At 39.7% G+C, this 72,089-nt stretch overlaps 1 long non-coding RNA gene across 1 annotated transcript; it reads left to right on the forward strand.

Annotated features, from left to right (window-relative positions):
- The first annotated feature begins 26,487 nt into the window (after positions 1–26,487).
- LOC145957749 (uncharacterized) lies at positions 26,488–29,396 on the forward strand. Its single transcript, XR_014433751.1, has 5 exons — positions 26,488–26,798; positions 26,923–27,013; positions 27,602–27,679; positions 28,630–28,716; positions 28,790–29,396. It is a non-coding gene; the product is annotated as an uncharacterized LOC145957749 (long non-coding RNA).
- The last annotated feature ends 42,693 nt before the right edge of the window (positions 29,397–72,089 follow it).

Raw genomic sequence — 72,089 nt, forward strand, 5'->3', positions numbered from 1 at the left:
AGGCTACCTTCTTCATTTCTCGGGGAAACGTTTCGACATTGGCGATTTCCAATGCTTGGAAGGCGGTTTCTAAAGCTTCCTCCGTTGCATCCACGTAAGGTATGGTGGATGGTTTGCTGATGAGTATGTCATCTTCAGCTTGTACAGTCACCAGTTTGTCACCCACTATGAACTTGACTTTCTGGTGGAGCGTAGAGGGTACAGCTTTCGCATCATGAATCCAAGGTCGGCCGAGGAGACAGCTGTATGCGGGAGTAATGTCCATCACTTGGAATTCGACATTAAAGATAGTGGGTCCAATTTGGATTGGAAGATTGATCTCTCCCACCACTTCTCTTTTAGAACCATCGAAGGCTCGAACGATCATGTTGCTCGGGCGCATTTGGACTCCCTTGATTGCCAATTGCTTGAGCGTTCTTTTTGGCATCACATTCAAGGAAGATCCATTATCTACCAAGACTTTAGCGATGTGATACTCCTTGCACTTTACAGAGATGTGCAAGGGCTTGTTATGATTCGGTCCCCCAGCGGGGATTTCTTCATCGGTGAAGGTGAGGTGATCACTAGCCGTGATGTGACTAACAATCCCCTCAAACTTGTCTTGGGAGATAGTGTGCGACACATATGCCTCGTTCAAGACTTTCGACAGAGCTTGCCGATGCGGTTCGGAACTTAGGATCAACGACAACAGCGTAATCTTTGCTGGCGTCCTATGAAGTTGATCCACGATGGAGTACTCGCTCTGTCGGATAAACTTTAACAGCTCGTCTGTCTCCTCCTCGGATTCTTTTTCCTCGGTTTTCTTTTCTTCTTTTCCTTTATTTTTGGGAGCTTTGTCGTGCAGATCATCGGGAGTGTAGATCCTGCCACTCCTAGTCATGCCCCCAAGTCCAGCGATGTTAGAGATATCGCTGTAGGCAGAAGAATGGATGTCGTATATCCACGGCACAGCCTTATTTGATTCGTAGGGGAAAGGTCTTGGAGCAGTGATCCTTAATGGTGTTGGACCTTCCCCTTTATTCGTCTTGATTACCAACAACGGAGTTGATGTGCGCTCGCTTGGCGCGGTTGTTGGCTTACACTTAATAACAAATGGCGTGCGATCCATCTTGAACATACGCATCGATTATTTCTTTCTTTTTATTAATGTTTATTAATGATTTATTGGGAGGGATGTATGAAATGCAAACCTAGATCCCTCCATGATCTTTGATAAGAATGCATGATATGAGATGATGGCGATGAATATGCATGCATTGTGTTTATTCAACTAAGCATTATCATGTTTTTAGGATGTCCCTAAGATGATGCATGATATTGCTTGGTTTGGATAAATAACCCTTTTTTCCTTTTTTTGGGTATTTTGTTTTTTGTATTTTTTTGGGTGAAAAGGGAAACTACCTACATGAATGTGATGAAGGTAGATGTTAACACCATGCAATGGAAGATCCTTATTCCTATTTATTTTTATTTTAAAAGAATAGGAATGTTGTATGTTTAAAGAAATGCAATGTATGCTCAAACAATTTCACATAATCAATGCACAAACAATTCACTCATCTACGAACAGTCACGAGCGAATCACGAGGTAGGGGTATCCTGCAGAAAAGTGCATATTCAAGGTGGTTCTAACTGTTCTCACCGGTCTGAGGCCCCCAAGGTGCCCCCATTATAGGGACCCAATTCCTCTCGTCGTAAGCCGATGGAAAGCTCCAACGCACTGTCGGACTCGAGTTCATGGTTATCACCTTGAGTGATGCTTTCCGACAACGGTCTACGGGCACCTATAGACCCATTCGACAACCGGCCGTACTAACATCCACTCCCTATGGCTTACCACTCATGCCCCCGGGTATAGAGGGAACTGTTGTGTGCAAAGGTTCGTGTGCAGTTTGTATTTCAAACAATTGCGGAAAATTAAACAAACAACAGTTATTAAAGCCAATTAGATAAACATGTTATCATACAAGCAAGGGGTAATAAAGTAATTTTAACTATTATTTGTTAAAAATAATCTGTCACTAAATGGGACTGACTCTCGAAGCTTCCCCAGTGGAGTCGCCATCTGTCGCCACCGGCCCGAAACGGGCTTTCGGCATTCGCGAAGGATGGTTGGACTCTTTTATTTGTTTGAAAATATGGATTACTAGAATGACTTATTCTCAAACTGAGACCTTGTCAAACGAGCAATTTTATTAAAAGGCTCACCAATCCATGTTAATCCTAAGCGGGACCCTCCATGGATTAGTGGTTTTCATAAAAAGGAAGGGTTCATGGAGTCGCCACCAATGTTTTACTCAAAACATTGGAAAAAGAGGTTTAAGGCAATCGATTCAAAAATCGACTTCGGCCATTACAACCAGAGTCGGGTAAGGGAGTCGGTTACGCGTGGGGAAGGTGTTAGCACCCCACAGCGCCCCTTTCGGGTTCCCTATGACAGATTATTTAAAAATAATAGTGCGAAATTACTAAATTACCCCTATTTATTCTAAGCAATTATAAATTAACTATCTACATGATGACAGTTTAAATATGTACACACAGAAAGCGGTAAAAGAAGGGACTTTAAGAGATAAACCTTTGACAGAAATTGGGAAGCGTTTTGGCGTTCCCTCCCTCTACAAGACCGCTCGCTCCCTCCTATAAAATTTTAACTATGGAAATCCAGAGGATTTCCCTTCGACTAGGTTCGAGACTCAAGCAAATGGCTCGTGACTCAAGAACTTCGTCGGATCAACTCTCCGAGTGATTTCTAGGCAGAGCACTGCTCAAAAAAACCCAGAATACTCAAGAAGAGGGTTAAAACTGTGTGTGAAAGTGTCAAATGACGTCCCATTGACGTCATATTTATAGGGAAGAGGCTCAATACGGTTTCTGGGGGTCAATACGGTCCGTATTGAAGTTTTGAACTACAATACGGCCGTATTGAATTCAATACGGCCGTATTGAAGTTCAAAAACCTCAATACGGCCGTATTGAAGTTCAGTGCAGCCGTATTGAGTTCAATGCAGCCGTATTGAACTTCAATACGGCCGTATTGAGTTCAGTGCGGCCGTATTGTAGTTTAAAATGTTCAATACGGCCGTACTGAACTCTTGGGAGGCCGTATTGGGCTTCATTCCCTCCACTTTCTTATTTTTTGCTACTCTAAGACCTCTAAACCTACAGATAATCATCCTAGGGTCTTCCAGGGTCTTCCAGGAGTCCTTCCGGCTGACTTTCCTTTAGTCTTCGAGAGTCTTCAAGCTTTATTTCCGACCCGGACAATTTTAGGGGTCTACACCAGTTGGCGACCTCCACCATGATAACCATGGGATCATCTTGGTTAGGGCTGACACCCGCGTAGTCCTTGTCAGAGAAGGAGATCAGCGGTGAGCTTTGGTGCGAGGCCGAGGTGGTAGAGTGGATGCAGTTGACATTCCACAAGTGCCTTTTTCGGGCCGAGCTGCTGGCGCCTCCCCCAGCAAAACCACCTACAATTGTGTTAATCACTCCCCGTAAGGGGGCTGACCCTGTCTCCTGGCTTACCTCAGCCTGCACTGCGCTGCTGGCATTTTGTTGGGAGCCGAAGGGTTGGTCCGTGCGAGTTCCCGAGCCTCGCCCTCTGCCACGCCCCCGACCACCATAGCCTCCTCGGTGACCCTGCTGTCGCTGGATGTATTGGCCGAGGTGGCCTGCCTGGATGAGCTCTTCGATGCGGTCCCAGAGCGTGCGATACTCCTCCGTGGTGTGACCGTGGTTCCTGTGGTACCGACAGTGTTTGGACTTGTCGGCGCTGTTGGGAGTGTGACCTGGTGGTGGAAGGGCGAGTAAGTTGTTGTTGCTGGCTTCTTCCAGGATGTGGACTCTGGGTGCGTTCAGGGGAGTGTAGAAGTCGTATCTCCCCCCTCTGTTTGCCTTAGCCGACCTCTTGAACTGGTTGTCATTGTTGACTTTGACCTTGTCGTTGTGCCCCTGCTCTGGCTTTGCTGGTCCTTTTTCGCGAACCTGGTCACGAAAGGCGGAGTGTTCCTCCATCTGGATGTAACCTGCGGCGCGGGCGCAGAGCTCGTCCATGTCGCGAGGGGACTCACGACACAGGCTGTCGACAAATGTCCCGGGTTTCAGTGCCATGAGCATGGCATGTAGGGCGACCTGGGGATTCAGGTTTCTGATCTTGATCGAGGTGGCAGCGAACCGTTCCATGAATGCCCGGAGTGGTTCGTCGTCGTTTTGCCTGAGACTGGCCAAGGCAGCTGAAGTGACATGATGAGGTCGACTCGTCGCATATTGCGCGATGAATCTCCTGACTAGGGTGCCGAAAGTGTCGATGGACTCGGGGGGCAGTTGGGTGTACCAGTTGAGCGCGGCCCCCTTGAGTGAGGTTGGAAACACCCTACACAAAATAGCATCATTGTTGGTGTAGAGATTTACCTGTGTTGTGTACAGGTCGATGTGCTCATCCGGGTCCGTCGTGCCATCGTAGCGGTCGAGGTGGAGAGGCTTCCACCCGTGAGGGAGTGGTGTCTCCATAATGCCATCCACTAAAGGGTGGCGGCAGAAGGTTGCCTGATCCCCCGCGGCATGAGTGGGGGCCTTGCTGATTTCATGGGCTGACTTGTGCGTCGATGCGTGAGACCGATGCGTTGCAGGTCGTTGAGTTGGTGTCTTGGTTGCCGTCCGAGGTTGAGAGACTAAGTGCTCCTTTTCCTCATTGTGGTTGCTCGTTGTCGCCACCGGCCCGAAACGGGCTTTCGGCATTCGCGAAGGATGGTTGGACTCTTTTATTTGTTTAAAAATATGGATTGCTAGAATGACTTATTCTCAAACTGAGACCTTGTCAAACGAGCAATTTTATTAAAAGGCTCACCAATCCATGTTAATCCCAAGCGGGACCCTCCATGGATTAGCGGTTTTCATAAAAAGGAAGGGTTCATGGAGTCGCCACCAATGTTTTACTCAAAACATTGGAAAAAGAAGTTTAAGGCAATCGATTCAAAAATCAACTTCGGCCATGTCGCCACCGGCCCGAAACGGGCCTCGGCGGTCGCGAAGACGGTCGAGCTCGCTTTTATTTTGGTTTTGAAAATGTATTGGATTATTAGAACGACTTGTTCTCAAACTGAGACCTTGTCGATCTTATCCAATTTATTTATTAAATGTCTCACCAATCCATGTTAATCCCAAGCGGGACCCTCCATGGATTAGTGGTTTTCGTAGTAAAAGGGTTCATGGAGTCGCCACCAATGTTTTACTCAAAACATTGGAAAAAGGGATAAGGCAATTGATTTTATAAATCAACTTCGGCCATTACAACCAGAGTTGGGTAAGGGAGTCGGTTACGTGTGGGGAAGGTGTTAGCACCCCACAACGCCCCTTTCGGGTTCCCTATGACAGATTATTTCTAAAAATAACAGTATAAAATTACTAAATTACCCCTATTTATTCTAAGCAATTATAAATTAACTATCTACATGATGACAGTTTAAATATGCACACAGAAAGCAGTAAAAGGAAGGACTTTAAGAAGAAACCTTTGAAGCGTGCTTTTATATATTTCGTAAAACTGGGAAGCTTTTTGGCGTTCCCTCGCTCTACAAGCTCGCTCGCTCCTTCCTAAAAACTTTTAACTATGGAAATCCGGAGGATTTCCCTTCGACTAGGTTTGATCCTCAAGCAAAATGGCTCGAGGCTCAAGAACTTTGTCGGATCAACTCTCCGAGTGATTTCTAGGGCAGAACACTGCTCAAAAACCCCAGAATACTCAAGGAGAGGGTTAAAACTATGTTCCAAAGTGTCGAATGACGTCCAATTGACGTCATATTTATAGGGAACAGGCCCAATACGGGCTACAGAATCAATACGGCCGTATTGAAATTTTTGAACTTCAATACGGCCGTATTGAAGCTCAGAAATTTCAATACAGCCGTATTGAGTTCACTGCGGCTGTATTGAAGCTTCAATACGGCCGTATTGATTTCAGTACGGCCGTATTGAAGTTTCAGAAACTTCAATACACCGTATTGAGTTCACTGCGGCCATATTGAAGCTTCAATACGGCCGTATTAAGTTCAGTACGGCCGTATTGGGCTTCATTCCCTCCACTCCCTTATTTTAAGCTATTCTAAGACCTCTAGACCTACAGAGAACCCTCCTAGGGCCTTCCAGGAGTCCTTCTGGCTGATCTTCCTTCAGTCTTCGAGAGTCTTCAAGCTTTATTTCCGACCCGGACAATTTTAGGGGTCTACAGCTGCCCCCCCCTTTACTTAGTCAAACGGTCTTTTGGTGTACCGGCTGACAAGTAAAGGAGTTGACCCAATTGTCCGGGTGATGTGCCAACCTTCTGACTTGTAGCGTCTTCCGGTGGAAAATTGTTGAGTAGCCTCTCCAGGTTGTTGCATACCTCGGCGCTTCTGACAACCTCGGTAGCTAAGTTTAACACCAACGTGCCTCTGACGACGCTGATGGCTGAGTATTGTCTCTCCAGACCTTGAGTATTGTCTCTCCAGACCTTGAGTACTGTCTCTCCAGACCTTGAGTACTGTCTCTCCAGACCTTGAGTACCGTCTCTCCAGACTTTGTTTGAGTGCTGTCTCTCCAGACTTTGAGTACCGTCTCTCCAGACTTTGTTTGAGTGCTGTCTCTCCAGACTTTGTTTGAGTACCGTCTCTCCAGACCTCGTTTGAGTACTGTCTCTCCAGACTTCGTCTGAGTACTGTCTCTCCAGACTTCGTTTGAGTACCGTCTCTCCAGACTTCGTTTGAGTACCGTCTCTCCAGACTTCGTTTGAGTACCGTCTCTCCAGACTTCGTTTGAGTACTGTCTCTCCAGACTTCGTTTGAGTACTGTCTCTCCAGACTTCGTCTGAGTACTGTCTCTCCAGACTTCGTTTGAGTACTGTCTCTCCAGACTTCGTTTGAGTACTGTCTCTCCAGACTTCGTTTGAGTACTGTCTCTCCAGACTTCGTTTGAGTACTGTCTCTCCAGACTTTGTTTGAGCACCGTCTCTCCAGACCTTGTTTGAGTACCGTCTCTCCAGACTTTGTTTGAGTACCGTCTCTCCAGACCTTGTTTGAGTACCGTCTCTCCAGACCTTGTTTGAGTACCGTCTCTCCAGACCTTGTTTGAGTACCGTCTCTCCAGACTTTGTTTGAGTACCGTCTCTCCAGACTTCGTTTGAGTACCGTCTCTCCAGACTTTGTTTGAGTACCGTCTCTCCAGACTTTGCCTCTCAAAATGAGGTAGTTGAGTATAGTTTGTCTCCACAGTCCATAATGCTGCTTCGACGATTTGTTTTTCTGATTTTGTGCCGCTGAGGGCTGGATAACGCAGGGATCCGTCTAAGGGATGTGCAGTCATTCATAGGTTCTTGTGTCCCAACTTGCATTGCTTAGTTGGTACCCATGGGAATTTTTGACTCCTTGGGGTGTAGACACAGATGTTCTCTCTCTGAGTTGAGCGATGCCTTATGTTTGGCTGACGTCCTTTTGACGTGAGTGGAGTATCCCGGTTGTCCTTATTCGGGTGTCTCTCTTTGATTTTCTGATTGTGTTGCCTCTATGTAGGCTGTTATCCGCTGGGGGATTTTGTCATTGATTTTGATTAGCCTCTTCTGTTAGGCGTATCGGCTTGACATTCGATGTTTGGCTAAGAGCCGGATTCCACTTGGGGAATACTTATTGATATTTTTGATTTTCTTCTCTTTTTGTAGGAATGCCTCTTGAGTAGGCGACTGGGGATTTGGAGTTCAGTGTTCGGCTGAGTGCCAGATTCCGCTTGGGGAATACTTATTGATATTTTTTGATTTTTTCTCTTTTTGCAGGGATGCCTCTGAGTAGGCGATTGGGGAATGAGGGATCTTATGTATCCCAGAGTATTATTTAGGAAGCCTCTGCAGGCTTAGCCTCACTCAACACTTGAGTTGGAGAGCTATCTTCACTGAGGAAGTTTAAGTCCTTTGACTTGGATATTCTGCTTGGGAGATCGTACTTCCATTGGGAATTTTGTCGATCTTGCTTTGATAGCTCTCGCTGGGGATTTGTTCTGAGCGCGAGCTGAGGTTTCTCTGGGGAGTATTATTTCTGCGAGCCTCTCCAGGCTCATTTACTCTGTACAGTTGGGGGAGTATTATTTCTGCAAGCCTCTCCAGGCTTTAGTTATTCTGAGGAAGTATTATTTCTGCAAGCCTCTTCAGGCTCAATTATTCTGAAAGAGTATTATTTCAGCAAGCCTCTCCAGGCTCAATTATTCTGAGAGTATTATTTCGGCGAGCCTCTCCAGGCTCAGTTATTCTAAAAGATGTGAAATCTTTGTCTTTTTTTGTCGACTTTTGACTTTTTCTGTATGTTTGCCTTTTTTGTCATTTTTTGGCTTTTTCTGTATTTTTGCCTTTTTTGTCATTTTTTGGCTTTTTCTGTATTTTTGCCTTTTCTGTTGTTTTTCAGCTTTTTCTGTACAGAAATGTCTCAGTTATTATGAGAGAGTATTATTTCGGCGAGCCTCTCCAGGCTCAATTATTTTGAGAGAGTATTATTTCGGCGAGCCTCTCCAGGCTCAGTTATTTTGAGAGAGTATTATTTCGGCAAGCCTCTCCAGGCTCAGTTGTTCTGAGAGTATTCTTTCGGCAAGCCTCTCCAGGCTCAGTTATTCTGAGAGTATTCTTTCGGCAAGCCTCTCCAGGCTCAGTTATTCTGAGAGTATTCTTTCGGCAAGCCTCTCCAGGCTCAGTTATTCTGAGAGTATTCTTTCGGCAAGCCTCTCCAGGCTCAGTTATTCTGTATGACGCTGTTGATTTTCTGAATCTTTGCATTTTGTTTGCTGCTGTCATACACAAGCAATTTTTCTATTTTTCTATTTTATGTGGTTGCCTCATGACGAGGTCTTTGAAAATTTCTTTATGGCCAATACAGCCGCATCCATTTCAGTATGCCCGTATTGAATTGAAAATTTGTTCATAACCCTAATTTTGGTACGGGCGTACTGAACATGATACGGGCGTATTGTTTTTTCTGAAGTTTATATATTTTTTGTTTTTTGTTTGTTTTTTCAATAAACAGAGAATAAGTGATCTTCCAGTACACCTATCATCTGTATGCATGTATGCGGTATGATGCACCTAATTCTATTTGACTCTTTTTTCAAAAGAATTAACCGATGCGTTTTTGGATTTTGCCATTCCTCTTAGACGGGCTGTGCGCTGCCGACTTCTGTAACCGAGGAATGATGCGTATTATATTTGAGGTTTGGTGTCATCAACCAAATGATCCTTCCCTTTCTTTAGAAGATGTGTCAACCCTCCTATTGACCACTATATCTCCATGTTTCCACTAGATTATTCAAAAATCGTTGGGACAAGAGAGAAAAGAAGGAAAGGGTATATTTTTTCAAAAGTTTGTGTTTTAGAGGGGATTATTTTATTTTTTGAAAAATGGATTTTGTAAGAATGGCTGGCCAATGGTAGGCTTAAATGTTTAGGTTTGTTCGATTAAACACTTATGAGGTTAAGCACATCTTTGTTATTAATGATTGTGCTTTGACAACTTGGATAGCTTTTCTTGAGCCCCTTGTTGAATTCAATTGATGGTACCATCATGGATTTATTTTGTTTTTTTCTTTTTTTGACGGCCCTAACTTTTGCCTAAAACACCCTTTTGTGATGTCTTAGCGGGCTTTTGTATTCATTTTGTAACCCTAACTTTTGCCTAGGTCACCCTTTTCGTGGGATTCCTAGCGGGTTTTTGTCTTCATTTTGTAACCCTAACTTTTGCCTAGGTCACCCTTTCGTGGGATTCCTAGCGGGTCTTTTGCTCTTATTTTTGCGCAGTCCCCTTTTTGGGTTTCCTGCCGAGCTTATTATCTTTAGGATTTCTTTTATCCATGATGGCACTTATTGATGCCAAGAAAAGGTGCTCCAAGCTGTCATGCACATTTCCACATAAAAATGATGCGGGTTTATTGTTATCAAGATGATTTTAACCTCACTTATGTTTATTCAAACAGGGTTAAATGACGTGGTTTAGAATTTTATTGCGAGCAAGAAAAGAAGCAATAAGAAATAATGAAGAATGATTTTATTATAATCATAGTGGAAACATGTGCCCTATCGAGGCTCGGGGGTCGGGCTGTCCCCGAGGAGTGATCTCTAATAGTCACTGAATTTACACATCCCTATTAGAAGGAAAAGGACACTTGATGACGACAACCGGCCTTGACGATTGTGAACCGGCCTTCCTAAAGATCTGGCTTAAAGAACGTCGAGAAGGATCTTGGTTCCTCTTCGTCCTTTGATCTTTGTTAGGGTTGTATCTTAACCCTTGTTTCCCCGGATTGTCCTTGATAATGGGTAGCTCCGGGATTCCTTGGGAGTCCTTGCCTAATTCTTGTCTTGGCAAGTATCCGTTCTTTGTGAGCATATGAGCTACCTTCTTCATTTCTCGGGGAAACGTTTCAACATTGGCAATCTCCAATGCTTGGAAGGCGGTTTCTAGAGCTTCCTCTGCTGCATCCACATAAGGTATGTTGGATGGCTTGCTGATGAGTATGTCATCTTTAGCTTGTACGGTCACCAGTTTGTCACCCACTATGAACTTGACTTTCTGGTGGAGCGTAGAGGGAACAGCTTTCGCATCATGAATCCAAGGTCGGCCGAGGAGACAGCTGTACGCGGGAGTAATGTCCATCACTTGGAATTCGACATTGAAGATAGTGGGTCCGATTTGGATTGGAAGATTGACTTCTCCCACCACTTCTTTTTTAGAACCGTCGAAAGCTCAAACGATCCTGTTGCTCGGGCGCATTTGGATTCCCTTGATTGCTATTTGCTCGAGCGTTCTTTTTTGGCATTACGTTCAAGGAAGATCCATTATCTACCAAGACTTTAGCGATGTGATATTCTTTGCACTTGACAGAGATGTGCAAGGACTTGTTGTGGTCCCTCGGTGGGGATCTCTTCATCTGTGAAGGTGATCATTAGCCTTGATGTGACTAACGATCCCCTCAAACTTGTCTTGGGAGATAGTGTGCGACACGTATGCCTCGTTTAAGACTTTCAACAGAGCTTGCCGATGCGGTTCGGAGCATAGGATCAACGACAACAGCGTAATCTTTGCTGGCGTCCTATGAAGTTGATCCACGATGGAGTACTCGCTCTGTCGGATAAATTTTAACAGCTTGTCAGTCTCCTCCTCGGATTCTTTTTCCTCGGTTTTCTTTTCTTCTTTTTCTTTATTCTTGGGGGCTTTGTTATGAAGATCATCAGGAGTGTAGATCCTACCACTCCTAGTCATGCCCCCAAGTCCAGCGATGTTGGAGATATCGCTGTCGGCAGAAGAGTGGATGTCGTATATCCACGGCACAGCCTTATTTGATTTGTAAGGGAAAGGCCTTGGAACTGTGATCCTTAATGGTGTTGGACCTTCCCCTTTGTTTGTCTTGATTACCAACAACGGAGTTGACGTGTGCTCGCTTGGCGCGGTTGTTGGCTTACACTTGATAACGAACGGCGTGTGATCCATTCTTTGAATATACGCATCGATTATTTCTTTCTTTTTATTAATGTTTATTAATGGATTACTAGGAGAGATGTATGAATGACTCCTAGATCTCTCCATGATCTATATGCATGATATGAGATGATGAGGTTGAATATGCATGCATAGTGTTTATTCAACTAAGCATTATCATGTTTTTAGGATGTTCCTAAGATGATGCATGATATTGCTTGGTTTGGATAAATAACCCTTTTTTCTTTTTTTTCTTTGGGTATTTTGTATCTTTTTTGTATTTATTTTTTTTGGGTGAAAAGGGAAACTACCTATATGAATGTGATGAAGGTAGATGTTAACACCATGTAATGGAAGATTCTTATTCCCATTTATTCTTATTTTAAAAAAAGGAATGTTGTATGTTTAAATAGTGCAATGTATGCTCATACAATGTCACATAATCAATGTACAAACAATTCACTCATCCACGAACAGTCACGAGCGAATCACGAGGTAGGGGTCTCCTGCAGAAAAGTGCATATTCAAGGTGGTTCTAACTGTTCTCACCGGTCTGAGGCCCCCAAGGTGCCCCCATTATAGGGACCCAATTCCTCTCGTCGTAAGTCGATGGAAAGTTCCAACGCACTGTCGGACTCGAGTTCATGGTTATCACCTTGAGTGATGCTTTCCGACAACGGTCTACGGGCACCTATAGACCCATTCGACAACCGGCCGTACTAACATCCACTCCCTATGGTTAATCACTCATGCCCCCGGGTATAGAGGGAACTGTTGTGTGCAAAGGTTTGTGTACAGTTTGTATTTCAAACAATTGCGGAATTTAAACATACAACAGTTATTTAAAGCCATATAATAAACATGTTATCATACAAGTGAGGGGTAATAAAGTAATTTTTAACTATTATTTGTTAAAAATAATCTGTCACTAAATGGGACTGACTCTCGAAGCTTCCCCAGTGGAGTCGCCATCTGTCGCCACCGGCCCGAAACGGGCCTCGGCGGTCGCGAAGACGGTCGAGCTCGCTTTTATTTTGGTTTTGAAAATGTATTGGATTATTAGAACGACTTGTTCTCAAACTGAGACCTGTAGACCCCTAAAATTGTCCGGGTCGGAAATAAAGCTTGAAGACTCTCGAAGACTGAAGGATAATCAGCCAGAAGGACTCCTCGAAGGCCCTAGGAGGGTTCTCTGTAGGTCTAGAGGTCTTAGAATAGCTAAAAATAAGGAAGTGGAGGGAAAAAGCCCAATACGGCCGTACTGAACTTAATACGGCCGTATTGAAGCTTCAATACGGCCGTACTGAAGTCAGTACGACCGTATTGACACTTCAATACGACCGCTGCGAACTCAATACGGGCGTATTGAAATTTCTGACTTTCAATACGACCGTATTGAACTCCAATACGACCGTATTGAAGTTCAAAAATTTCAATACGGCCGTATTGGCCCTGTAGGCCGTACTGCGCCTATTCCCTATAAATATGACGTCAATTGGACGTCATTCCACACTTTTTCACTCAGTTTTGACTTCCTCCTTGAGTATTCTGGGGTTTTTGAGCAGTGTTCTGCCCTAGAAATCTCTCTGGGAGTCGATCCGACGAAGTTCTGGAATTCCGAGCACTTAGCTTGGAGATTCAAACCTAGTCGAAGGGAAATCCTCCGGATTTCCATAGTCAAAAGTTTTTAGGAAGGAGCGAGCGAGCTTGTAGAGCGAGGGAACGCCAAAAAGCTTCCCAGTTTTACTCAATATATAAAAGCACGCTTCAAGAGGTTTCTTCTTAAATCCCTCCTTTTACTGCTTTCTGTGTGCATATTTAAACTGTCATCATGTAGATAGTCAATTTATAATTGCTTAGAATAAATAGGGGTAATTTAGTAATTTTATACTGTTCTTTTAAAAATAATCTGTCATAGGGAACCCGAAAGGGGCGCTGTGGGGTGCTAACACCTTCCCCACGCGTAACCGACTCCCTTACCCAACTCTGGTTGTAGTGGCCAAAGTTGATTTTTAAATCAATTGCCTTATCCCTTTTTCCAATGTTTTGAGTAAAACATTGGTGGCGACTCCACGAACCCTCCTTTTATGAAAACCACTAATCCATGGAGGGTCCCGCTTGGGATTAATATGGATTAGTGAGCCTTTTAATAAAATTGCTCGTTTGACGAGGTCTCAGTTTGAGAATAAGTCATTCTAGCAATCCACTATTTTTTAACAAAATAACGAGTCCAACCATCCTTCGCGAATGCCGAAAGCCCGTTTCGGGCCGGGTGGCGACAGATGGCGACTCCACTGGGGAAGCTTCGAGAGTCAGTCCCATTTAGTGACAGACTATTTTTAACAAATAATAGTTAAAATTACTTTATTACCCCTTGCTTGTATGATAACATGATTTATTATATGGCTTTAATAACTGTTGTTTGTTTAAATTTCCGCAATTGTTTGAAATACAAACTGTACACAAACCTTTGCACACAACAGTTCCCTCTATACCCGGGGGCATGAGTGGTAATCCATAGGGAGTGGATGTTAGTACGGCCGGTTGATGGGTTTATAGGAGCCTATGAGACCGTTGTCGGAAAGCATCACTCAAGGTGATAACCATGAACTCGAGTCCGACGGTGCGTTGGAGCTTTCCATCGACCTACGATGAGAGGAATTGGGTCCCTATAATGGGGGCACCTTGGGGGCCTTTGACCAAGTGAGAACAGTTAGATCCTCCTTGAATATGCACTTTTCTGCAGGAGACCCCTACCTCGTGATTCGCTCGTGACTGTTCGTGGATGAGTGAATTGTTTGTGCATTGTTTATGTGAAATTGTTTGAGCATACATTGCATTTCTTTAAACATACAACATTCCTATTCTTTTAAAAATAAGAATAAATAGGAATAAGAATCTTCCATTATACGGTGTTAACATCTACCTTCATCACATTCATATAGGTAGTTTCCCTTTTCACCCAAAAAATACAAAAAATATATAAAATAAAAAATACCCAAAAAAAGAAAAAAGGGTTATTTATCCAAACCAAGCAATATCATGCATCATCTTAGGAACATCCTAAAAACATGATAATGCTTAGTTGAATAAACACTATGCATGCATATTCAACCTCATCATCTCATATCATGCATATAGATCATGGAGAGATCTAGGAGTCATTCATACATCTCTCCTAGTAATCCATTAATAAACATTAATAAAAAGAAAGAAATAATCGATGCGTATGTTCAAGATGGATCGCACGCCATTTGTTATTAAGTGTAAGCCAACAACCGCGCCAAGCAAGCGCACATCAACTCCGTTGTTGGTAATCAAGACAGACGAAGGGAAAGGTCCAACGCCATTAAGGATCATCGCTCCAAGGCCTTTTCCCTACGAATCAAATAAGGCTGTGCCATGGATATACGACATCCATTCTTCTGTCGACAGCGATATTTCCAACATCGCTGGACTTGGGGGCATGACTAGGAGTGGCAGGATCTACACTCCCGAAGATCTTCATGATAAAGCCCCCAAGAATAAAGAAAAAGAAGAAAAGAAAACCGAGGAAAAAGAATCCGAGGAGGAGACTGACAAGCTGTTAAAATATATCCGACAGAGCGAGTACTCCATCGTGGATCAACTTCATAGGACGCCAGCAAAGATTACCCTGTTGTCGTTGATCCTAAGTTCCGAACCGCATCGGCAAGCTCTGTTGAAAGTCTTGAACGAGGCATATGTGTCGCACACTATCTCCCAAGACAAGTTTGAGGGAATTGTTAGCCACATCACGGCTAATGATCACCTCACTTTCACCGATGAAGAAATCCCCGCCGAGGGACCTAATCACAACAAACCCTTGCACATCTCTGTAAAGTGTAAGGATTACCACATCGCAAAAGTCTTGGTGGATAACGGATCTTCCTTGAATGTGATGCCCAAAAGAACTCTTGATCAAGTGGCAATCAAGGGAGTCCAAATGCGCCCGAGTAACATGATCGTTCGAGCTTTCGACGGTTCTAAAAGAGAAGTGGTGGGAGAAGTCAATCTTCCAATCCAAATTGGACCTACCATCTTCAACGTCGAATTCCAAGTGATGGATATTACTCCTGCATACAGCTGTCTCCTAGGCCGACCTTGGATTCATGATGCGAAAGCTGTACCCTCTACACTCCACCAAAAAGTCAAATTCATTGTGGGTGACAAACTGGTGACTGTACAAGCTAAAGATGACATACTCATCAGCAAGCCATCCAACATACTTTATGTGGATGCAACAGAGGAAGCTTTAGAAACCGCCTTCCAAGCATTGGAAATCGCCAATGTCGAAACGTTTCCCCGAGAAATGAAGAAGGTAGCCTCCATGCTCACCAAGAACGGATACTTGCCAGGACAAGGATTAGGCAAGGACTCCCAAAGAATCCCGGAGCTACCCATTATCAAGGATAAATCCGGGGAAACAAGGGTTAGGATACAACCCTAACAAAGATCAAAGAACGAAGAGGAATCAAGATCCTTCTCGACGTTCTTTAAGCCAGATCTTAAGGAAGGCCGGTTCACAAGCGTCAAGGCCGGTCGTCGTCGTCAAATGTTTTTCTCCTTCCGATAGGGATGTATAGACTCAGTGACTATTAGAGATCACTCCTCGGGGATAGCCCGACCCCCGAGCCTCGATAGGGCACATGTTTCCACTATGATTATAATAAAATCATTCATTATTATTTCTTATTGCTTCTTTTCTCGCTTGCAATAAAATTCTAAACCACATTATTTAACCCTGTTTGAATGAACATAAGTGAGGTTAAAATCGTCTTAATAATCAATAAACCCGCTTCATTTTTATGTGGAAGTGTGCATAACAGCTTGGAGCACCTTTTCTTGGCATCAATAAGTGCCATCATGGATAAAAGAAATCCTAAAGATAATAAGCTCGGCAGGAAACCCAAAAAGGGGACTGCGCAAAAATAAGAGCAAAAGACCCGCTAGGAATCCCACAAGAGGGGTGACCTAGGCAAAAGTTAGGGTTACAAAATAAAGACAAAGACCCGCTAGGAATCCCACAAAAGGGTGACCTAGGCAAAAATTAGGGTTACAAAATGAACAAAAAAAAGCCCGCTAAGACATCACAAATGGGTGTTTTAGGCAAAAGTTAGGGCCGTCAAAAAAGGGAACAAAATAAATCCGTGATGGTACCATCAATTGAATTCAACAAGGAGCTCAAGAAAAGCTATCCAAGTTGTCAAAGCACAATCATTAATAACAAAGATGTGCTTAACCTCATAAGTGTTTAATCGAACGAGCCTAAACACATAAGCCTACCATGGCCAGCCATTCTTACAAAAACAAATTTTTCAAAATAAAAATAAATCCCCTCTAAAACACAAACTTTTGAAAATATATATCCTTTCCTTCTTTTCTCTCTTGTCCCAACGATTTTTGAATAATCTAGTGGAAACATGGAGATATAGTGGTCAATAGGAGGGTTGACACATCTTCTAAAGAAAGGGAAGAATCATTTGGTTGATGACACCAAAATCAAATATGCATCATTCCTCGGTAACAGAAATCGGCAGAGCACAGTCCGTCTGGAGGAATGGCAAAATCTAAACACAAAAACGCATCGGTTAATTCTTTTGAAAAAAGAATCAAATAGAATTAGGTGCATCATACTGCATACATGCATACAGATGATAGGTGTACTGGAAGATCACTTATTCTCTGTTTATTGAAAAAACAAAAAAAATATAAAATATAAATTTCAGAAAAAACAATGCGCCCGTACCATGTTCAGTACACCCGTACTAAAATCTGGGTTATGAACAAAATTTCAACTCAATACAGGCGTACTGAAATGGAGGCGGCCGTATTGGCCATAAAGAAATTTTCAAAGACCTCGTCATGAGGCAATTGCATAAAAATAGAAAAAAATAGAAAATTGCTTGTGTATGACAGCAGTCAACAAAAGCCGAAAATGAAAAAAGGCAAGGATATAGAAAATCCGACAAACAAGATTGCACAGAATAACTGAGCCTGGAGAGGCTTTCCGAAAGAATACTCTCAGAATAACTGAGCCTGGAGAGGCTTGCCGAAAGAATACTCTCAGAATAACTGAGCCTGGAGAGGCTTGCCGAAAGAATACTCTCAGAATAATTGAGCCTGGAGAGGCTTGCTTAAATAATACTCCCGCAGAATAATTGAGCCTGGAGAGGCTTGCCGAAATAATACTCCTTCAGAATAATTGAGCCTGGAGAGGCTCGCCGAAATAATACTCTTTCATCATAACTAAAGCCTGGAGAGGCTTGCAAAAATAATACTCTCTCAGAATAAATGAGCCTGGAGAGGCTCGCAGAAAAGATACTCCCCAGAGAAACCTCAACTCAAGCTCACGGGCCAAATTTCCAACAAGAGCTTTCAAAGCAAGATCGTCAAAATCTCCCAAAGGAAGTACGATCATCCAAGTAATATATCCAAGTCAAAGGACTTCAGACTTCCTCAGTGGAAAGTAGCTCTCCGACTCAGGCATTGAGTGAGGCTAAGCCTGGAGAGGCTCGCAGAAATAATACTCCTTCAGAATAATCGAGCCTGGAAAGGCTCGCAGAAAGAATACTCCCTTCAGAATAACTGAGCCTGGAGAGGCTCGCAGAAAGAATACTCCCTCAGAATAATTGAGCCTGGAGAAGCTCGCGGAAAGAATACTCCCTTCAGAATAATTGAGCCTGGAGAGGCTCGCAGAAATAATACTCCTTCAGAATAATTGAGCCTGGAGAGGCTCGCAGAAAGAATACTCCCTCAGAATAATTGAGCCTGGAGAGGCTCGCAGAAACAATACTCTTCCTTCAGAATAGTTGGGCCTAGAAAGGCTCGATTCCCCAGAGATATCTCAAGCTTACACTCACGGGCCAAATTCCCCAGTGAAAGCTATCAGAATGCGATCAGCGAAATCCCCAAAGGAGGCCTGATCATCCAAGAAAAATGTCTAAGGACTTTAAACTTCCCCAATGGAGGATAGCTTTCCAACTCAAAAGCGATGGGTGAAGCTAAGCCTGAAGAGGCTTTCTAAATAATACTCTGGGATGAATAAAAACTTCAAATCCCCAATCGCCTACTAAAGAGGCATTTCTACAAAAGGAAGACCAATAAACTATTCCCCAAGTGGAATTTGGCTCTCAGCCTAACAAATGAACGTCAAGATGATCTGCCTAACAAAAGAGGCCAATCAACATCAATCCTCAGTGGATGATCGCCTATCCAAGAGGCATCCCCACAAAAGGGGAAGAAAATCAAAAAGATTAATAAAATTCCCCAAGCGGAATTTGGCATCCCGCCAAAACATCGAACATCAAGACTATCTGCCTAACAGAAGAGGCCAGTCAAAAAAATCAACATGTCAACATCCCTAGCGGATAACAGCCTACACAGAGGCAACAAAATCCAAAAATTAAAAAGAGTTACCCGAATAAGGATAACCGGGATACTCCACCTACGTCAAAAGGACGTCAGCCAAACATAAGGCATCGCTCAACTCAGAGAGAAAGAGCATCTGTGTCTACACCCCAAGGAGTCAGAAATTCCCCATGGGTACCAACAATGCAACGCAAGTTGGGGCACAGGAACCTGTGAATGACTGCACATCCCGTAGACGGATCCCTGCATTATCCAGCCCTCAGCGGCACCAAAATCAAAATCAACATCCAGAATCCCCAGCGGATAACAGCCTACACAGAGGCAGCGAAAAATCAGAAAATCAAAAAGAGTTACCCGAACAAGGATAACCGGGATACTCCACCAACGTCGAAAGGACGTCAGCCAATCATAAGGCACCGCTCACATCAGAAAGAGCATCTTTGTGTCTATACCCCAAGGAGTCAGAAATTCCCCAAGGGTACCAACAATGCAATGCAAGTTGGGGCACAGGAACCTGTGAATGACTGCACATCCCCTAGACGGATCCCTGCGTTATCCAGCCCTCAGCGGCACAAAAATCAAAAAACAACCGTCGAAGCAGCATCGTGGACTGTGGAGACAAAATCATCACCAAATCCCTGGAAAGGAGATATTCACGCTACCCCGTCGTCACAAACACGGAGGTATGTAGCTTCCGGCTCGGGCAATGAGCGAAGCTATCTCTGGAAAAGGGGTACTCACCGCTTACCGTTGTCACAAAGGTACTTAGTTTCCGGCTCAAACAAAGAGTGAAGCTAAGCCTGGAAGGACGGTACTCACAGCTTCCAGCTTGGGCAACAAGCAAAGCAAGGCCTGGAGAGGCAAAACTCACACTGCTCACCGTCGTCGCAAAGGTGCTTGGTTTCCGGCTCGAACAAAGAGCGAGACTAAGCCTGGAGAGGCGGGTACTCAACCATCAGCGTCATCAGAGGCGCGTTGATGTCCAACTTCCGGCTCGAGCGTCGAGTGAAGTTGACCTTGGAGAAGGTAAACTCAGCTACCGAGGATGTCAAAAGCGCCGAGGTATGCACCCACCTGGAGAGGCTACTCAACATTTTTCCACCGGAAGACGCTACAAGTCAGAAGGTCGGCGCAATACCCGGACAATTGGGTCAACTCCTTTACTTGTCAGCCGATACACCAAAAGGCCGTCCGACTAAGTAAAGGGGGGGCAGCTGTAGACCCCTAAAATTGTCCGGGTCGGAAATAAAGCTTGAAGACTCTCGAAGACTGAAGGATAATCAGCCAGAAGGACTCCTCGAAGGCCCTAGGAGGGTTCTCTGTAGGTCTAGAGGTCTTAGAATAGCTAAAAATAAGGAAGTGGAGGGAAAAAGCCCAATACGGCCGTACTGAACTTAATACGGCCGTATTGAAGCTTCAATACGGCCGTACTGAAGTCAGTACGACCGTATTGACACTTCAATACGACCGCTGCGAACTCAATACGGGCGTATTGAAATTTCTGACTTTCAATACGACCGTATTGAACTCCAATACGACCGTATTGAAGTTCAAAAATTTCAATACGGCCGTATTGGCCCTGTAGGCCGTACTGCGCCTATTCCCTATAAATATGACGTCAATTGGACGTCATTCCACACTTTTTCACTCAGTTTTGACTTCCTCCTTGAGTATTCTGGGGTTTTTGAGCAGTGTTCTGCCCTAGAAATCTCTCTGGGAGTCGATCCGACGAAGTTCTGGAATTCCGAGCACTTAGCTTGGAGATTCGAACCTAGTCGAAGGGAAATCCTCCGGATTTCCATAGTCAAAAGTTTTTAGGAAGGAGCGAGCGAGCTTGTAGAGCGAGGGAACGCCAAAAAGCTTCCCAGTTTTACTCAATATATAAAAGCACGCTTCAAGAGGTTTCTTCTTAAATCCCTCCTTTTACTGCTTTCTGTGTGCATATTTAAACTGTCATCATGTAGATAGTCAATTTATAATTGCTTAGAATAAATAGGGGTAATTTAGTAATTTTATACTGTTCTTTTAAAAATAATCTGTCATAGGGAACCCGAAAGGGGCGCCGTGGGGTGCTAACACCTTCCCCACGCGTAACCGACTCCCTTACCCAACTCTGGTTGTAGTGGCCAAAGTTGATTTTTAAATCAATTGCCTTATCCCTTTTTCCAATGTTTTGAGTAAAACATTGGTGGCGACTCCACGAACCCTCCTTTTATGAAAACCACTAATCCATGGAGGGTCCCGCTTGGGATTAATATGGATTAGTGAGCCTTTTAATAAAATTGCTCGTTTGACGAGGTCTCAGTTTGAGAATAAGTCATTCTAGCAATCCACTATTTTTTAACAAAATAACGAGTCCAACCATCCTTCGCGAATGCCGAAAGCCCGTTTCGGGCCGGGTGGCGACAAGACCTTGTCGATCTTATCCAATTTATTTATTAAATGTCTCACCAATCCATGTTAATCCCAAGCGGGACCCTCCATGGATTAGTGGTTTTCGTAGTAAAAGGGTTCATGGAGTCGCCACCAATGTTTTACTCAAAACATTGGAAAAAGGGATAAGGCAATTGATTTTATAAATCAACTTCGGCCATTACAACCAGAGTTGGGTAAGGGAGTCGGTTACGTGTGGGGAAGGTGTTAGCACCCCACAACGCCCCTTTCGGGTTCCCTATGACAGATTATTTCTAAAAATAACAGTATAAAATTACTAAATTACCCCTATTTATTCTAAGCAATTATAAATTAACTATCTACATGATGACAGTTTAAATATGCACACAGAAAGCAGTAAAAGGAAGGACTTTAAGAAGAAACCTTTGAAGCGTGCTTTTATATATTTCGTAAAACTGGGAAGCTTTTTGGCGTTCCCTCGCTCTACAAGCTCGCTCGCTCCTTCCTAAAAACTTTTAACTATGGAAATCCGGAGGATTTCCCTTCGACTAGGTTTGATCCTCAAGCAAAATGGCTCGAGGCTCAAGAACTTCGTCGGATCAACTCTCCGAGTGATTTCTAGGGCAGAACACTGCTCAAAAACCCCAGAATACTCAAGGAGAGGGTTAAAACTATGTTCCAAAGTGTCGAATGACGTCCAATTGACGTCATATTTATAGGGAACAGGCCCAATACGGGCTACAGAATCAATACGGCCGTATTGAAATTTCTGAGCTTCAATACGGCCGTATTGAAGTTCAAAAATTTCAATACAGCCGTATTGAGTTCACTGCGGCTGTATTGAAGCTTCAATACGGCCGTATTGATTTCAGTACGGCCGTATTGAAGTTTCAGAAACTTCAATACGCCGTATTGAGTTCACTGCGGCCATATTGAAGCTTCAATACGGCCCTATTAAGTTCAGTACGGCCGTATTGGGCTTCATTCCCTCCACTCCCTTATTTTAAGCTATTCTAAGACCTCTAGACCTACAGAGAACCCTCCTAGGGCCTTCCAGGAGTCCTTCTGGCTGATCTTCCTTCAGTCTTCGAGAGTCTTCAAGCTTTATTTCCGACCCGGACAATTTTAGGGGTCTACAGGCCATGACAACCAGAGTCGGGTAAGGGAGTCGGTTACGCGTGGGGAAGGTGTTAGCACCCCACAGCGCCCCTTTCGGGTTCCCTATGACAGATTATTTCTAAAAAGAATAGTGCGAAATTACTAAATTACCCCTATTTATTCTAAACAATTATAACTTAACTATCTACATGATGACAGTTAAATATACATACAGAAAGCAGTAAAAGGAAGGTCTTAAGAAGAAACCTTTGAAGCGTGCTTTTATATTCAAGTAAAACTGGGAAGCTTTTTGGCGTTCCCTCGCTCTACAAGCCCGCTCGCTCCCTCCTAGAAAATTTTAACTATGGAAATCCGGAGGATTTCCCTTCGACTCAGTTCGAGACTCAAGCAAAAAGCTCAGAACTCGAGAACTTTGTCGGATCAACTCTCCGAGTGATTTCTAGGCAGAGCACTGCTCAAAAAAACCCAGAATACTCAAGAAGAGGGTTAAAACTCAGTGTAAAAGTGTAGAATGACGTCCAAATGACGTCTTATTTATAGGGAACAGGCGCAATACGGGCCCTAGAGTCAATACGGCCCGTATTGAGTTTTTGAACTACAATACGGCCGTATTGAATTCAGTACGGCCGTATTGAATTCAGTACGGCCGTATTGAAGTTCAAAAAACCTCAATACGGCCGTATTGAGTTCAGTGCGGCCGTAGTGAAGTTCAGAAACTTCAATCCGGCCGTATTGAGTTCAGTGCGGCCATATTGTAGTTCAAAATGTTCAATACGGCCGTACTGAACTTTTGGGAGGCCGTATTGGGCTTCATTCCCTCCACTTCCTTATTTTTAGGTACTCTAAGACCTCTAAACCTACAGATAGTCATCTTATGGTCTTCTGGGAGTCCTTCTGGCTGACTTTCCTTTGATCTTTGAGAGTCTTCGAGTCTTATTTCCGACCCGGACAATTTTAGGGGTCTACAGCTGCCCCCCCTTTACTTAGTCAAACGGCCTTTTGGTGTACCATTTGATAAGTAAAGGAGTTGACCCAATTGTCCGGGGAATAAGCCATCCTTCCGACTTGTAGTGTCTTTAGGTGGGAAAATTGTTGAGTAGCCTCTCCAGGTTGAGTTTGCCCTCTCCAGGGTGCGTATTAGTCGTCGCCTCTCCAGGCTCATTGCATACCTCGGTGCTCTGGACATCTGGGTAGCTGAGTAACGCCTCTCCAGGCTTGTGCATACCTCGGTGCTCTGGACATCTGGGTAGCTGAGTATTGCCTCTCCAGGCTTGTGCATACCTCGGTGCTCTAGACATCTGGGTAGCTAAGTACCGCCTCTCCAGGCTTGTGCATACCTCGGTGCTCTCGACAACTGGGTAGCTGAGTACCGCCTCTCCAGGCTTGTGCATACCTCGGTGCTCTCGACAACTGGGTAGCTGAGTATTGCCTCTTACGCTTGTGCATACCTCGGTGCTCTCGACAACTGGGTAGCTGAGTAGCGCCTCTCCAGGCTTGTGCATACCTCGATGCTCTCGACAACTGGGTAGCTGAGTACCGCCTCTCCAGGCTTGTGCATACCTCGGTGCTCTCGACAACTGGGTAGCTGAGTACCGCCTCTCCAGGCTTGTGCATACCTCGGTGCTCTCGACAACTGGGTAGCTGAGTATTGCCTCTTAGGCTTTGAGATGATTTTGTCTCCACAGTCCACGATGCTGCTTCGACGGTTTGATTTTGATTTTGGTGCCGCTGAGGGCTGGATAACGCAGGGATCCGTCTAGGCGATGTGCAGTCATTCATAGGTTCTTGTGTCCCAACTTTCCTTTGCATAGTTGGTGCCCATTGAGGAATTTCTGTTTCCCTGGGGTGTAGACACGAAGATGCTCTTTCTGAGATGAGCGGTGCCTTATGATTGGCTGACGTCCTTTCGACGTTGGTGGAGTATCCCGGTTATCCTTATTCGGGTGACTCTTTTGATTTTCTGATTTTGTTGCCTCTGTGTAGGCTATTATCCGCTGGGGGATTTTGTCATTGATTGTGATTAGCCTCTTCTGTTAGGCAGATCATCTTGACGCTTGATGTTTGGCTAAGAGCCGGATTCCACTTGGGGAATGATTATTGATCTTTTGATTTTTCTCTTTTTTGTAGGGATGCCTCTTAATAGGCGACTGAGGATTTGAAGTTTATATATCCTAGAGTATTATTTAGAAAGCCTCTTCAGGCTTAGCTTCACTCATCGCTTGAGTTGGAAAGCTATCCTCCACTGAGGAGGTCATAGTCCTTTCGACTTGGATATTCTGTTTAGACGATCAAGCCCTCCTTGGGGAATCTTGCTGATCTTGGTTTGATAGCTTTTACTGGGGAATTTGGCCCATGAGTGGAAGCTGAGATATCTCTGGGGAGTATTATTTCGGCGAGCCTCTCCAGGCTCAATTATTCTGTACAATTTGTCGAGTATTATTTCGGTGAGCCTCTCCAGGCTCAATTATTTTGTATGAGTATTATTTCGGCAAGCCTCTCCAGGCTCAATTATTCTGTGGGAGTATTGTTTCGGCAAGCCTCTCCAGGCTCAGTTATTTTGTATGAGTATTATTTCGGCAAGCCTCTCCAGGCTCAATTATTCTGTGGGAGTATTGTTTCGGCAAGCCTCTCCAGGCTCAGTTATTCCGCACGAGGCAATTGATTTTCTAAATCTTTTGCTTCTTTTTTGTCGTTTTTGGCTTTTTCTGTATTTTTTGCCTTTTTTGTCATTTTTTTTGGCTTTTTCTGTATTTTTGCCTTTTCTGTTGATTTGCGGCCTTTTCTGTTGACCGCTGCCATACACAAGCAATTTTTCCTATTTTCTATTTTATGCAATTGCCTCATGATAAGGTCTTTGAATGTGCAACTAATGTGTGTGATGCACAAATGCAAGTTTTATTATTTAATGTTTTTAGAAAAATGAATGGCTCTCCCTATCCTCCTTTTCTTGGAGGAATTTCTGTCATCGACGTGAGGGAATATTTTTGTGAGCCTTTTATGCAGGAGATTATGGATTTTATAGGAACCCCTCCAATTTTCTTTATTGACCGATTATTAAGGAATTTCATACAATTTTTAGAAATACCAATTTAGAGGCATAATCACATGGTCAAGAGAGAAAAGAAATGAATAGATATTTTATTAATATTCACAAGTGTTTTTACAGAAAGATATACAGAAGGAAATTTCTGAAGAATGGCTAGCCAGGGTAGGCTATATACATTGGGCTTAACAATTATATCTGTAATTGTTGCTCTTTACATTCACTACAAGAAAAATACAAAATAGCGACCGAAATTAGCGACCGAAATTTTTCGGTCGCTATTTTGTGACCGAATTTGCGACCGACCAAAATAGCGACCGATTTAGCGACCGAAATTTAGTAGTCACTATTTTGCGACCGAATTAGCGACCGATTTTAGTGGTAGCGAGAAAATCGGTCGCTAAATCGGTCGCTGTTGAATTTTTTTTCATAAAAACATAGTTTGCGACGGAATTAGCGACCGATATTAAAAAATTATTAAAAAAAATTGCGACCGAATTTAATTCGGTCGCTAATCCTAACTTTTGAATTTTTTTAGTGACCGATTACAGTTCGGTAGCAATATATAATTAAAACTTAGCGACCGAATTAAAATCGGTCGCTAAATTTTTTGTATTAAATTTTGAACTGACGTGGCTTTCTTCTATGAAATAAATATATTTTCACTAAAATTACCCAGCAAGATTCGATCCCTGGTCATTTGAGTGATGGGCCAACCACAATACCACTGCACCAATTTGATTTCTTGGTTTACTAGTGAAAGTAATTTATATATATAAAATACAGAAGCTTATAATTTTTATTATCTTATAATTTAATATTAGATTTTTTTATTATAAAACATAATAAATAAAATTTAAAATCTGTATCAGTTTTTTTGATAAAAATATTTAATTAATTTTAATATATAATAAATTTAATATCAAAATATTTATCTAGATTTAAGTTATAATTATTATAATCTTTTAATTTAATATTAGATATCTTTTGATTATAAAATATAATAAATAAAATCTAAAATCTAAAATTTGTAGCAACTTTTTATACAAATATTTAATATCAAAATATTTATTATAATTTTAGTTATAATTTTTATTATCTTTTGATTTAATATATTTTTTGATTTGTACCAAAAAAAATATTCTTAATTTTTAATAAACATGTCAAAATTTAAAATGTTAACAGTAGAAAAATTTAAGTAGTAAAAAAGGTGCCATGAGCTTTCGGGCCAAATCATGAAAAAAAAGAAAATAAGATTCATTTAAAAAAAGAAAATAAGATTCATTTAAACCCTAGTTGCTTCACGACCCACCACACCTCTCCCTCTCTTCAACGCTCCGTCTTTCTCTCGTTCCAAAGTTCGGCCACCACACGTCCTCTGTTATCGTTCCCCTCTCTGTTAGAAAATTTCTTTTGTTTCTCTTCAGCTTCGTTACACAAGTGAGTTTAATAATTGGTTTGAAAACTGATGTTGGTTGGGATGTTTTGTGTTTTCAGGATTCTTACTAATAGGCAATCTGCTGCTAGATCTAAGCAGACGCTTCAGACCGAAGCAACTAACCTTTCTGCACAGCTTACCATGCTTCAGGTATGCCCCTTTCTTTTGTTTAGGGTTTGGTAACTTGTTCTTGTCAGAGCTTGTGGGTGCCCTCTTCTTCCTCTGAAGAGCCACATTAAGGGACCTGCTCCTGTTTCAAATCAAGGTTTCTATTGCTTTTTGTGGTGTTGTGGTTTTTGCGTTTTGCGTTTTCTAAATGTGGGTGTTGTGGTTTTTGCGTTTTCTGAATGTGGAATATGCTGTTACTGTTTCAGATATGATGTTACTGTGAGAGTCCCACGGATAAGCTTCTCATATACTTGACCTTTTACATCAACGTTTCTAAATGTGTAGTTTTATTTAATTGGTGCCCACCTTCCAAGAACTGTGATATGTTATAGTATGTGAATGGGTTTTGCTATTCATTGTCTTTATTGGTTCTTTAACCATTTCTCTTAGGACAATGGTTAGTAAATTGTATTTGAATAATTCCTTAATTATTATATTTCAATCAATTCCTTACCAAAGATTTGATACCATCTGCACATTTGCCGGCTTAGTACACTTTAAACTTACATGATCAAATGAGCGGTGTCTAAGCCTCAATGTCTAAGCCTCAATGTCTGGTGTTGTTTGCAGTAATCTGACAGGGAACAAGCTTTCTGGTCCAATTCCTAAGGCTCTCAAGGATAAGGCAGATAAAGCTTTGCAATTAAGGTTTGTAGAATAATATTTTATATTCTCTGGTTCAATTGTTGTCCAATGTCCACCTCTTGTTTCATTTGATTTTTTCTAGGTCCTTTGTTCTGATCTTGCAACTTCATTTAAATGTTGATTGTAACAAGATTGTATTTTATTTTATATTTTTTCATTCATGTACATCGTTACTTAACAGTAAAAAATGGTGGATGCTCATAACCCGTCTCTTTGATGAAATAATTTGCAATTCCTCTGCTTCTTTCTATTCACTTTTCTACTTTCTCTTCTTGCATAACCAGATGTTGCCCTTAGCTTAGCTTTTAGTTGAAACTATATTTTCAATGTATTACTTGATGACACAGGATGCTTGATCAATTGCTGATTTCTAAGTGAAAAATCGTTTATTCTAACATAGGATTGATGTTTTTTTTTATTTCTTTTTATCACAATTCTAAGATTTCCCCTCAGAATAAACTAAAGTTTAACCGAATGGTAAGTAAAATTTGATTAAAGATTTTTTGTTGTTGTTAAGATTCGAATTTGAACACTGTACAAACAATTCTATATTGAATTAAACATATTAGCCGCTTCTATCTATTTTTTTTTATTTTTTATTTTATGTGTGTTTCTTTATTCATTAAGTATATGCTCTATATAATCTATATGTTATTGGTTGAGTCATGAGTGTTTAAATTTAAATCCACGATAAGACTTTTTTTTATTTTATTGCATGTGTTTGTTGCATGGCAGTTGCTTGGCGTGCACAATGGTATTAGTCGAAAGAATTAGACTGTGATACCATATAAAATGAATGTGGATATAATAAAGAAGGTTAATCATATAATGGGATGGAAGAGAGACTTTTATATTTTGCCTAGGGTATCTTGTATTGTAGCAGGATTAAGGTTAAGTTTATGGGACCCACACCGAGAGTGAGAGATTCACTTATTTATATACTTTTTTTACAGGGGAGCATCTATGGCCTCGTTCTTATGGACTGACTAATGGTCCATCTTTGACTGATTTACACAACATTCGCCCTGCTGATGTAAATGGTAAGAAAAACAACTGCTCGACATTTTACTAGTCAAGTTTGCAATTTTAGTTCATGTTACAAGTATCTCTCAGTCAATTCATCAAGGGGGAACAAGTACTATGGTGAATGTGTTACTAGCTCAACCAAATGTTTGAGGCCAGCTAACAAAGAAGCTGCTTTGTCATTTGTTTTTGTTTTTAATTATAATTTTCAAAGCCTTATAACTGATTGGTAATCATGCTTGAAATTTGATGGATATCTCATATCTGGCTTAGTAGTTCTGTCATATGTTAATTTATAATTTGGGTTCTCCTGCCCACACTGTTTAGTTGGGAGATTTAATGCAATCCAGCTAAGTAAATGTCTTCATTTGAACACTCTAACAAATAAAAGATAAAGAGGTTCTTTAGATACAAAATTAAAAGAGTTTCTGGATTTTTATTTTTTACCAAAAATGAAGATCCTTTTTCAATAAGAAATTTTCAAAAGTTCTTTTAAACTTTTATCTAAACATGCATAAAAATTAAAAAATGCACGTAGTTGTTGTGCATGGTTATGATTCAGCTATTTATGTTTAGCATGCAAGAATAAACAATAAACAGAATAGATACTAACACTTAGAGATGGCCGTAGAAGACTTGGGGTCAAAACCAATGATCAAAGCAAGCATAGGCACAAAAATTCCTCCACCACCAACCCTTCCAATGAATAACCTAATAAGTTTAGCAATATTAATTAGAATAAATTCTATTCTAATACAATATTAAAAAAATATATATTAAAATTTAACTTAATTTTATAAAGATAAGAGTTACTTTCACTCATATACTATTTATTACTTTGTTTGTAGTGTATGAAACGAATCTATAGTTAAAAAGGATATTCATATTATGCATCCAACAATATCTAAAACAAAATTGTTCTGAGAAAAAGATAGATACTGAAAAGAATTATGTAATTCTACTATACAATGTAGAATACTTATTTCACTTTAGTTGTTGTTTTTTGGGAGTAAAATACTGCTTGAGTTGCAGAAGCACGATCCATTGATCCACAGACATGGAATCTAATTCTGAATTAACTAGATGTATAACTTGATGCAACTTATAAATAATGGATAGATGAAATATCATCTTCCTCTTGAAGATATTATCGTTGCATGTAGTGTAATATAGGTAAAAAAAATGTGAGTAACATTAAAAAATAAACACTATTAATAAATGTGAAGATTATGTATGAGTATGACTATTTGACATTTAACTTAATCTATAGTTTACATGACTAACTTAAAATTATTTGGTAAATTAGTCTATATATTTCACTGGTTAATAAAAGTAACACTTTTTAATCATATTTATTCATAATAGTTTAATACAATTTTATTTTTTTACATTAGAACTAAAATCTCTTTTCACTTATTTACTAAAAAAAAAATAGTCTATATATCTATTTACACAAAACCAGCCATATTGCTACAGCAATAGAACAAGTCTTGCATTTCACCTTTGTAGCCATGTATGAAAGGAAGCCAGAGATTTAGGATATTAACAGCAATGCTATGTTCTTTAGTTTTTTCCCCCTTTGTTTCTACAAGTATGGCTGAGAAAGGAAATTGTGAAAATTGAGGAGTGCATTCTTCAGTACCACCATCCTGTTTTTTTATATATATAGGCACCCCTTAAATAATGTATTTTATTTCATAAAAGAAATCTTAGATGAATTTGAGGGTGCTTAATTTCTTGTTCCCATCTTGTTGCTTTCGTTCCTTTTTTACAAAACTTCATTTGTTGTATTACTACTTAATTACTACTTAAGAAATGCAAAATAGGATAACTAAATTAAATGCTGAGCTTGCTGCAAAGGAAGCAAAGGAAAAAGCATTGGAAGAGCATATACGACAGCATGATGAGCAGATGCAGTATATACTACGCCATCTCAACATTGACCCTTTAAGGCCAACCCCTCCTGCACCGAGTACTACCCCAGATGATCCTGACCATGTTGTTGATGATGCTCTTGATGACATAGCAGAAGACTCTTAATTAAGCTTCTTTATTTTACTTGTTTCAGGATATTTTATTGTATTTGACTATTACTTTGTTCAAGTTTAAACGTTTTATGTTATTATTGTGTTTTTAGCATACTATATTGACATACTTATATTTTATTTAGTTTTCACTATAATATAAATCTTCTTCGATAAGATTTTGTCTTTTAGTATGTTCTAGTTTATTATTATAAATTGTGTAATAAATATATTGTTAATTTCATATTCGTTAACAGGTATAAATTTATAATTAAAAAATAATTTAAAAATACTGGTATATTTTAGCGACCGAAATAGCGACCGAAATTATTTGTAGTTAATTTAAGTTATTAGCGACTGAAATAGTGACCAAAATAATTGGTAGCTATTTCAAATTTTAGCGACCGAAATAGCGACCGATTTTATCCGTATCTATCTCAGGTTTTTAGCGACCGAAATAGCGACTGATTTTATCCGTGCCTATTTCAGATTTTTTAGCGACCGAAATAGCGACTGATTTTATCCGTACCTATTTCAGTTTTTAGCGACCGATTTAGCGACTGATTTATAAAATATTTTTATTAAATAAATACAAAAATTAGCGACGGAAATTGCTACCAAAAAATTCGGTCGCAAAATTGGTCTCCAGAAGTTAGGAGACCAAAATTTTAGCGACGGATTTTTATTAGCTAGCGACGGAATTTTCGGTCGCTAAATTGCGACGGAAAAAAATTCGGTCGCTATTTGAAATAGCGACCAGGGTTTTAGAGATGGATTTTTTCGGTCGCTATTTCGGTCGCTGAATGAAATAGCGACTGAATTTACCTAAATAGCGACCGATTTTGGTGGTCGCTAAAACTTGATTTTTTTGTAGTGATTCCCCTAGTTGCTGAGCCAGGAGTGTAGATGCTGCAAGACGCTTGCTTCTAGAAGATAATCACTTGAACCGCCTTTCGGTTTTCGATTCAAGTGATCGTTGCTTGCTTTGTTTTTGCATCTTATTCTTTTGCCCCTAATTTTTGCCTAGGACGTATCCTAGCGGGGATAAATTCACCTTTGTTTTGCCTAGTACCCTTGTACTGGCGGGCTTTTTATTTTGCCCTAACTTTTGCCTAGGATGCCCTTTTCGGGTTTTCATCCTAGCGGGCTTATGCAAGCAACGTCTTCAAGCATAATACTTCTTTACCACGTCAGCGTTGACTGGGTATAGAAGTTCTTCTCCATCCACGTCTGTGAGGATTAATGCTCCTCCTGAGAAGGCTCGCTTCACCACGTATGGTCCTTAGTAATTTGGGGCCTACTTTCCGATTTTGTCCTTTTGAGCTGGTAGTAATTTCTTCATTACCAGCTTTCCCTCATGGTAGACTCGAGGGTGGACTTTCTTGTCAAAAGCCTTTTTGATCTTCCTCTGATAGGCTTGACCATGGCATATGGCGTTCAGCCGTTTCTCTTCGATAAGGTTCAACTGGTCGTATCGGCTTTGAACCCATTCTACCTCGGAAAGTTTTGTTTCCAAGATTACCCTTAGAGAAGGTATCTCGACTTCGACGGGTAGAACTGTCTCCATCCCATAAACGAGGGAGAATGGAGTAGCTCCTGTAGATGTACGTACTGAAGTCCTATAGCCATGAGGAGCGAAGGGTAACATCTCGTGCCAGTCTTTAAATGAGACAACCATCTTTTGCACTATTTTCTTGATGTTCTTATTGGTTGCCTCGACTGCCCCATTCATCTTTGGCCGATATGGGGAAGAGTTATGGTGTTGGATCTTGAATTCTTGGCACAGTTCTTCCACCATTTTGTTGTTCAGATTAGATCCATTATCAGTGATGATTTATTTCTCCATGCTTCCACTAGATTATTCTAAAATCATTTGGGACAAGAGAGAAAAGAAGGGAAAGATACTTTTATTCTGAAGTTTGTGTTTTAGAGGGGATTTATTTGTCAAAAATGGTTTTTGTAAGAATGGATGGCCAAGGTAGGCTTATGTGTTTAGGCTTGTTTGATTAAACACTTATGAAGTTAAGAAAATCTTGTTTATTGACGTTGTGATTTTGACAACTTAGATAGCTCCCCTTGAACCTTTCTTGAATTCGGCTCGTGGTACCATCATGGATTTCTTTTGTTTTTTTTTATTGTCCTTATTTTTGCCTAAAACACCCTTTTGTGGCGTTTTAGCGGACTTTTGTTTTTGTTCATTTTTGCAACCCTAACTTTTGCCTAGGTCACCCTTTCGTGGGATTCCTAGCGGGTCTTTTGCTCTTATTTTTGCGCAGCCCCCTTTTTGGGTTTCCTGCCGAGCTTCTTTTATTTTAAAGGATTTCTTTTTATCCATGATGGCACTTGTCGAGGCCAAGGAAAGGTGCTCCAAGTTGTCACACACACTTCCACATAAAAATGATGTGGGTTTATTATTATTAAGATGATTTTAACCTCATTCATGTTTATTCAAACAGGGTTAAAAAAATGTGGTTTAGAATTTTATTATAAGCAAGAAAAGAAGCAATGAGAAATAATGATTTTATTATAATCATAGTGGAAACATGTGTCCTTATTTCATCACTGATATGGGTCCCAATATTGACCTCTTTTATCTCTCGGCCCTGCCCCAAATTCACGGTCTCCAATTTCTCTTGACACGGTTGGAGTAGACGAGTTTCTTGATCTAGCAGTCTTTGCAGATCCGGAGAGATGGTCTCCTCATCACTGTCCAACTCAACCCATTCATCCTCAACTTTGGATCCCGGTCAGAGCGAACAATTACAGACATAATTATTTTATTGGTTCTGTTTAGGTTTAGAATTATTAATGTTAATGAGGAAAGAGAGAAAAGAACAAAAGAGAGAGTGATGTGTGAAAAATGCCTCTTTATTGATATGTATTAAAATTTGTACAAAGACCCTTATTTACATGAAAAGGTTCTCATGATCTCGGGTACTGATCATGAGTCCCTAAAAGAAAAGAAAAATATGAAGGGGCCCTATCGTGGCTTGCCATTCTCTACTCCTGCTTTGGTAGAGGATTCTTGCTCACGTCGGGCGCTGTCGAATCGAAGGTGACCCACCCAGCATCAATAAGGTCTTGGACCTTATATTTGAGAACTTTACAGTTCTCCGTTGAATGCCCCGATGCCCCCGAATGGTATAGACATTTGTCTTGTGGTTTGTACCAATCGGGGTATGGTGGATCAAATTTCCTCGGTGGAACATAAGCTAGAAGACGCACTTCTACTAGCTTCGGCAGGAGGTCGCTATATGTGGTCGGAAGTTTATCAAACTTCCTCACAGGGTTGTATTGCGACTTTCCCGACTTCGAAGTGGAAGAAGATAAAGAAACATTTACGGCATTGACTCCTCCCTCCTTCTTCTTCCTGAAGGTCTTCTTAGCTTCGAATGATTGGGAGGGCTTAGCTAGCTTCCCACTTTTCAGCCCTTGTTCCACCCTTTCTCCAATGGTGATGATGTCCGAGAAGAGTGTGGTCGTGTTCCCTATCATTTTGTCATAATAGGGACCGGTCAACGAATTTATGAACAAGGACACCGTCTCCTTATCTGACAGCGGGGGCTCTATTTGTGCCGCCAACTCCCTCCATCGTTGGGCATACGCCTTGAAAGATTCATCATTTGTTTTACTCAAGGCTTGAAGATATGACCTATCGGGTGTTAGGTCGATGTTGTATTTGTAGCGCTTGAGAAAGGCGTCAGCCAACTGCCTCTATGTGTGTACTAGATTTCCATCTAGCTGCATATACCAGTTGAGCGCGGTATCAGCCAAGCTCTCTTGGAAGCAGTGGATCAAGAGCTTTTCGTTTGTGGCATATGCAGCCATCTTTCGGCAGTACATGGTGAGATGACTCTTGGGGCAAGTCGATCCCACGTATCTCGGGAAATCTGGCACTTTAAATTTAGGAGGAAATTGAATATCCCTCACTAAGCACATGTCGGCGGCATCTTTAATATCGAAATCATGCCCCTCCATAGCCCTTAGCCGATCCTCTAGGGCGTGGAATTGTTCCTTTGAAACTTTGGGCTCTTTAATCATAATTCCAGCCCCAATAGGTATGGCGTGCGGAGGTTCTTCTTCATGCACCTCCTCTTCCTCATGATGGGACCCATGGTCACTGTGGCTTGATCCATGGAAGTTATGTTGACGCATGAGTTCCATCATTTGCGCCATCTGCTCTTTAAGCTGTGAAAGCTCGGTTGTGAGCTTCTTATTTTGGTCCTCCAGCGCTTCCATCTTCTTGATTTTCTGCGCGCGTGTGAGGACAGAGAGATGACCAGCCACTTTCTAAAATGAATGTTTAATTAGTTTATTTATGGGATGAATACGCTCTTGACATGAGCTTGATAACCCTCCATTTTTAAGGCGCTGCCTTTTTAAAATGGAGTGTTACCACCCTCCTTGACTTATGATCCCTCCCCAACGGAGAATCTCGATAATTATGGGTCTCTTTTACTCATGTCAAGAGGTATTGGTGATCCTAGAATGCATGGTTTATGAGGATGCATGATATCTTATTGGTAATGATGCACATGCTCCTCACTTTTATTATATTTTCACACATGGTCTTTCTTCTCATGTCATGGTATTTTCATGCATGGGGATTATTCTTTAGACCTTATCACGAGGTTTATTATTAATGTACAAACAATATCACATAAACCTATACACAAACAATTCACTCATCCACGAACAGTCACGAGCGAATCACGAGGTAGGGGTATCCTGCAGAAAAGTGCATATTCAAGGAGGTTCTAACTGTTCTCACTGGTCTGAGGCCCCCAAGGTGCCCCCATTATAGGGACCCAATTCCTCTCGTCGTAAGTCGATGGAAAGTTCCAACGCACTGTCGGACTTGAGTTCATGGTTATCACCTTGAGTGATGTTTTCCGACAACGGTCTACGGGCACCTATAGACCCATTCGACAACCGGCCGTACTAACATCCACTCCCTATGGCTTTCCACTCATGCCCCCGGGTATAGAGGGAACTGTTGTGTTCAAAGGTTTGTGTACAGTTTTTATTTCAAACAATTGCGGAAATTTAAACATACAACAGTTATTTAAAGCCAAATAGATAAAGCATGTTATCATACAAGTAAGGGGTAATAAAGTAATTTTAAACTATTATTTTAAAAATAATCCATCACTAAATGGGACTGACTCTCGAAGCTTCCCCAGTGGAGTCGCCATCTGTCGCCACCGGCCCGAAACGGGCTTTCGGCATTCGCGAAGGATGGTTGGACTCTTTTATTTGTTTAAAAATATGGATTGCTAGAATGACTTATTCTCAAACTGAGACCTTGTCAAACGAGCAATTTTATTAAAAGGCTCACCAATCCATGTTAATCCCAAGCGGGACCCTCCATGGATTAGCGGTTTTCATAAAAAGGAAGGGTTCATGGAGTCGCCACCAATGTTTTACTCAAAACATTGGAAAAAGAAGTTTAAGGCAATCGATTCAAAAATCGACTTCGGCCATGACAACCAGAGTCGGGTAAGGGAGTCGGTTACGCGTGGGGAAGGTGTTAGCACCCCACAGCGCCCCTTTCGGGTTCCCTATGACAGATTATTTCTAAAAATAATAGTGCAAAATTACTAAATTACCCCTATTTATTCTAAACAATTATAACTTAACTATCTACATGATGACAGTTAAATATACATACAGAAAGCAGTAAAAGGAAGGTCTTAAGAAGAAACCTTTGAAGCGTGCTTTTATATTCAAGTAAAACTGGGAAGCTTTTTGGCGTTCCCTCGCTCTACAAGCCCGCTCGCTCCCTCCTAGAAAATTTTAACTATGGAAATCCGGAGGATTTCCCTTCGACTCAGTTCGAGACTCAAGCAAAAAGCTCAGAACTCGAGAACTTTGTCGGATCAACTCTCCGAGTGATTTCTAGGCAGAGCACTGCTCAAGAAAACCCAGAATACTCAAGAAGAGGGTTAAAACTCAGTGTAAAAGTGTAGAATGACGTCCAAATGACGTCTTATTTATAGGGAACAGGCGCAATACGGGCCCTGGAGTCAATACGGCCCGTATTGAGTTTTTGAACTACAATACGGCCGTATTGAATTCAGTACGGCCGTATTGAAGTTCAAAAAACCTCAATACGGCCGTATTGAGTTCAGTGCGGCCGTAGTGAACTTCAATCCGGCCGTATTGAGTTCAGTGCGACCGTAGTGAAGTTCAGAAACTTCAATCCGGCCGTATTGAGTTCAGTGCGGCCGTATTGTAGTTCAAAATGTTCAATACGGCCGTACTGAACTTTTGGGAGGCCGTATTGGGCTTCATTCTCTCCTCTTCCTTATTTTTAGGTACTCTAAGACCTCTAAACCTACAGATAGTCATCTTATGGTCTTCTGGGAGTCCTTCTGGCTGACTTTCCTTTGATCTTTGAGAGTCTTCGAGTCTTATTTCCGACCCGGACAATTTTAGGGGTCTACACTCGTATGAGGAGGATGATCGGAGTGGTGTCGAGGGAGTTGAGTGCGGATTCGCTCGTTCTCGGCGCATAGCGCCGCCAGGTCGGCTTTGTTAGTGGCACGCATTGCCGCTAGGTAAGTGTCGTGCTTGGCACGCATGTTTTGTAGGTCGGCGGCGTGTTGCTGCCGCATCTGTTCGACCTGATCGATCAGTTTCCTCAACGTTGCTTTGTTATCCATGGTAGTTGAGTGGTTTGCGTCGTCTGTCGTGCGTCTACTATGGCTTCTGGTGAAAACCATAGGCGTGGCCGATAAGAGCTGTCTTGATCGGCCCCATGGTGGGCGCCAAATGTTCTTACCAGAAATCTGTTGTAGAGCTGATCTGCTAGGTAAGATCGGTGAGCCTCCTTCACTGGTACGCTAGTGCTCCGAGATGGGGGTGGTACCTACAAAAGAGACTCCGATGCTAAAGTTAGGGTTTGTATGAGTATGTGTCTCGTATATGTAATGCACGTACCTTGGTGTGACTTAGGGTTGCTTTGGGCCTTGGGCCCGAGATAAGATGTAATATGATTAGATAACGGACCTCGTCTGGGGCGAGATCCTCGGGAATCAGTTATGATTCACTTAAATGCCAAGCTGATGCCACGCGGTGCGCGTCCGAGGTTGGCTTGCGTTGTGGTGCCGAGCTCGGAGCTCGGCTACGCAGTGCGGATAGTACAGGTACCAAGAAAGAAAAGGCACAAAGTGATAACAAAAAAATGAACAAATATGATGAAATAGAACAAAGGAAAAAGAAAAAAAACAATAATTGATTTTTTTAGGTTAAGAAAGATAAATGGATAAAGGATAGATAACACCTGAAAATTCAAGTTTCAAAGCTATGATACCAAATAATATGATTTTTAAAGATAAGATCATCTTACAAACAGGTAAAGAAACAAAGAGGAACTTGACCTTAACAATGTTCCATCAATAGAACCAAAGTTATTAAAAAAAGTGTCACTTTAACTACAACCTGACAGTAGAACCAACACTATAGAGTTCTTATCTAAGAACAATGGAAAAAGTTATTACAATGAGAAACTCACAATTTGATTAATCTTTAAGTCTGCCTTGGATGCTTACAAGAGGCTCTTATTTACAGACTAAGATAAGCAAGCTCTTATTTACAAGTAGTAACTTTCCACTACGTCTTCACTAGGAAATAAATTCCTACTAGCATTTGTTTTCTACTAGGAAGCCTAAAAACATTCAAAACCAGCCTATGCAATATAAAAAGTCATCCGAACTTATTTAATTATATTAAAATATAATAATTAGAAGAAAAAAATTAAGAAAATGGACTTAAGTAACTATTAAACCCAAAACTATTTAAACTTTAACTCATTAATGTTTCTTCTTGGTCATATGAGTTTAGTTTTTTCATGTTTTCTTTAATTTTTGCATAAGTCTTCATCAGTTTGAAAGAAAGTGATCTATATTGGTAGAGCCTCTGAACTTTGATTTGAACTTTCCTTGATGTTAACGGTTAGTCTTTGTAGAACTTGTTTCATCATCTTCATCTTAGACCTTGTCATGGGACTTCTAATATCACACAATGGATCTTTACCTTTGTAGGTTGGATCTTTATCATTTGACTTGAAAATATAAATCCCCTTTATGAGGTTACAAATAATCCCTAAACAATCCTTATACGTACATATATATATATATATATATATATATATATATATATATACACACACACACATCTAATATAATAGTGTTGAAATTATAAACCTTAGCATTAGTCAAACATTTTTATATACATGTTGTATCATAACAACTCTACAAAAGCAAAGTTACATATCCTACATTGCCATCAAATTGTGCTCACCCTCCAACCTAATCCTGACCTATTTTTATGCCAAGTATAGTAATAGGAATCCATCACATGGAAAAGCAAAGGTATGAGCCTACCACGACATTAACAAGCATTAACTAAGCCTATATGGAATTAGCCTACCAATTATCCTCCAAATATTATGCACCTTTTCAGTGTTCAGTTTGGAACTTTTTGCCCCCAACTTCGTACCTTACTCATTGGCCACTTATGACAAGTATAATTCAACCTCCACCATATTGTTTCAACTTAAAACCTAGATGAGACAACTTTTTAAAACAACTTCCTACTTAGAGGGCAACTTCAACACTAAGGGATTTCAATTTTGGGTTCATAGGGTACCACAACTTATATCCACACAATGAGATATTCTAATTTTTACAATGAATTTTCTCTCCTCTAGTTTTTATGCAACTTTCAACTTAAAATATGTAGCACATGTTTACATCACAACTTAAACAACATACTACTTTCAACTTAAAACAATATACATCTCAACTTATTAAATGTCATCATATATCATCAGACACCATCATATATCAACAAACCATGAACAATATATATCAACACAACTTATAAAGATACTAAAAAAATATCAAGTTTACAAAACATGGATTTCATGGGGTGAAGAGTAGTCTCATTAAGTGACCAAAGCTCTTTAAAGCTTGGCAAGGCTGCTATCGCTCAGTGAGAAAAATCCTTTATTAGGTGACCAAACACCTTTGGAGCTCACTGTTGGGCAACCATAGCTCCCTGAACGAGCTTAACTTCTATGATTCCTCTTGTTGGGTGACCATAATGGGTGCTTTGTCTCATTAGGCAAGCTCTCATAAAAGTCACGACAGATTCAATTTCTTGCTAGGAAACAATCACGTCATTGGGCAAAAACATGAATCTAGATGGAGGATCATCAACTATGAATTCACACTAGGTGAGAATATAATTTTCCTCCATAGAAACTCATATTTTCACATCAAATCCCGCCACCATAATTATGATTTATGATAGACGAAGTTTGGTATATCTTTGTATGCATTATTGTTGGTTTATTTGACTTTTATTAGTATTATATTGTGATGTATTAATTTTGATTTGTTCTAATGAGTCATTTTGGTCTTAATTGTAAATTTTAGTTAATTTTTATAATTTTTTACTATTTTGACATTGTTTCCTGTGCATGCATATCTTCAGTTACCAATATTGGAATTGGATGTTCTTGGTGTCCCTAGAAGGATAAGAAAGAGTTCTACAACTTTATTGAGAGAAAAACCCAGTTCACACATTAAGAGGCCCAAAAATGTGTTGCAATGTTGCGACCCTATACAATTTTTTGTTTTTACTTTTATAATGTAATATTAAGGCCTATTTTGTATTTTTATTAGTTGATTAGTGGGCTAGACAATTGATTACTCTTATTAGGCCCATTAAGGTAGTTTATTAGTAAGTGTAAAACTTGTGTATTGGAGAATTTTTTTAGGGGGAAAAGTTCATTTTTTAGATTTGGAGACAATTTCCCTTGCAAGTGTTCTTTCAAATTCTCTATCTCTCTCTTTTTGATAGAGGACCATCCATGAAGACCATTTGACCTTTGGCTAGGTCTATAGGAAAGGATACATTTCATAAGTCTATGCTCTTTATGAGTATCGAGTATTCTTCCTCTCCTAATACTTGATCTTTCTATTTATATTTATCTTAGTATAGGATTGTTTATATTGTTTAGATATATGTATAGGTTATTTTAGACTTGTATTTTGGTCTAAATAATATAGGATGCGCTTAATTTGTAGGACATCTCCTTATTTTAAGGACATAGTTATTTGTGACCTTTCTTTTATTTTCTTAGGCCTTGCCTTTTGACCAAATAGAGTAGGAAATTTAGTCAGTGTAGTGTTTTAATTTGAGGGTGTAATTAGTATTTTAGGAGAGATATAACTAATAAAAGTTCATTGTGTATCTTGTTGGACTTCCTTGGCCCATATTTACTTGGAAGGATGGTATAGTTTGGTTTAGGCTATCTTCAACTGACCAAAATACCTTATTCTCCCTTGTAAATCTTGGCCAAGGTGTTTTAGGAAGCAAGCCACATCACATGAATCATGCCTAGTCACACTTTGGACAATTGTGCCACATGGCACTCTCCCAATAGCTATTCTAGATCTAATGTCTCCACCTTGTCTCATTGCCATCATGGGTTATCCACATTTCCTTTTTTGATTGGAGAGTTTGAATTTAGATGTTGGCCCTTGGATGGAACCATTTGGAAGAGTAGTTCACCTTAGTTACGTTAAGGTTAAGTAGCTTGAGTTCAAGTTAACCTAACTTAGGTTATTTCTAACCTAGGTTAGCTTAACTTGCACCACAAGCTTCTAAATCTTTGTATATTTGATTCTCCTTGTATTTTTGCACACTTTTGGCTTATGAGAATAGATTATATTCATAAATTCTCTCTACAAAAGTCCTAGTTCTCTAAAATGTCGCAACCCGAAAATTTTCGATCTTGCGACCTATGGTTTAGACATTCTTTTGAAATTCTCATTAATTAAGGAATGCCCGGACACCAAACTAATCCTTAATTAATGGTTTTGAAAATAGGTTCATGGAGTTGCCACCAATGTTTTACTCAAAACATTGGAAAAAGAAAAGATTTTTAAAAGTCTAACAATGGCCTTTATAACCAGAATTGGGTTCAGGGGTCGGTTACGTGTAGGGAAGGTATTAAGCACCCCTACAACACCCTAAATCGGTACCCTATGATGAAGATAACATAATAAGAATTAATAGTTTAAATATTTAATCCCCTTTATTAATGATTATTTACATGAAATTTAAATTACACGATAAACCCTAAGATGTCTACATGATTGTGTTTATTATAGCAATATATGAAACAAAAGAAGAGAAAGATGGAACAAGAGATTGATGAATAATACCTTGTAGGAAGCTTTATTAGATCTTCAGCTATGGAGATTTTAGGTGCTGTGCGGCAACCTTTCACACTATAATATGCCTCACAAAACTCAAGAAATACAATAAGAGAGAGAGAGAGAGAAATTTCGTGCTCTAACGAGTCTTGGACGAAATTTTTTGAGGCCTGAGAACTGTGCCCGAGCTGTCTATTTATAGGCATCAGAAGGGTGCCAGAATGGCCCGTTCCAAAATCAGAACGGCCCCGTTCTAGATCTGGTCATTCTGTGTTAATTTTGTAACTAGAACGGCCTATTCTGAAACTAGAACGGCCCGTTCCAGAGATAAGATTAACACGTAACTGACTATACTGGAACGGTCATTCCAAACAAGGATTTTAAGGCCTTTTTAATAACTTGGAACGGCTCGTTCCAGTTTAGGAACGGCCCGTTCCAAACAAGGATTTTAAAGCCTTTTTAATAACTTGGAACGGCCTGTTCCAATTAAGAACGGCCCATTCCAGTTTTGGGAATGGCTTGTTCCAATTACGATTTTAGCCTTTTTTTAGGAGCTTGGAACGACCCGTTCCAAACTAGGGTTTTAGGCCCTTTTAGGAACTTGGAACGGCCCATTCCAAATTGGGAACGACCCGTTCTAGTTTTGCAATAGCCCGTTCCAGGCTGCTAAAACCAGCTTATTTGGGATTTTAGGCCTTTTGATGTCATGTCTTGTTGTTTCCATGCTTCGGGAGTTTCTTTCCTTCGATAATGGAAGTCCATTTCCTTGTTTGTATTCCTTCGGACGAAATTGGGTGTCTACAGGTACCCCTCTTTACTTTTCCTTTGGAATAGCTATGTGTTGCTTTTCCAAAGGCAAGTAAAGACGTAGACATTTCTTCCGGGTCTTCTCCTCGTCTCTTTGGTGGTGGCGATTTTACGTTGCTTCCCTTGGATAGATGTATTCGCTCGTATAAGGCTGACAAACTGTACACCTGATCTTCAGACTTTGAGTAGAAGCTCCATTGTTTCTCTTGTGATAGTGAGGTGAAAATTCGGATCTTTACTCTTGTTTTGACAATAGATACCTTCACGTTGTTTCCTTCAGGTAGACGGTGTTCCCTATATCCTTACCCCTTGGAGAAATTGAGTGTTGGATTGTATGATCTATTGGGTGTCAAGGATGGTGAACCGAAAAATCTAGGCTTCAAGATCCATGTGAGTGTCCCATGTCGCTTGCTATGTCCGAATCTTCTCCTTTACTTCAACAATGTAGATGCCCCCACACCATTTCCTTCGAGTAGATGGTGTTTACTTGTATCCTTGTCCCTAAGAGCAATTAAGTATTGGTTTATATGCTTCATCGGGTGATAAGGATGGTAAACATGTACCATCTAGGCTTTTGTCTTTGATGTCGATGCATCCTACTGCTTCTGCTGGCTTCATGGTAGTATGTTCCTTTATTTGTAGCTTGTTGAAGAGGGAGTATATTCTGAGCTCAGCCTCTCCAGGCTGGACTGATATTTAGGGCTTCAACTGCCCCACTCTAAGGTCAGATAACCCTCTTTGTTGTTGAAGTAGTTTCGTAGCTCAGCCTCTCCAAGCTGGACTGATATTTTAAGGCTTCAACTGGCCCACTCTAAGGTCAGGTAACCCTCTTTGTTGTTGAAGTAGTTTCGTAGCTCAGCCTCTCCAAGCTGGACTGATATTTTAAGGCTTTAGCCGGCCCACTCTAAGGTCAGGTAACCCTCTTTGTTGTTGAAGTAGTTTCATAGCTCAGCCTCTCCAAGCTGGACTAATATTTTAAGGCTTCAACCGTCCCACTCTAAGGTTAGGTAACCCTCTCTTTTGTTGAAGTAGTTTCGTAGCTTAGCCTCTCCAAGATGGACTAATATTTTAAGGCTTCAGCGGCCCAATCTAAGGTTAGGTAACCCTCTTTGTTGTTGAAGTAGTTTCGTAGCTCAGCCCCTCCAAGCTGGACTGATATTTTAAGGCTTCAGCCGGCCCACTCTAAAGTCAGGTAACCCTCTTTGTACTAGTTTTGGGGATCTAGGAACCCTTTCACTAAGTTTAGGTAACCCTCTTTGTTCTAGTTTTGGGGATTTAGCAACCCTTTCACTAAGGTCAGGTAACCCTTTTTATACTTGTACTTGATGTCTTCTCATTGGCATTGTGGGATGAAAGACTGCCCCTAGGTGGATGGGCAGGAGAGGTTTGATGTGCCCCTGTGTTGGTGGGCAGAGAAGTGGATTGCTGGCAGGGATTCCAGTGTTGCCCCTACCACGTGAGTATTGTGATGCCTCTCCAGGCGTCTGCTTGTGGTAGATTTTTTCTAAATTTCTTTTTTGTTTAGCTTCGGCTCTTTCATGTTTGAAGCTTGCCTTTTTTTGCTATTTTTTTAAAATGCTTCAGCTTTTTCAACATTTACGAAACTTACCTTTTTCTCATGTTTTTTGCTCTTTATTGTCATCATTGGTGGAGGGATCTATTCCCATGATGTTATTCGCTGAATCTTTATTGATAAGTATTATTTTGGAAGCCACTCCTGGCTTTGGTAAGGAAACCATTCATGATCTTGGCATTCTCTTGAATCATCCTTCATTTGGTTGAGAAGTGAGGCGTGATGGCCTCTTTCTGCTTACAGACTTGTTTATTTGGTTGATTCCATTCTATTCCACTATTGATATGTCTTTGCTTAGTGGGCACATAAAATCACTTAGGGTTGCCATTGGACACCATTCGGCTCATGCTTGGCTATTTAGCTTTTACGAGTGCCTTGTGCTGATGACTCCTTTGACCCATAGGAAGTAGAATGCATGGATGTATGGATGCAATGAAAATGCAAGACAGGAATGATTTTATTATTTATTCCCTTTATTTTTAGTAACGCCCTTTCATATGCCCCTACCTCATATGCATGCGATGCAATTTATGCTCATGTGTTTGTTCCTAAAAAATGCAATTCTTTTTTTTTATGTTAGGAAATTAACCTGTACGCGTTAAGGTTAATGATGACGATTCCTTTTTATCCATGCCATTTTTGATTATTGTCGGGATGTGTTCCTTTGAACCCAATCTTTTAGTGGCTCATTGATTATCCAGTCTATGTGTAGTCAAGCGTCTCCCAACTCTATTCAGGGACATCTCAATCTTTCCTCTGTGAGTATTCAGAGTGCATTCTCTATGTATATTTTCAGTACCATTTTAATGTCATAAGGGTCAAGAGAAAAGAAAGAAGGGATGTTTGTATTTTTTCAGAAGGGTTGTTAGAATGGATGTTTTTTCCAAAAGAGTTTTTTAGAAGAATGGCTGGCCAAGGTGGGCTTTAGTGTTTATGGCTATTAAACAAAGCATATTTGCTACAAAGAAGCTATCATTGTGTTTTTAGCCTTTTTGGAAAGTGGAGTGATGACTTGGGGTTGTGCTTTGTTTAGATGATCCCCTAAGCCGCCTTTCGATTTTCGACTCAGGTCGCTGCTTTGACGTCCTAACTTTTGCCTAGGTTACTTGAGATGTGTTCCCTAGCGGACATTTTCTTTTGATCTTTACTTTTACCTAGGTTACCCTTTTTGATTGTACATTGCCTAGCAGATCTTGCCCTAACTTTTGCACAGCCCCCTTAGTGGGTTTCCTGTAGGGATTTCATTTTTGCAACGTTTGTGTGGGACTCTCTATTTTTATTAAACCCTAGTCATGTTTGAATTCCTGATTGTTCCTTTGTTATCCTTTCCACGTTATTATTAAGTAACATCTTTTTCGCAAATACATTTTGTTTGTTAAGGGTTGATGGATGAGGCCTAGAGTGAATATTTAAAGGGAGAAGAGAAATAAAAAAGTGTTATGGCATTTAAAACAGTACTTTCAACTTACACGTGCCCCTTTAACAAAGCTCGAAGTCCTGGGCATGCCCCAAGTTCGTGATTCATTCACATAGAGATAGACGGAGGTTGCCCCCTAGAGAGTCATGGATGGTTTGATAATTTTAAAAAACTGTTCCACTTGCTTGAACGTTGGTGTTTTGAATTTGGAGTGAAACCTTTATGAATTCTTGCTTTCGAAGGGAATACTCAAGCCATTTTTCGATTTCAACTCAGATAGACATTTCTTATTTTTATATATCCCTAACTTTTGCATAAGATGTATCCTATCGGGATTTTGATTCTTTTTTTCTTCACCCTAATTTTTGCCTAGGACGCCCTTTACGGGTTTTCGTCCTAGCGAATTTTTGTCATGCAATGCCTTTATTTTTCAATTGGGTTTTGTCTTGTAATTCCCTAGAAGCAAGGATTCGTCCATTCTTGACCATTCCTACTATCCCGGAAATTGTCGTTTTCGCATGGGAAAGTCTTGGTGTTTGAATCGTCGATTTAGGCGTGTGATGTCCCCAATTACTAATTAGTTTTCCCCGATTTGATGTGTCGAGTTCGCATTTGATTACAGTAATTTCCATTATCCGGTTAACATGCACAGATTAGATTTCCCTTTTTATTCTTATTTATTATTTACAAGGAAGGTGTGTTATCTATATGAAACGTAAAATATAATGCAAAGACACTTGAGAAATTCAACGAATATTATTCTCATTGATTCTTGTTTAGAGAACATCTTTGCATACTATTATATGTGCCTCCCATTTCTAATGAGTGTATGCTAATGTACTATCCTATGAGATGCATGACGTTTGTTTTTTGCCTAAATTTTATCATGTTTTTTTTTTATTTTACTAAAGGTTATGATGCATGATTTTTGCTATATATATTTTTTTGTTTTTTGTTTTTTTTTTAAACAAACTATCCTATATGATGATTTAGAGTTAGGGTATACAGAAGAGTGTTAGTTTTTTTTATTGATATTTGTTTATTTGTCTATAATTCCTCTCTATTTGAAATGAACAAATAGAGAACACAAAAAATGCAACACACATATGCTCAAACAAATGTACACCTGCGGACAGTCACGTTCAAATCCTTGGTCTGTGGTCCCTGCAAGAAAAGTTCATTGTATAGGATATTTCTAATCTCACTAGTCTTAAGGCCCCCAAGGTGCCCCCATTATAGGGACCTAGTATCTCTATCGCCGTCACCTGGCAAACTCTAAGGTTTGTCGCAGTATTTTGGGCTAGAGTAACCAGTTATCACCTTGAGTGTGATTTCCAACAAGGCTCGCAGGCTCCAAGGCCAAAGTTGAGTCGGTCGTACGTCAACCACTCCCTATGTTTAATACCCTCATGCCCCCGGGTGTAGGGGGAACTGTTGTGTGCAAAGGTTTGTGTACAATTTTATTCAAACAGGTGCAGAATTTAAACAGACAAACAGATATTAAAGCCAAACAAATAAAACAAACAAAGTAAAGGGGAAAAATATTTAAATTATTATTCTTATTTTATTAACTTCATCATTTATTTGGGTCTGACCCTCTTAAAACTTCCCCAGTAGAGTCGACAAGCCATCTGTCGCAACCCGAAAATTTCTAATCTTGCGACTTTTGATTTAGACATCCTTTTGAAATTCTCATTAATTAAGGAATGCTCGGACACCAAAGTAATCCTTAATTAATGGTTTTGAAAATAGGTTCATGGAGTCGCCACCAATTTTTTACTCAAAACATTGGAAAAAGAAAAGATTTTTAAAAGTCTAATAATGGCCTTGATAACCAGAATTGGGTTCGGGGGTCGATTATGTGTAGGGAAGGTATTAAGCACCCCTACAACACCCTAAATCGGTACCCTATGATGAAGATAACATAATAAGAATTGATAGTTTAAATATTTAATCCCCTTTATTAATGATTATTTACATGAAATTTAAATTACACGATAAACCCTAAGATGTCTACATGATTGCGTTTATTATAGAAATATATGAAACAAAAGAAGAGAAAAATGGAACAAGAGATTGATGAATAATATCTCGTAGCAAGATTTATTAGATCTTCAACTATGGAGATTTTAGGTGCTTTGCGACAACCTTTCACACTATAATATGCCTCACAAAACTCAAGAAATACAATAAGAGAGAGAGAAAGAAATTTTGTGCTCTAAGGAGTCTTGGACAAAAAATTTTCACGCCTAAGAACTGTGCCCGAGCTATCTATTTATAGGCATCAAAAGGGTGCCAGAACGGTCCGTTCCAAAATCAGAACGGCCCATTCTGGATCTGGCTGTTCTATGTTAATTTTGTAACCGGAATGGACTGTTCTGAAATTAGAACGGTCCGTTCTAGAGATAAGATTAACACGTAACTGACTATACTGGAACGACTGTTCCAAATAAGGATTTTAAGGCCTTTTTAATAACTTGGAACGACCCGTTCCAAACAAGAATTTTAAAGCCTTTTTAATAACTTGGAACGGCCCGTTCCAGTTTAGGAACAGCTCGTTCCAAACTAGGGTTTTAGGCCCTTTTAGAAACTTGGAACAGCCCATTCCAAATGGGGAACGACCCGTTCCAGTTTTGCAACAGCCCATTCCGAGCTGCTAAAACCAGCTTATTTGGGCTTTTAGGCCATCTGATGTCATGTCTTGTTGTTTCCATGCTTCGGGAATTTCTTTCCTTCGATAATGGAAGTCCATTTCCTTGTTTGTATTCCCCCGGACGAAATTGGGTGTCTAAATAGAAGGAGAAACTTCTCCTTAAGTTCTTTCATTAAGGATTCCTCCTTATGGCAAGAACTGTCATTTGCTTATCTTTAAGCTTTGGAGTCTCACATCCATCCTCTTCTTAATTCGATCTTCTTTGTTATGAAAGGAGTCTTGAATCCATGGAAAAGATTGGGAGCTTCAAAGGATCCTAGAGGAGGAGAAACAACAAGCATCTCCACCACTAGTTTCCATCACTTCGTCTCTCTCTCTCCCTCAAATTTTCTCTCTTGCTTACACAAATTAGATTGCTGTAAAATAATTATGATATGTGAATTATTTGTCAATCAATTCTATGTTTCAAGAACTATGATAAAATTCGAGTTCTCGATCTTTTTACCAAACGAATTCTCTATTTCTTTTCTTCTCTATTTTAGGATTAATTTTCATTTTTCATGATTGTGAATTTCATTTTTTATCTAGAACAACGATTGAAGATTAATTTTAGATCTAAATTTAAATTTAGATTCTAACCTAAAAAAACCTAAATTATTTAATTCAATGTTATTGAATTTTATTAAAATTATGAGATTGCGATTGTGTTTAATGTTTTAATAGAATTCATAGATCTAGATTTAGATTTATGTTTTTGATTAAATTCGTGTTGGATTAGGTTGATTATGAATTTAGATTTATTGTTAAACTATGAAAAATTTATTGTACAGAATGAAACCTTGAATAGATATTTTTTTGATTGAATTTCTTATTCTTAATTTTCTATTTCATTGATTAAATAGTGTGATGGAATCATATTTGGGAAGGCAAGAGGTGACAACCTAAAAATCCAAGAGGAGTGGGCTAGGCATGGAGGATTGGGACAGTCAAGGCCCATCGGGCCCATTGGGCCTGGAAGGCCCAATTTCAGCTTCACATGGGCCATCTCTAGATATATCCATTTTTCTTATATTTTGTACATATTATATTAGTATAGGTTTCACATATTTTGGTCTTGTATTTTGGACCACATAGAGTAGCATTTTTGGGCCATAGGCCAATTGGGCCTAGTTTTGGGCTTCATGGGCCTTTGGGCTTTTGGTACCCAATATTGGGCTCATTTTGTTTCTTTTATTATTTCCTAATGTTTTTATTTCATTAACCATTGTATTTATGTCATTAGATTAGGATTTAAGGAGGATTATTAGTTTAATTGAATTAGGCAAAACTAGGTTTAATTTAGCATGCATTTAAGTTGCATTTTGAGTCACATGGATGGTGCCACCTTGGCTGAACATGTGTAACTCAAATTCAACCCTAAATGCACACTAAATCAAACCTAAATACACCTAGCATCAATGTGAACCGGACTTGCACATGTGAGTTAAGTTTTGAATTCAAATTCAAAATTTGAATTCAAAACTTGGCGCCACATGTGAAGCCTCCACATTGGTGCCAAGTGTCCCTAATTCCGGATCCATTTAAGCTTCCTCCTTCACTCATTGTAATCACTTTTGATATATGAAATTTGAGAGCAAATATTCTGCCAAGTTTCTTCCAAAAGTCATTAAGAGAGAGCCATCACTTTTTAGGAACCCTAGCTAGGTTTCCTACCTTTTGAAGTGAGCTCTCCTTTGTTCCTTAAGCTTGGATGCTTCCATCCATAGTCTAGGAACCCTAAGTCCGAAAATATTCACTCCTTCAAGTGTCATACATTCGGATTTCAAGCTCCATTGAAGAGGTCCAAGCTTTGGTGAGTCCGAGGAGAAGAACACCTACCACTTCTTCTAGATTTTGCCATCATTTTTGGTATCAAGAGCAAGGTTCTTCTTGGAGATAAGTTTCCTTAATTTTTTTGGTCTGTTTGTATTGTTTTCTTTGTGTTCTTGTGTGTCTTGTTTGAGTTTCATTTCAGATCTATTTGTTTTTGAAAAAAAATTTCTATCCATAGATCCATTGATTGATTGTAATTTGAATTTCTTTCCACAATCAATATGTTTAGGACCTATTTGCTTGTGCTTCTTTTTGTATTTGTTTGAGTCTCTCATTTCCTAGCATGTGTCCGTGATTGGACTTCATACATTGCATTAGAATTTTGTTCTTGAATCACTTGTTTTGTCATAGAAGTCATGTGTAGTCCTTTTACTTGTTGAAACTTCCTAGACTAGCTTGTTTGACCTAATTTTTTTTTGTGTTGATTGTGTCCGAAATTTTTGTGTATTTTCTTATTAAATCTGAACCTTACCTATATGTGCTTTTGTTTTACATATTTGAGTTCATAATTTGCTATTAGTTCTAGCAAATTTCTTAGAGTTAGGTTTCTATGATGTCTTGTTAAAAGTTTTGTCAAAAAAAAATTCATAAACACTAATTCCTATTAGGTTTTCCTTGAGTCTTTTGTGTGGCTGAAACCTATTGCAATTTTTAAAACATTAAAACAGAGACAAAACAGAGGTGTAAGTGTTCTAGATGCATTAGAAAAACAAAAGAATGAGTGCTTAAAAATTTGACCTAAAAACACTACAAAATTGTGAAGCACTAGTTACAAAATGCATGTCAACACCTCTTGTTTTGTGTGAAATTTTTGCTGCAGTTTTTAGTAGCCTAAAACCGAGACTTATATGTGTTAAAAAGGCATTTTAACTCCTGATCATTAAAATAAAAAGAAGTGAAAAATATTTTGCAAAAAGAAAAGAAAGAAATAGCAAAAGAAAAAGCCAAAAAGGAGTGAAAAATTGGTATATGTAGCTCTCGGTTTTGGTAACATTTTTGCCTATAAATTTTCTGTCCAACCACATATTTTGTGCCTTATTTTTGTTTCTAATCTTAGATTTGTTTTTGTAATCTACTCTAGTGCCTTTGATAGGTGATCCTTTGTGTGCTAGCTAATTTTTAATTTTTGGCTAATCTTTGAGTCTTGTCTTAAACACCTTACTCTTCAATTTTTGGTATAAGCTTTATAAATTGTGCTTTTGCTGCTTGTCTTGTTTTCTTTGACTAAACATTCTGTGCTGGAAGTGGCCTCAAATCCTTGCTTTAGGACCAAACATTGACTCAACAAAAAGTAGGAAAATACTTGGACATTAAAGACTTCAAAATTTGACCTAATTTAGTGACCAAACTTTTCCTAAACTACCTTCACAAGAGTGAACATTCCTTTAACCTTGTGAGCAGCCTACATTAACCATTTTGTTGTGTTCATTGTGCAGGGTCCAGGAGCAACTTAATTCAAGGGTTAGTGGCGGATTGGAACACTTAAACAAGTGTTAGAAAAATTGGACAACAAATCCGTCACTAATTTGGTCACTAAAGCCGCCATTTATTGCTTTCTAGGCTAGTTTAAATTTTTGCAATTTCTCTTGTATTTCAAATCAATTTGTAAAGCTTGGAGGGAGTATTAAGAAGCTGGTCAAGTATATCTAACCCTTGGTAGCCTACTCACGTGTAGTACTAGTGGAAATGGCTTGGAAATTTCATATGTTTCAAGCTTCCACTTAGTGCAAAAATGACTAGTTGCTTTTCCTTGCTTCCTTTAAGTGTTTGATCTTTGATTTGTTTACTTTACTGTCCTAATTCTACTAGTATTGAGTAGATTTTACTTGTCACATTTAGATAGCTTCAAAAACAATTGTGAAAAGCATACAACATAAAAATCTTTGTGAAAATTTTTGTGGAATTGAAATACCACAAAGGAGTTTAGTGATTTCCACTTGAAAAGGCTTAGTTATTAAGTGGCTCTTAGTAGCTCACCTCCCTTGATAGTTCAATTTGTACACTTAGACTTCCAAGTGTTATTTTTGTTCCTAGAAAAGACCAAAAATATTTTCTTTTTGCATAACATATAAAAATTCTTTTATTTAATCATGAGAAAATATTCCTCAAGTGGTAGTGATTCAAGCTCTCCAAAAAGTTTTTCACATCCTACTCAAAGGCTTAAATCACTAACACCTTGGACAAAGCAAGAAGTGTTAAAAAGAGAAAAAGAAAAACTTGAAAGAGAAGCACAACTTGCAATTTTAGAGGAAGAAATTCACATTCTTAAACAAAAGGAAGAAAAACTTTTAGCAAAAGAAAAATTGAGAAAAACAAGAGAAAAAGAAAGAAAAAAGGAATTTCTCTTAGGGAAGAGTAAGGAGGAAAATATCTCCTATAAAGGACTTGTGAGTGAAGAGAGTTGTTCTATAAACCATTTGCAAAATACTCTCTTCATACATCAAGACCTTAACTCTTACCCTTATGCTACCACTAGTCATGAAGTAGAGATTCTAGAACAAAATATTTTAAAGAAAAATGAATCTCAACTTCAAGATATAGTGAAGAAGGAGTGGACTACATTTAGTTCCACTTCTTGTGCTACTTCCTTGGAGGTGCCCAAGGAAGAAAGCCTCCCCCTCTTTAGGACTCCTTCTACCTTAGTTGTTCTAATAAAGCACCCAAATTTTGGAATATATTGTTTGATAGATACATCTTGTCATCTTTCATATTCTATTTTTGATCTTATAGGAAGTTCATCTTTATTTGAACTTAATTTGCCTCCTTCCCTACAAGACAAAGATAATTTATACAAGTTTTCAAGATTCCATGAGACATTATCTTTTTATCTACCAAACAATATGCTTCAAAATTGTTTAGGAAATTTCTTAGTAGTATTTTCTTTATTTTTTAGGAAATGCCTGGGTTACCATTTAGGGTACTTTAGGCAATATGTTGTAGTTTTTAAGAATCATTCTTTTCATTGTTTTAACCATAGTGTCATTACATTTTTAGGATTTCATTTTAGGTTATACTTAGAAGAGGATCCTATTTCTACTTTTAGGGAGTCTAATTTTGATAGTTTATTTTTATTACTTAGGTTAGATATAAGGATTCCTCTTAGGATCCATCATCCATTTTCTTATCATGAAAATTTTACTTCTTATACTTGGCATGTTGTGTATGTAGGTGATAATTCTTATTCCATACATCCTCGAGATTTAAGGACAAATCCTTTTCAAGAGGGAGGGGATGATGGAATCATATTTAGGAAGGAAAGAGGTGACAACCTAAAAGATCCAAGAGGAGTGGGCTAGGCATGGAGGATTGGGCCAGTCAAGGCCCATCGGGCCCATTGGGCCTGGAAGGCCCAATTTGAGCTTCACATGGGCCATCTCTAGATATATCCATTTTTCTTATATTTTGTATATATTATATTAGTATAGGTTTCACATATTTTGGTCTTGTATTTTAGACCATATAGAGTAGCATTTTTGGGCCATAGGCCAATTGGGCCTAGTTTTGGGCTTCATGGGCCTTTGGGCTTTTGGTACCCAATATTGGGCTCATTTTGTTTCTTTTATTATTTCCTAATGTTTTTATTTCATTAACCATTGTATTTAGGTCATTAGATTAGGATTTAAGGAGGATTATTAGTTTAATTGAATTAGGCAAAACTAGGTTTAATTTAGCATGCATTTAAGTTGCATTTTGAGTCACATGGATGGTGCCACCTTGGCTGAACATGTGTAACTCAAATTCAACCCTAAATGCACACTAAATCAAACCTAAATACACCTAGCATCAATGTGAACTGGACTTGCACATGTGAGTTAAGTTTTGAATTCAAATTCCAAATTTGAATTCAAAACTTGGCGCCACATGTGAAGCCTCCACATTGGTGCCAAGTGTCCCTAATTCCGGATCCATTTAAGATTCCTCCTTCACTCATTGTAATCACTTTTGATATATGAAATTTGAGAGCAAATATTCTGCCAAGTTTCTTCCAAAAGTCACCAAGAGAGAGCCATCACTTTTTAGGAACCCTAGCTAGGTTTCCTACCTTTTGAAGTGAGCTCTCCTTTGTTCCTTAAGCTTGGATGCTTCCATCCATAGTCTAGGAACCCTAAGTCCGAAAATCTTCACTCCTTCAAGTGTCTTACATTCGGATTTCAAGCTCCATTGAAGAGGTCCAAGCTTTGGTGAATCCGAGGAGAAGAACACCTACCACTTCTTCTAGATTTTGCCATCATAGTGTTTTGAAATATTAAATCTCCTTGCTAGTTATGTGTGATAAAATACAAGTTAAATATGCTTGTGTCTTCGTGAAGAATGACCTACATTGTTCCTTATATTTCAAATTTTTACAAGAAATCTAGTTTACTTTTAATAGTGACTCAACAACACTATCAATCTACCATATGTAATCCATAAATACAACTCTGAATGATGGAATCATGTCAAGGAAGACAAGAGGTGACACATTGAAGGATCCAAGAGGAATGGGCTAATCATGAAGACTTGGCTAGTTCAGAGCTTGGTGGGCCCAAGCTGGTCTTCTCATAGGCCATACTCTAAGATTCTCATTACACATTGTTTGTATATATTATATTAGTAGAGGTTACATACATTTTGGTCTTGTATTTTGGGCCACATAAATTAGGAATTTTAAGCCTTAGGCTTATTAGGCTTATCTTGGATATTTTGTTACCCAATATTGGACTCATTTGGCTTCTTTTATTATTTCCTAGTGTTTAGGATAGTTTGGCCATTGTATTTAGGCCATCATATTAGGATTTGAGAGTAAAAGATTAATTAGGCAAAATTAGCAAATTTAAGTTACATTTAAGAGTAATTTGAGATGCATTTGGTGCACATGTGCTAACCTAAGGTTGGAAGCACATAATCAGCCCCAAATACATCTAAATTAACCCAAAATGCCACTTAAATGAAATTGTGCTGCACATAAAATGAAAATTGGCTGCCAAAGAATTTGAATTTCAAATTCTTAGCACCAATTAAGGCCATATGGAAGGTGGTGCCAATTTCACTCTAAATTTGCCTATAAATAGAACTCTCTTCACTCTATTGTAGTCACTTTGAGTATTTTATACAGAGCATTTTGTATTTTGCATAATTCTTTCCCACTTGAAGTCATATTCTCACGCCTAGTTCTAGGGTTCTTCACCTAGTTTCTAGGAATTACACCATTTGTGAGCAATCCTTTGCTCCTTTGGCTTAGGTGCTTCCAAGTTTGGATTCTCCAGTAACTTCACTTCATCTTCTCCTTTTTGTTGAGATTCATGGATGGTGAATCAAGTTCTGAGAGTTTTGATGATAACAAGAAATATGAACCAAAGAGAAGACATGAAGACCATGAATGAATACCAAATGTAATAGAAGTAGTTTATGTGTTGAGTTGCTTTGTTGGTCAATTTTATTTTCTATGCATGTTTGTGCTTTGTGCATGAGTTGAATCTTAATTCTAAATTGTCTAGGAGTGAGTATGATGATGATAAGTAACTTGGAAAGGTTATGAATGTGTGAAATCGAATTTTGAAAAACTAACTCAAAATAATCGATTATTTCTAACTATAATCGATTATTTCAGCTTTGTTTTTCAAGAGGTTGAGAATGTTAAGTCAGACGAAGATGAAAGAAATACCCAGCAAGGTTTTGAATGAAACAAATATAATACATATTGTTATTAGTAACAAGTGTGTTAGTATTTCAGATACAGGTACAGGTAAACTGTTGAATAAGAATATACATCCATACCAGAATCAAGGAGATGTGAGGAAAGCATTGGATAAAGGCTGAGCAAAAAAAGGGAATACATTAGATGAAGACTCAGACGATACAAGACCATGGACGATGGGAAAATCCTAGCAAGAGCACCCTAGATGGAGTCAAGTACTTGCAACAGTCAAACTAGATGGAGACTCGAATACACAAATGGTGGTCAAGAAATCTGTATTGCGTCTGAAGACACAACGAGACGAACTATCTAGCACCCATACTTCTGGAAGAACACATGAAGACATCAAAATAGAAGAAAGAAGATAAGAAAAATGAAAGAGCGCTTATCCACAAATTGAAACAGCGTGTGTCAGAACAAGTACACCTACCAGCTAGGAAAAGACAACACCTCTGCAGCAACAGTACCAAGAAACTACAAAAGATCTCGAGAAGTGCAAATTCAACAAGTGAACATTTAATGCAAGATCAAAGGCATTAAATGCAACAATCCACAAAGATTGTGCAAACTATATAAAAGAATCAGATGATGGTTAGTCAAGTATCAAAACGAAGTCTGCTCACGGACGTAAGAGAACTATCATCAGAATGAGACACTAAAGTATCAAATGAAGCCTATAAGGAAGAGTCAAGGCGAGACACGAACCAGAGAAGACGAGACAGATGAAGCAAGAGACATAAGAAACCAAGCGTCAAAGAGATGGATAGTTGGAACACGAATATGCGCCAAACGATCATAAAATACTCAGACAAAGACATGTCTAGGACAACATAGACTAAGAGACACTCTAGATGGACAGGACCAACAGACCAAAGAAAAGTTCAAGCATTGAACTCAGACGTTGAGGCAAAATTCAAGATTGAAATGCATAGGACCAACAGACGAAGATGAAGACTGCCACATAAGCAAATAAAGAATCACATTTCAAGAAACAAGCCAAGACATTGTCTATGACCACACAAAAGCTTTCAACGTAAAACGCGTGATCTAAGTAAGGAAACAAAGAAGAAGAGAAGCACACAAAAGCAAAGCATGCATGTGTCAGAAAAAGTGCATTACTTTTTCAGAAAAGGACAACAGCTGTATTGCTACATGACCAGAAAAAGACAAACAACTTCTAGGTCTCAGATAAAGTCAAACACTCTAACAATATACCAAAGAAGGATACACTCAATGTCTAAAAGCAGGAAGCAACATTTAATGCAAGAATCTAAGCATTAAATGAGAAGATCAAACTAGTCAAGAACGACTATATCAACTTCAACAGACATATGCAACGGGAAGCTCCGCGTCAATGGACATATTCAAAATCAAGCAACGGGCAGAATCAACAAGAATATATATATCACTACCTCAAAACTTAAAAGGCGGGCTTTTTGATTGGAAGAAAAAAGGTGATATCAACCCCACGAGACAGAGACCAGAGATGAGCATACATAGTCATATGTACAATGTTATATTGTATTTTTTTATCTTTGTAGACTAAGGTGTTCGAAAATGTCAATGATTGACTAAACCTTAGTGAGTGTTGTAAACTTATGTATCCTCTCCATGAGAGAAACCCATACTGAAGACAACCTTTAGGTGAAGACGCTGAATTTTTTTAATAAGCTTATTACACTGAAAGTGTCATTTTCTACTTATCCTTAAACTAAACTATCTTGAAAAGGAAAATGTAAGAACTTCAACTATTATCTTTATGAAACATTTTCCCTAGTGGACGATAAACCCTTCAGACGCAACAATCTTGATTAAGCAAATCTGCATAAATGTTTGATGTTTAAAAGTACACTAGACGAAGAACATCACTCTTGCGAAAACTTTTTTAAACTTCCTTGTTCACACACGCACACATATTCAACCCCCCCTTCTATGTGTATTTCCGCTAACCTTAGAGAAACCCTGCTGTAATAATTGATTATTCCAGAAAGTGCTATCTGAAATAATCAATTATCCTGCAAAATAATCGATTATTTTGTTCTTGAGTGATTTCTATAATTCATGAAGAACAAAGTAATCGATTATCCTTAAAAATAATCGATTATCTGGGTCTGAAAACTTTATAAAAATGGTACTTACATTCAGAAACAATGAGAGAAGAAACCAAATGATATTGTGCGAATTTTGTGATAAAATTTTGATCTTTGTGATCTTCTTGGAGAATTTTCTTTGTGAAACCAAGAAGTAAAACATTTTTGAAATGCTTTGAGAAGAATTATCATCATCACTACATTCTTGGAAAAGAGGAATTTAGATTGGTCAAGATTTCATAGTCTGATTTATTCAACTTCCAGGTGAATTTGTTCCTTTAGTCTTTTTGTGTATCGTGTTAAAAGTCTTGAGTAGGTTTCTCAAGTGGTAAGGAATTCTTGTAGTGGGTTTCTACAAGAAGTGATTTCTTTGGTGCAAGAAAGGGTCTATCTTGTGTGTTGAAGTGTGTGCATGTGTGGTATGCTTGTAAAACTTCTTCATTGAGATAGTGGAACAAATCTTGATGAGGTTATGATTGAGGACTAGATGTAGGTCACATGTGGAGTGGCTGAACTAGGATAAAACACTTTGCACTCTTCTCTCATCCTTATCTCTTACATTGAACAATCTTTAATTGAGTGTTTAGATGGCTTGTCTTGATTAATATGCTTGTATGATTAAAATGGTTTAAACTGTGACATAAACACTGCATATTAATTGTTCTTTTAAGCTGACTCAATAAAGATTAATCAAGAAATCATATAGGAGTCATTCTCATATACTAAGAGGTTCAATATATTTCATTGGAAATTAATTTTAGAAATTTTTTTAAAGAAATCAAGATCCTTAAACTATTAAAATTTTCAAGTGTCATTGAATCCAATTCACCTCCCTCTTGGATTGAGCCATTCTTTTCTATCAATTGGTATCTAGAGTAAGGTTCTTGAGTGTTAATCAAGATTTCAAAAATGGCTAATAATAACCTACCTAATGGTGAGGGTGTTTCCATTCATAGACCTCCTTTTTTCAATGGAGAGAATTATGTCTATTGGAAAATTAGAATGAGAATTTTCATTGAAGCAAATGACATTACTATATGGGATACAATTGAAAATGGACCCTATGTTCCTATGACTGAGGAGAGTGATGGGAATAGAGAAAAATATTGGGGTAAGTGGAGTGATGATGAGAAAAAGAGAGCTCAATATGATTATAAAGCAAAGAATATTATATCATCTACATTGTCTATTGATGAGTTTTTTTAGAATTTCTTAATGCAAATCATCCAAAGAAATGTGGGACACACTACAAGTTACTCATGAAGGAATAAATGATGTAAAAAGATCTAGGAAACATACTTTTATACGACAATATGAATTGCTAAGAATGAATCATGGTGAATCAATTTCTGATTTTCAAAAACGTTTTACACATTTTTTAAATCACTTTATTGATCTTGGCAGGAAATTCGAGGAAGAGGAATTAAACTTGAAGGTTCTACAATGCTTGGATAGGTCGTGGAAAGCAATATAGTAATTGAAGAATCACAGGACCTAACCTCATTAACACTTGCAACTCTCTTTGGAAAGCTAAGAGAGCATGAGCAAAAGCTGCACATTTTTTATGAAAATGAACTACAAGATAAAAAAGGAAAAGGAGTATCTCTAAAAGCCTTAAAACTAGTCAAAGGCAAAGAGAAATGTGAAGATTCATGCTCTGAAGATTCTGATTCAGAAAATTTCAATAAAAGGGTAACTAAGAAAGATGAAGGGAGCACATCTTCTTATAATTGTTTTGAATGTGGAAAATTTGGCCATATAAAAGTTGAATGCCTTAATCTCCTAAAGAAACAACAAGAGGAAAAGAAAGGAAAGAAAAATAACAAAGGAAAAAGAGCCTACATAGCTTGGGAAGACAACGATTTGAGTTCAACAAGTAGTGAATCTGAATTTGAGGAAATCAATCTATGTTTGATGGCCGAAGCTGATCAAGATAATATTGTAAGTGATTCTGATCTTGAGTCTAATCTTGATTATGATCAACTTCAAGAGACATTTATTCAAATACACAATGAAGCCTTAAAACTAGATTCATTAAATACAAAGCTTAAAAGTAAATTGACTTGGTATGAAAATACTTTGATTAAAACTGAACAAGAACTTGAAATTTTGAAAATTGAATATGATCATTTGCAAACAATCTTTAGTTTCTGATGGCAACCCTCCTTGCATGGATTCAGTTAGGAGCATCAAAGAGGGAAGACCAGACTCCTTGGATCATGGAACTCAAGGTTTCTAGCCATGATGATGGAGATGGGAGAATGGTGTTTATGGAGGCTAGGTGTTCGATGAAATGCTAAGGTGGTACTCTAGGGTTTTGGCTCACTTCATTGATAGATGAAGGTCACTCCTAAAGGTGAGAACACTCACGGTGAAGATGAGAAGGATAGGTGGCCGAAATGACCAAGGGGACTAAGGAAAGAATATTAAGGCTCAAATGCTCTCTTAATATCATAAATTCCAAAGTATTTACAAGGTTGCTAGCCTAGGGTATTTATAGAAGGGAGGATGCATTTAAGGTTATATTTGAGAGTGTTTGGCTGAAAAATGCAAGCCAAATGCACTACAAATGAAACCTAAATTAACCTTAGATACTACTTGGTGGCCAAGGATAGAATCTTTGGGTTTGGTTAAGCTACATCCAGGTGCATGACAAGACCATGCAACCTAGGTACCCTCCACTTGGGCCTAAACCTTGCAAAGTCCAAAAATAAATCCAAGGCTACCAAAAAAACACTTCTAGACGTTATTTTCTCTCCCTAATAAAATACCCTAACTATAAAATAAAATCCTATAATCTAAGGCACCCAATAATACAAGGGTAAAATGGGAAATACAAGTAAAAATAAATCCTATAACTAAGACACCTTTAAATACAAGGGTAAAATAGAAAATACAAGATAAATAAATCCTATGTCTAAGGTACCCAAAATACAAGGGTAAAATAGGAAATTAAAGACAAGGGTAAAATAGGAATAAATCCTATACTAATAAAAAACATAAGAGCTAAGGCCCAAAAGTAGGCTCACTCCTCTTATGATTTTCAAAACTAACTCATTCCTCTTGCTTCCTTCAATATATCACCTCTTGGTCATCTTGGCCTTAGTGTGATTCCATCATTCCCTCCCTCTTGAAAAGGATTTGACCTCAAATCAAGAGGTTCTTCATGGTGGTGTAGACACCCAATTTCGTCCGGGGGGCATACAAATAACAAGATAGGACATCAGAGGGCCCAAAGGCCCAAATCAACTTTTTTTAGTGGCCCGGAATGGGCCGTTCCAAAATCAGAACGGGCCATTCCCAAGTCCGGAACGGGCCGTTCTCAAATTGGAACGGGCTGTTCCGAGGCTTCTAAAAGGCCTCAAAAATATAGGTTGGAACGAGCCGTTCTAGACCAGAATGGGCCGTTCCGAACCAATCAAAGGGGCTAAATTTTTTATCGCAGAACGGGCCGTTCTCACTTCAAAACAGGTCATTCTGGTTCCCCGGAACGGGCCGTTCTGATTTCAGAACGGGCCGTTCTAGGGTACGAAAAAGCCACATAACGTTCGGATTCGGAACGGGCCATTCCGAATCCAAAACGGGTCGTTCCGGCCCACGTCTGATGCCTATAAATAAGAAATCTCGGTCACAGTTCAAGGAACCTCCAAAATTTCGTCCAAAGCTCCATCGAGCTCGAAATTTCTCCTTTTTTTTTCTCTCTCTCTCCTATTGTACTTCTTGAGTTTTGTGTGGCTTATTGTAGTGTGAAAAGTTGCCACAAAGCACATAAACCTCCATAGTTGAAGATCCAATAAAGCTTGTTACGAGGTATTACTCATCAATCTCTTGTTTTATCTTTCTCTTCATTTTATTTTACATATTACTATAATAAACGCAATTATGTAGATATTTTAGGGGTTTACCGTGTAATTTAATTTTCATGTAAATAATTAATAATAAAGGTGATTAAATATTTAAACTATTAATTCTTATTACGTTATCTTCAACATAGGGTACCGATTTAGGGCGTTGCAGGGGTGTTTAATACCTTCCCTACACGTAACCGACCCCCGAACCCAATTCTGGTTATCAAGGCCATTATTGGAATTTTAAAAATCTTTTCTTTTTTCAATGTTTTAAGTAAAATATTGGTGGCGACTCCATGAACTCATTTTTCAAAACCATCAATTAAGGAATGATTAGTCTGGTGTCCGGACATTCCTTAATTGATGAGACTTTTAAAAGGATGTCTAAACCATTAGTCGCGAGATCGGAAATTTTCGGGTTGCGACAGATGGCAACTCCACTGGGGACGTTTAAAGAGGGTCAGACCCATTTAATTGATGAAGTTAATAAAATAAAAAATAATAATTTAAATATTTTTTCCCCTTTACCTTGTTTGTTTCTTTGTTTGGCTTTGATATTTGTTTGCTTATTTAAATTCCACACCTGTTTGAAATAAAATTGTACACAAACCTTTGCACACAACAGTTCCCCTTACACCCGGGGGCATGAGGGTATTAAACATAGGGAGTGGTTGACGTACGACCGACCCAAGTTTGGCCTTAGAGCCTGCGAGCCTTGTCGGAAATCACACTCAAGGTGATAACCGGTTACTCTAGCCCGAAATACTACGACAGACCTTAGAGTTTGCCAGGTGACGGCGATAGAGATACTGGGCCCCTATAATTGGGGCACCTTGGGGGCCTTAAGAGCAGTTGTAGACCCCTAAAATTGTCCGGGTCGGAAATAAAGCTTGAAGACTCTCGAAGACTGAAGGAAGATCAGCCAGAAGGACTCCTGGAAGGCCCTAGGAGGGTTCTCTGTAGGTCTAGAGGTCTTAGAATAGCCCAAAATAAGGAAGTGGAGGGAATGAAGCCCAATACGGCCGTACTGAACTTAATACGGCCGTATTGAAGCTTCAATACGGCCGCAGTGAACTCAATACGGCGTATTGAAGTTTCTGAAACTTCAATACGGCCGTACTGAAATCAATACGGCCGTATTGAAGCTTCAATACAGCCGCAGTGAACTCAATACGGGCGCATTGAAATTTCTGAATTTCAATACGGCCGTATTGAACTCAATACGACCGTATTGAAGTTCAAAAATTTCAATACGGCCGTATTGCTTCTGTAGGCCGTATTGCGCCTATTCCCTATAAATATGACGTCAATTGGACATCATTCCACACTTTGAGACTCAGTTTTGACTCCCTCCTTGAGTATTCTGGGGTTTTTGAGCAGTGTTCTGCCCTAGAAATCTCTCTGGGAGTCGATCCGACGAAGTTCTGGAATTCCGAGCACTTAGCTTGGAGATTCGAACCTAGTCAAAGGGAAATCCTCCGGATTTCCATAGTCGAAATTTTATAGGAGGGAGCGAGCGGGCTTGTAGAGCGAGGGAACGCCAAAAAGCTTCCCAGTTTTACGAAATATATAAAAGCACGCTTCAAAGGTTTCTTCTTAAATCCTTCCTTTTACTGCTTTCTGTGTGCATATTTAAACTGTCATCATGTAGATAGTTAATTTATAATTGCTTAGAATAAATAGGGGTAATTTAGTAATTTTACACTGTTATTTTAGAAATAATCTGTCATAGGGAACCCGAAAGGGGCGCTGTGGGGTGCTAACACCTTCCCCACGCGTAACCGACTCCCTTACCCAACTCTGGTTGTAATGGCCAAAGTTGATTTATAAAATCAATTGCCTTATCCCTTTTTCCAATGTTTTGAGTAAAACATTGGTGGCGACTCCACGAACCCTTTCACTACGAAAACCACTAATCCATGGAGGGTCCCGCTTGGGATTAACATGGATTGGTGAGACATTTAATAAATAAATTGGATAAGATCGACAAGGTCTCAGTTTGAGAAATAAGTCTTTCTAATAATCCAATACATTTTCAAAACTAAAATAAAAGCGAGCTCGACCGTCTTCGCGACCGCCGAGGCCCGTTTGGGCCGGTGGCGACAGATGGCGACTCCACTGGGGAAGCTTCGAGAGTCAGTCCCATTCAGTGACAGATTGTTTTTAACAAATAATAGTTAAAAATTACTTTATTACCCCTCACTTGTATGATAACATGTTTATCTATATGGCTTTAATAACTGTTGTATTTTTAAATTTACGCAATTGTTTGAAATAAAAACTGCACACAAACCTTTGCACACAACAGTTCCCTCTATACCCGGGGGCATGAGTGATTAACCATAGGGAGTGGATGTTAGTACGGCCGGTTGTCGAATGGGTCTATAGGTGCCCGTAGACCGTTGTCGGAAAACATCACTCAAGGTGATAACCATGAACTTAAGTCCGACGGTGCGTTGGAGCTTTCCATCGACCTACGATGAGAGGAATTGGGTCCCTATAATGGGGGCACCTTGGGGGCCTTGGACTGGTGAGAACAGTTAGAACCTACCTTGAATATGCACCATTTCTGCAGGAGACCCCTACCTCGTGATTCGCTCGTGACTGTTCGTGGATGAGTGAATTGTTTGTGCATTGTTTATGTGAAATTGTTTGAGCATACATTGCATTTCTTTAAACATACAACATTCCTATTCTTTTAAAATAAAAATAAATAGGAATAAGAATCTTCCATTGCATGGTGTTAACATCTACCTTCATCACATTCATGTAGGTAGTTTCCCTTTTCACCCAAAAAATACAAAAAACAAAATACCCAAAGAAAAAATAAAGAAAAAGGGTTATTTATCCAAACCAAGCAGTATCATGCATCATCTTAGGAACATCCTAAAAACATGATAATGCTTAGTTGAATAAACACTATGCATGCATATTCATCGCCATCATCTCATATCATGCATATAGATCATGGAGGGATCTAGGTTTACATTTCATACATCCCTCCCAATAAATCATTAATAAACATTAATAAAAAGAAAGAAATAATCGATGCGTATGTTCAAGATGGATCGCACGCCATTCGTTATTAAGTGTAAGCCAACAACCGCGCCAAGCGAACGCACATCAACTCCGTTGTTGGTAATCAAGACGAATAAAGGGGAAGGTCCAACACCATTAAGGATCACAGTTCCAAGGCCTTTTCCTTACAAATCAAATAAGGCTGTGCCGTGGATATACGACATCCACTCTTCTGCCGACAGCGATATCTCCAACATCGCTGGACTTGGGGGCATGACTAGGAGTGGTAGGATCTACACTCCCGATGATCTTCATAACAAAGCCCCCAAGAATAAAGAAAAAGAAGAAAAGAAAACCGAGGAAAAAGAATCCGAGGAGGAGACTGACAAGCTGTTAAAATTTATCCGACAGAGCGAGTACTCCATCGTGGATCAACTTCATAGGACGCCAGCAAAGATTACGCTGTTGTCGTGGATCCTATGCTCCGAACCGCATCGGCAAGCTCTGTTGAAAGTCTTGAACGAGGCATACGTGTCGCACACTATCTCCCAAGACGAGTTTGAGGGGATTGTTAGTCACATCAAGGCTAATGATCACCTCACCTTCATCGATGAAGAAATCCCCGCCGAGGGATCAAAACACAACAAGCCCTTGCACATCTCTATAAAGTGCAAGGAGTATCACATCGCTAAAGTCTTGGTAGATAATGGATCTTCCTTGAATGTGATGCCAAAAAGAGCGCTCGAGCAAGTGGCAATCAAGGGAATCCAAATGCGCCCGAGCAACATGATCGTTCGATCCTTCGATGGATCTAAAAGAGAAGTGGTGGGAGAAATCAATCTTCCAATCCAAATTGGACCCACTATCTTCAACGTCGAATTTCAAGTGATGGATATCACTCCCGCATACAGCTGTCTCCTCGGCCGACCTTGGATTCATGATGCGAAAAGCTGTTCCCTCTACGCTCCACCAGAAAGTCAAGTTCATAGTGGGTGACAAACTGGTGACTGTACAAGCTGAAGATGACATACTCATCAGCAAGCCATCCAACATACCTTATGTGGATGCAGCAGAGGAAGCTTTGGAAACCGCCTTCCAAGCATTGGAAATTGCCAATGTTGAAACGTTTCCTCGAAAAATGAAGAAGGTAGCTCATATGCTCACAAAGAACGGATACTTGCCAGGACAAGGATTGGGCAAGTACTCCCAAGGAATCCCGGAGCTACCCATTATCAAGGACAATCCAGGGAAACAAGGGTTAGGATACAACCCTGTTAAAGATCAAAGAACGAAGAGGAATCAAGATCCTTCTCGACGTTCTTTAAGCCAGATCTTTAGGAAGGTTGGTTCACAAACGTCAAGGCCAGCTGTCGTCATCAAGTGTCCTTTTCCTTCTAATAGGGATGTGTAAATTCAGTGACTATTAGAGATCACTCCTCGGGGACAGCCCGACCCCCGAGCCTCGATAGGGCACATGTTTCCACTATGATTATAATAAAATCATTCTTTCTCATTGCTTCTTTTCTTGCTTGCAATAAATCTCTAGACCACATTTATTAACCCTGTTTGAATAAACATAAGTGAGGTTAAAATCGTCTTAATAAACAATAAACCCGCATCATTTTTATGTGGAAATGTGCATGACAGCTTGGAGCACCTTTTTTTTGGCATCAATAAGTGCCATCATGGATAAAAGAAATCCTAAAGATAATAAGCTCGGCAGGAAACCCAAAAAGGGGACTGCGCAAAAATAAGAGCAAAAGACCCGCTAGGAATCCCACAAAAGGGTGACCTAGGCAAAAGTTAGGGTTACAAAATGAAGACAAAAACCCGCTAGGAATCCCACAAAAAGGGTGACCTAGGCAAAAGTTAGGGTTACAAAATGAATACAAAAGCCCGCTAAGACACCACAAATGGGTGTTTTAGGCAAAAGTAAGAGCCATCAAAAAAGGAAAAAATAGAATAAATCCATGATGGTACCATCAATTGAATTCAACAAGGGGCTCAAGAAAAGCTATCCAAGTTGTCAAAACACAATCATTAATAACAAAGATGTGCTTAACCTCATAAGTGTTTAAACAAACAAACCTAAACACAATAAGCCTACCTTGGCCATCCATGCTTACAAAAACAATTTTTCAAAAATAAAATAATCCCCTCTAAAACACAAACTTTTGAAAATATATCCTTTCCTTCTTTTCTCTCTTGTCCCAACGATTTTTGAATAATCTAGTGGAAACATGGAGATATAGTGGTCAATAGGAGGGTTGACATATCTTTTAAAGGAAGGGAAGGATCATTTGGTTGATGACACCAAATCTCAAATATAATACGCATCATTCCTCGGTAACGGAAATCGGCAGAGCACAGTCCGTCTGGAGGAATGGCAAAATCCAAACACAAAAACGCATCGGTTAATTCTTTTGAAAAAAGAATCAAATAGAATTAGGTGCATCATACTACATACATGCATACAGATGATAGGTGTACTGGAAGATCACTTATTCTCTGTTTATTGAAAAAACAAACAAAAAAAAAAAAAAAAAAAAACAAAAAACAAAAAATATAAACTTCAGAAAAAACAATGCGCCCGTACCATGTTCAGTACACCCGTACTAAAATTGGGGTTATGAACAAATTTTCAATTCAATACGGGCATACTGAAATGAATAACGGCCGTATTGGCAATAACAGAAATCCTCCCTCACATCAATGACAAAATTCCTCCAAGAAGAAGAGGATAGGGGGAGCCATTCATTTTTTCCAAAAATAAAATAATTAAACTTGCATTTTGTGCATCGCGCACATTAATTGCACATTCAAAGACCTCATCATGAGGCAATTGCATAAAATAGAAAAATAGAAAAATTGCTTGTGTATGACAGCAGCAAACAAAATGCAAAGATTCAGAAAATCAACAGCGTCATACAGAATAACTGAGCCTGGAGAGGCTTGCCGAAAGAATACTCTCAGAATAACTGAGCCTGGAGAGGCTTGCCGAAAGAATACTCTCAAAATAATTGAGCCTGGAGAGGCTTGCCGAAATAATACTCCCGCAAAATAACTGAGCCTGGAGAGGCTCGCCGAAATAATACTCTCAAAATAACTGAGCCTGGAGAGGCTCGCCGAAATAATACTCTCTCAGAATAACTGAGACATTTCTGTACAGAAAAAGCCGAAAAACAACAAAAAAGGCAAAAATACAGAAAAAGCCAAAAAATGACAAAAAAGGCAAACATACAGAAAAAGTCAAAAGTCGACAAAAAAAGACAAAGATTTCACATCTTTCAGAATAACTGAGCCTGGAGAGGCTCGCCGAAATAATACTCTCAGAATAATTGAGCCTGGAGAGGCTTGCTGAAATAATACTCGTACAGAATAATTGAGCCTGGAGAGGCTCGCCGAAATAATACTCTCTCAAAATAACTGAGCCTGGAGAGGCTTGCCGAAATAATACTCTCTCAAAATAATTGAGCCTGGAGAGGCTTGCCGAAATAATACTCCCGCAAAATAATTGAGCCTGGAGAGGCTTGCCTAAATAATACTCCCGCAGAATAATTGAGCCTGGAGAGGCTCGCCGAAATAATACTCTTTCATCATAACTAAAGCCTGGAGAGGCTTGCTGAAATAATACTCTCATCAGAATAACTGAGCCTGGAGAGGCTTACTGAAATAATACTCTCTCAGAAATAACTGAGCCTGGAGAGGCTTGCCGAAACAATACTCATTCAGAATATTTGAGCCTGGAGAGGCTCGCCGAAATAATACTCTCAGAATAATTGAGCCTGGAGAGGCTCGCCGAAATAATACTCTCAGAATAATTGAGCCTGGAGAGGCTTGCTGAAATAATACTCTTTCAGAATAATTAAGCCTGGAGAGGCTTGCAAATATAATACTTCCTCAGAATAACTAAAGCCTGGAGAGGCTCGCAGAAATAATACTCCCCAGAGAAACCTCAACTCAAGCTCACGGAACAAATCCCCAGCGAGAGCTATCAAAGCAAAATCGACGCAATCCCCAATGGAAGCACGATCACCCAAGCGGTATATCTAGTCAAAGGACTTAAAACTTCCTCAGTGGAAGATAGCTCTCCAACTCAGGCGTTGAGTGAGTCTAAGCCTGTAGAGGCTTCCTAAATAATACTCTGGGATACATAAGATCCCTCATTCCCCAATCGCCTACTCAGAGGCATCCCTGCAAAAAGAGAAAAATCAAAAATATCAATAAGTATTCCCCAAGCGGAATCCGGCACTCAGCCGAACACTGAACCCCAATTCCCCAGTCGCCTACATAAGAGGCACTCCTTCAAAAGGAAAAATCATAAAAAGATCAATAATCATTCCCCAAGTGGAATCTGGCTCTCAGCCAATCGTTGAACATCAAGGTGATACGCCTAACAGAAGAGGCTAATCAAAATCAACGACAAAATCCCCCAGTGGATAACAGCCTACACAGAGGCAGCAAAATCAGAAAACCAAAAGAGACACCCGAACAAGGATAACCGGGATACTCCACCAACGTCGAAAGGACGTCAGCCAATCATAAGGCACCGCTCACATCAGAAAGAGCATCTTTGTGTCTGCACCCCAAAGGAATCAGAAATTCCCCAGTGGGCACCAACTACGCAATGGAAAGTTGGGACACAAGAACCTATGAGTAACTGCACATCCCCTAGACGGATCCCTGCGTTATCCAGCCCTCAGCGGCACAGAAATCAAAAAACAATCATCGAAGCAGCATCGTGGACTGTGGAGACAAAAATCATCACAAATTCCTGGAAAGGAGATATTCACGCTACCCCGTCATCACAAACACGGAGGTATGCAGCTTCCGGCTCGAGCAATGAGCGAAGCTATCTCTGGAAAGGAGGTACTCACTGCTCACCGTCGTCACAAGGGTACTTAGCTTCCGGCTCGAACAAAGAGTGAAGCTAAGCCTGGAGAGGCGGTACTCACAGCTTCCAGCTTGGGCAGCAAGCAAAGCAAAGCCTGGAGAGGCGAAACTCACACTGCTCACCGTCGTCACAAAGGTGCTTAGTTTCCGGCTCGAACAAAGAGCAAGACTAAGCCTGGAGAGGCGAAACTCACACTGCTCACCGTCGTCACAAAGGTGCTTAGTTTCCGGCTCGAACAAAGAGCGAGACTAAGCCTGGAGAGGCGAAACTCACACTGCTACCGTTGTCACAAGGGTACTTAGCTTCCGGCTCGAACAAAGAGTGAAGCTAAGCCTGGAGAGGCGGTACTCACAGCTTCCAGCTTGGGCAGCAAGCAAAGCAAAACCTGGAGAGGCTACTCGACAATTTTCCACCGGAAGACGCTACAAGTCAGAAGGTCGGCGCATCACCCGGACAATTGGGTCAACTCCTTTACTTGTCAGCCGATACACCAAAAGGCCGTCCGACTAAGTAAAGGGGGGGCAGCTGTAGACCCCTAAAATTGTCCGGGTCGGAAATAAAGCTTGAAGACTCTCGAAGACTGAAGGAAGATCAGCCAGAAGGACTCCTGGAAGGCCCTAGGAGGGTTCTCTGTAGGTCTAGAGGTCTTAGAATAGCCCAAAATAAGGAAGTGGAGGGAATGAAGCCCAATACGGCCGTACTGAACTTAATACGGCCGTATTGAAGCTTCAATACGGCCGCAGTGAACTCAATACGGCGTATTGAAGTTTCTGAAACTTCAATACGGCCGTACTGAAATCAATACGGCCGTATTGAAGCTTCAATACAGCCGCAGTGAACTCAATACGGGCGCATTGAAATTTCTGAATTTCAATACGGCTGTATTGAACTCAATACGACCGTATTGAAGTTCAAAAATTTCAATACGGCCGTATTGCTTCTGTAGGCCGTATTGCGCCTATTCCCTATAAATATGACGTCAATTGGACATCATTCCACACTTTGAGACTCAGTTTTGACTCCCTCCTTGAGTATTCTGGGGTTTTTGAGCAGTGTTCTGCCCTAGAAATCTCTCTGGGAGTCGATCCGACGAAGTTCTGGAATTCCGAGCACTTAGCTTGGAGATTCGAACCTAGTCAAAGGGAAATCCTCCGGATTTCCATAGTCGAAATTTTATAGGAGGGAGCGAGCGGGCTTGTAGAGCGAGGGAACGCCAAAAAGCTTCCCAGTTTTACGAAATATATAAAAGCACGCTTCAAAGGTTTCTTCTTAAATCCTTCCTTTTACTGCTTTCTGTGTGCATATTTAAACTGTCATCATGTAGATAGTTAATTTATAATTGCTTAGAATAAATAGGGGTAATTTAGTAATTTTACACTGTTATTTTAGAAATAATCTGTCATAGGGAACCCGAAAGGGGCGCTGTGGGGTGCTAACACCTTCCCCACGCGTAACCGACTCCCTTACCCAACTCTGGTTGTAATGGCCAAAGTTGATTTATAAAATCAATTGCCTTATCCCTTTTTCCAATGTTTTGAGTAAAACATTGGTGGCGACTCCACGAACCCTTTCACTACGAAAACCACTAATCCATGGAGGGTCCCGCTTGGGATTAACATGGATTGGTGAGACATTTAATAAATAAATTGGATAAGATCGACAAGGTCTCAGTTTGAGAAATAAGTCTTTCTAATAATCCAATACATTTTCAAAACTAAAATAAAAGCGAGCTCGACCGTCTTCGCGACTGCCGAGGCCCGTTTGGGCCGGTGGCGACAGCAGTGAGATTAGAACTGTCCTATACAATGCACTTTTCTTGCAGGGACCACAGACCAAGGATTTAAACGTGACTGTTCGCGGGTGTACATTTGTTTGAGCATATGTGTGTTACATTTGTTGTGTTCTCTCTCTATTCATTTCAAATTCTCTATTCATTTCAAATAGAAAGGAATTATAGACAAACAAACAGATATCAATAAATAAATAAAAACTAACGCTCTTTTGTATATCCTAACTCAAAGCATCATATAGGATAGTTTATTTATAAAAAAAACAACAACAAAAAATAAAAATATAGCAAAAATTCATGCATCATAACCCTTAGCCAAAAACATGATAAAATTTAGGCAGAAAATAAATATCATGCATCTTCTAGGATAGTACATTAGCACACATTCATTAGAAAATGGAAGGCACATATAATAGTATGCAAAGAATATTCTCTAAACAAAAATCAATGAGAATGATATCCGATAAATTTCTCATATGTCTTTGCATCCTATTTTA

The sequence above is a fragment of the Cajanus cajan genome, chromosome 5 (genome assembly GCF_000230855.2).
Source record: "Cajanus cajan strain Asha chromosome 5, NIPB_CcT2T_4, whole genome shotgun sequence".
NCBI lineage: Eukaryota > Viridiplantae > Streptophyta > Magnoliopsida > Fabales > Fabaceae > Cajanus > Cajanus cajan.